Source organism: Cervus elaphus, chromosome 31, assembly GCF_910594005.1.
Source record: "Cervus elaphus chromosome 31, mCerEla1.1, whole genome shotgun sequence".
NCBI lineage: Eukaryota > Metazoa > Chordata > Mammalia > Artiodactyla > Cervidae > Cervus > Cervus elaphus.
In genome coordinates, this window is record NC_057845.1 from 31,898,668 (window position 1) to 31,970,756 (window position 72,089).

The window sequence follows — 72,089 nt, forward strand, 5'->3', positions numbered from 1 at the left end:
GTAGATCTTAATATCTGACTACTAACTATATCTAGTTGTGTATCTAAATGCCCACTTTGGATTCAAAATGTCCTAAACCATATTTATGACTTTCTTTCCCCTCCACTCCACATCTGGTATTCTCCCAATATTTCCAACATCAGTGAACTGCAACGCCAACCATTCTTCCTACTTTCAGGAACTTTAAACCTGCAAGGTATTTGATTCCTATTTTTCTCTTACTCCCAAATTCAGTCTTTCATTCACTTAGTATTTCTTGGATGGCTACTCTTGGCCAATACTAATTTATATTCTAGGGACATAACAGGAAAAATAAGTCTGTATCGCCATGGTGGATCATTTCAATGAGAGGGTGCAGGAAGTAGGAAAAAAAAAAAAACCAGCCAAGAAATAATATGAGAGTTCATGATAGCTATGAAGAAAAATAGAGCAGGTTATATTTGATAGTGAACTATGATTGGCTATTTTATATTAGGTAATCAATGATGGCCATTCTGATAATGTGACTTTTGAACAGCTTTTGAAATTTTGTATGCTGATTTTCTCTCAGACCCATTAATTATCTTCATCTCCACTGTTGTCACACTTATCCAAAGTACAGTTCCTCTCTTGAGGTCTAGTATTAGCTGATAGATTTCTCCTCATTTGCTTTGGACCTCTCTTATCCTACATTTCAAACAGAAGTGAAAGCTATCACTTTATAAACAAGGAAAATGCAAATCTAGGCAAGTCTTCGGACTTTCACACCCAACAATCTCTGCCAGAAATACCTTAAAAATTTTCAACTCAGATATTTAACTTCTAATTTTTCTACATATTAAAACTCACATGAGGCTTGCTACACTCCTTTATAATCATTAACGAATTTGAAAATTTACTTTTTAATAATTTGAATATTCTTTGACTTTTTAATCAGAATAGGACTTCAAGATAGTAAAACACACTTAGATCGCCATGGTATGAGATTTTCATTTCATAATGCAATAATTATTACATATTAGTCTTACAACTGATGTTTGTGACAAAATAAAATGGCATCCATATATTTGAGATGGGACAGAATTTTTAAACTTCTGTTTAAACAAAAATCAACAATAATACTTATCTGCAATCTACATCAACAAGATTTATTTTAATTTACTATCAATTATTTAACTATTTTAACTCTGTAATGTTTATCAAGAGCCTAATACATATATACTCTATACTATTTGCTAGGGAAACATTAAGAACAAGGCAGACAAGGTCCACACCACATACTACATTGGTGAGGGAAACATCCAGAGCACATATTTAAAATACATATATCTTTCAGCTCTGGTTTCCTCAGTGTGTATGCCCAGGAGTGGTATTGCTGGGTCAAATGGCACTTCTATTTCCAGTTTTTTAAGAAATCTCCACACTGTTTTCCATAGTGGCTGTACTAGTTTGCATTCCCACCAACAGTGTAAGAGGGTTCCCTTTTCTTCACACCCTCTCCAGCATTTATTGCTTGTAGACTTTTGGATAGCAGCCATCCTGACTGGTGTGAAATGGTACCTCATTGTGGTTTTGATTTGCATTTCTCTGATAATGAGTGATGTTGAGCATCTTTTCATGTGTTTGTTAGCCATCTGTATGTCTTCTTTGGAGAAATGTCTGTTTAGTTCTTTGGCCCATTTCATCGCAGCACTGTTTATAATAGCCAGGACATGGAAGCAACCTAGATGCCCATCAGCAGATGAATGGATAAGGAAGCTGTGGTACATATGCACCATGGAATATTACTCAGCCGTTAAAAAGAATTCATTTGAACCAGTTCTAATGAGATGGATGAAACTGGAGCCCATTATACAGAGTGAAGTAAGCCAGAAAGATAAAGATCATTACAGCATACTAACACATATATATGGAATTTAGAAAGATGGTAATGATAACCCTATATGCAAAACAGAAAAAGAGACACAGAAGTACAGAACAGACTTTTGGACTCTGTGGGAGAAGGCGAGGGTGGGATGTTTCAAGAGAACAGCATGTATATTATCTATAGTGAAACAGATCACCAGCCCAGGTGGGATGCATGAGACAAGTGCTCGGGCCTGGTGCACTGGGAAGACCCAGAGGAATCGGGTGGAGAGGGAGGTAGGAGGGGGGATCGGGATGGGGAATACACGTAACTCCATGGCTGATTCATGTCAATGTATGACAAAACCCACTGCAATGTTGTGAAGTAATTAGCCTCCAACTAATAAAAATAATTTGAAAAAAAAAATTTTTATTCATAGTTAAAAAAATAAATAAAAAAATAAAATACATAAATCTTTATCCATAAATACATAACATAATTGCACAGTTATAAAAACATAGGCATATGTTATATATAAGCATATGATATAAATATTTATATTCCATATAATGCATAAAATGTTATATGTAAATTATATGTACAGTTTAACCACATATGTGTATATGCATGTGGAATCACATATACATGTAATACATGTATGTATGCATACATGTGCAAGTATATGTTATCAATACTTAATATGATTCTATGATATATAAAAATGAAGGAAGTGCACTCTGGACAGGATGATCAGGAATTACCTCTTAGAGATGACATTTAAAAGGGACTATCATTAATAGGAATGATCCAGTCAAAGAATTATCAGGAAAAGAGTCAGTTCTTGAGGAAGAAAATGGTTTGATGTGTTCCAGGGAGTGACAATGTGCTACTAGAACTAAGTGAACAAAAAAGAACTGAGAACAACCTGAGTCAAGAGAAGTCAGGGGACAGACTTAACATAGGGAGAAGCTTGGAGATTGTCATATATTTAATGGAAAAGCTAACATTATGATTTAAAAATTTAAATCATTTTAAACTATTTAAAAACTATTTAAAATTTTAAACTATTTTAAATACTCATTTTGGTTTATCCAACATAATAGGAATAAAGAAGAGGAAAGAGGGCAAATAGAAGTAATAGTTACAAGAAAATTGTCAAAAGCATGAGAATTAAAAGGAGAGAGCAAATTCAAAATATATTTTGAAGTTAAAATAGGTTGAATAAGAGGAAATAAGGAATAAAAGTCTAGGGTCAGATTTCAAATCTTAATACGATGCATGTATTTAATATTTAGTAGGATTTCTGATGTCTACAAATGAATCAAAATGCTCGGGCAATAACAATACTCTGAGAGGAAGTCTAGAGTTCTCTTTTGTAACTGTTGAGTTTGAAAAGTATTATGAAATTTCCTAGAGAAGAAGATAAAGAAGTCACTGCATATAAACAGTTGAAAGCCAGTGGATAGATCTGACTGGACAAACACATTTGGGAAACATCAGTATATGTTTAAGATGTGGAATAAGATGGAATATTCCTTGTTTTTAAATAAAAATATTTTGTCCAGCTTGACTTAAAAAGTGTTACCATTTTAAACTTTAGTCAAGAAGATATAGTGTGCAAAAGAGTGTGGGGGGGAGCACAGGTAGGACAGGAGGGAAACATAACTGGGAGTATTAGTTCTAGGAATAAAATATGAAATTAGAATATTGTCAATAAGCCAAATTTAAGATGATTAATATCCAAAAATTTGCAGATGACAGAATTTCCTCACTGACCCAGATAAATCTGCATGGCTGGCCTTGTGCCTGGCTGGATTCTTTTACTTTGTGTTCATCTTCAGAACTATAGAGATCAGTCTATAACATCATTTGATTATTTAAGACTCATTCCCTACCCATCTCTTGACAGTCAACTCTATAGAGAAGCTCATCTTTACTCTCCGTGGTCAGTGGCTCACTATTAATAGACGTATAATTCATTTTCCTAATGTTGCAGTAGATTTTTTTTTTTTTAATTAGAAGACTAGAACTAGCAAATAATCACAGATTCACGAACACCAGATTGATGTCTTCTAGGACAACACTTAAAATTGCAAGACAGTATATAAATTATGTCTGCCTTTCTTTTTTACATAAATTTCTAGAAGCCTCACTGATAATCTATTTTTCCTAAAATTTTTATTATTCTTTGTGAATAAAACTTACTTTTTTTTTTTACTACAATAACCAAGTTCTGGGAAGATTAAGTGAAAACTCTGTCTGTTGATTTGAAATTTTGTCCCATAGATATATTTGTCTAGGATTATACTTTTTCTCATAGATTATTTTAAGGAGAGGTGCTCCAGCTTCTATTCTCTCATTATTTTTGCTGATATGCTAATCTTTTCTGGATGTATGTGAAGTCAAGGAAATGGTATCATAGAAACAAGTGAAATCTGAAATTGCACTATGGGTTCGGTATAACATCAGTGCATCCAAACCTTTATTTTATAAAATGTCATTTGATTTTTCAGTGGATTAAACCTATCAAACAAACTAGTAACTATACCTCACATAGATGTGGTCACAATCAACAGGAAAAAAGTATCCCTACAAGAACAAGTGCTATGCACTCAGTAAAACCAAGTGAATAGCTCCCAGATGAGGGAAATTCCAAAGAATCCTTAAAATTAAACAAGCAGAGTTAAAGGTCAACACTTCTACAACAATGGGATTCCCAGGTGGCTCAGTGGTAAACAATCCACCTGACAAAGCAGAAGATGCAGGAGACACGTGTTCCACTCCTCCATTGGGAAGACCCCCTGGAGCAGGAAATGGTAATCCACTCCAGCATCCTTGCCTGGAAATCCCATGGACAGAAGAGCCTGGCAGGATACAATCTGTGGGGTCCCAAAGAGTCAGACAGTTTGTCGCACGTAAGCCCAAACTACAGCAATGCTTACTAAATGAGAATTTGTGAAATGAGAAAAGTTTTCAAATCTCAATTAGTGTTGCACTTTCCAAAGCAACTAAATATATGTTATAAAATAAAGAACAATAGACAGTGTTTATTAAATTAGAAATTAGTCTTTAAGACCCTTAATTTTTTATCAAAAATTCAATACTGTCTAAACACATTACTTTAATACCCCTCATATATTGTCAAATGCCCCACATATAACAAAATTAAAGATCTGGAAAATATATTGATAGGTCATAACAATATATTTATTAGCAAAGGGACTGATTTTAATTACATATATCTTTCATCAGAAATTTCATAACCACAGGTACAAATAATGCAATTGCATAGAACAAATTTACTGCCTGATATGCAGGTGGTATTTATATGGTTTATAAGGTAAAATAAATATTAAAAGCAAAATAAATAAATAAATCATAAGAAAAAAGATCAACATTTATTTCAGACTGCAAAACAGAACTGGGACATGAGTGGGACAGGGCTAAAGACAGAGCAGGCTATGAGAAAGATATATGGAATTTTAATTATGTGCCATACACTATGCTATTTCAGCAAGCATTCTCTCATTCACAATTTAGTGAATTCAGAAGAATTCAAAGAAGGAAGAGAGGGAGGGCTGACAAGATGGGCACAAACAGTTGTTCCCAGACAGCAGCCTTTACGCTCTAAAAGAATCTGGTGAAACAGAAGGAGGCCTCCTCTTCCCAAGTGCCTCTATTCCACAAATGATTACCAACTGGCTCCTACATCCCAGGCTGATTGCTAAGTGCTGGGATATATAGGTAAGAGAGACCTGGTTCCTTTACTCATAAATCACGTGGGAGGAAAACTCAAAAGTGACAGTTAAGGCACTTCCTGAATTGGGAAACTGGTCAGAATAAACTAGTTCTTGCAGGATGTCAGTGTATATACTGCGAGGGTCCCCAACAAAATAACTGAAATGGTACACACAAATAAACACACACAGATAATTTTGTAAACACTGCCAAGGCACACTGGAAGAAAGCCACTAGTGAAGTGAGAGCAAGACCCCTGTTTTTTTTTTTTTAAGTGAGAGTTTAAGTGGCTTTCACCCTGGGGTTAACTGTATCCAGGGACCAAAGGCTTTTGAGTTGATGTTTGAACACAGGGAAGCAGAGACAGGGCAGAAAATCTAAAGAAACCTGCTATAAAACTTCACATTCAAAAACAGTATACCCTCAGGGTTGAAAGGTTCTACAAAGACCTAAATGAACTTCTAGAATTAACACCAAAAAAAGATGTCCTCTTCATTATAGGGGATTGGGATGAAAAAGTAGGAAGTCAAGAGATACCTGGAGTAAGAGGCAAATTTGGCCTTGGAGTACAAAATGAAATAGGGCAAAGGCTAACAGAGTTCTGCCAAGAGAAAGCACTAGTCATAGCAAACACCCTCTTCCAACAACACAAGAGGAGACTCTACACATGGACTTGACCAGATGGTCAATACCAATTTCAGATTGATTATATTTTTTGCAGCTAAAATGGAGGAGCTCTATTCAGTCAGCAAAAACAAGACCAGGAACCGACATTGGATCAGATCACTAATTCTTTATTCCCAAATTCAGACTTAAATTGAAGAAAGTAGGGAAAACCACTAGACCATTCAGGTATGACCTAAGTCAAATCTCTTATGATTATATAGAGGAAGTGACAAATAGATTCAAGAGAAATAAATTCAAGAGATATGATAGACAGAGAGCCTGAAGAACTATTCACGGAGGTTTGTGACATGGTACAGGAGTCAGTGATCAAGACCATAACCAAGAATAAGAAATGCAGCAAGGCAAAATGGCTGTCCAACAAGGCCTTGCAAATAGCTGAGAAAAGAAAATAAGCTAAAGGCAAAGGAAAAAAGGAAAGACACACCCATTTGAATACAAACTAGCATTTGTTATTCAAAGAATAGCAAAGACAGATAAGAAAGCCTTCCTCAGTGATCAATGCAGAGAAAAAGAGGAAGACAGTAGAACTGGAAAGCCTAAAGATATTTCCAAGAACATTAGCGATACCAAGGGAACATTTCATGCAAAGATGGGCATAATAAAAGACAGAAATGGTATGGACATAACAGAAGCAGAAGATATTAAGAAGAGGTGGCAAGAATACACAGTTCAGTTCAGTTCACTTCAGCCGCTCAGACGTGTCTGACTCTTTGCGACCCCATAAATGGCAGCACGCCAGGCCTCCCTGTCCATTACCAACTCCCGGAGTTTACCCAAACTCATGTCCATCGAGTCGGTGATGCTATCCAGCGATCTCATCCTCTGTCATCCCCTTCTCCTGCTCCTGCCCCCAGTCCCTCCCAGCATCAAGGTCTTTTAAAATGAGTCAACTCTTCGCATGAGGTAGCCAAAGTATTGGAGCTTCAGCATCAGTCCTTCCAATGAATGCCCAGGACTGATCTCCTTTAGGATGAACTGGTTGGATATCCTTGCAGTCCAAGGGACTCTCAAGGGTCTTCTCCAACACCACAGTTCAAAAGCATCAATTCTTCAGTGCTCAGCTTTCTTCACAGTCCAACTCTCATATCCATACATGACCATTGGAAAAACCATAGCCTTGACTAGACAGACCTTTGTTGGCAAAGTAATGTCTCTGCTTTTTAATATGCTATCTAGGTTGGTTATAACTTTCCTTCCAAGGAGTAAGTGTCTTTTAATTTCATGGCTGCAATCACCATCTGCAGTAATTTTGAAGCCCAAAAAAATAGTCTGTTACTGATTCCACTATTTCCACATCTATTTCCTATGAAGTGATGGGACCAGATGCCATGATCTTAGTTTTCTGAATATTGAACTTTAAGCCAACTTTTTCACTCTCCTCTTTCACAGTAAACTATACAAAAAAAGATCTTCATGACCCAGATAACCATGACGGTGTGATCACTCACCTAGAGCAAGACTTCCTGGAATGCTAAGTCAAGTGGGCCTTAGGAAGCATCACACGAACAAAACTAGTGGAGATGATGGAATTCCAGTTGAGCTATTTCAAATCCTAAAAGATGATGCTGTGAAAGTGCTGCACTCAATATGCCAGCCAATTTGGAAAACTCAGCAGTGGCCACAGGACTGGAAAAGGTCAGTTTTCATTCCAATCCCAAAGAAAGGCAATGTCAAAGAATATTCAAGCTACCACACAATTGCACTCATCTCACATGCTAGCAAAGTAATGCTCAAAATTCTCCAAGCCAGGTTTAAGCAATACATGAACAGTGAACTTCCAGATGTTCAAGCTGGTTTTACAAAAGGCAGATGAACCAGAGATGAAATTGCCAACATCTGTTGGATCATCAAAAAAGGAAGAGAATACTAGAAAAACATCTACTTCTGCTTTATTGACTATGCCAAAGCCTTTGACTGTGTGGATCACAACAAACTGTGGAAAATTCTGAAAGCAATGGGAATACCACATTACCTGACCTGCCTGTTGAGAAACCTGTATGTAGGTCAGGAAGCAACAATTAGAACTGGACATGGAACAACAACTGGTTCCAAATAAGAAAAGGAGTACATCAATGATGTATATTATCACCCTGCTTATTTAACTTATATGCAGAGTATATCATGAGAAATGCTGGGCTGGAAGTAGCACAAGCTGCAATCAAGATTGCTGGGAGAAATATCAATAACCTCAGATATGCAGATGACACCACTCTTATGGCAGAAAGTGAAGAAGAACTAAAGAGCCTCTTGATGAAATTGAAAGAGGATAGTGAAAACTTTGGCTTAAAGCTCAACATTCAGAAAACTAAGATCATGGCTTCTGGTCCCATCACCTCATGGGAAATAGATGGGGAAGACAGGGGAAACAGTGGCTGACTTTATTTGTCAGGGCTCCAAAATCACTACAGATGGTGATTGCAGCCATGAGATTAAAAGATGCTTACTCCTTGGAAGGAAAGTTACGACCAAGCTAGATAGCATATTAAAAAGCAGAGACGTTACTTTGCCAACAAAGGTCCATCTAGTCAAGGCTATGGTTTTTCCAGTAGTCATGTATGGATGTGAGAGTTGGAGTATAAAGAAAGCTGAGCACTGAAGAACTGATGCTTTTGAACTGTGGTGTTGGAGAAGACTCATGAGAGTCTCTTGGACTGCAAAGAGATCCAACCAGTCTATCCTAAAGGAAATCAGTCCTGGGTGTTCATTGGAAGGACTGATGTTGAACCTGAAACTCCAATATTTTGGCCACCTGATGCAAAGAGCTGACTCATTTGAAAAACCCTGATGCTGGGAAAGATTGAGGGCAGGAGGAGAAGGGGATGACAGATGGTTTGATTGCATCACCGACTCGATGGACATGAGTTTGGGTAAACTCTGGGAGATGGTGATGGACAGGGAGGCCTGGCGTGCTGTGGTTCATGGAGTCGGGAAGAGTCGGATACAACTGAGTGACTGAACTGAACTGATGGTTGCACAAGAACTTATAACTACTTTATCCCCCTACTCATTCTATGTTTCCTTTATATTCAGCAAGCATTTTGGCTTGTTTGGTTCTTTGTGCATTAGACTAATCCAAAACTGTATCCCTGAAGGATGCAAGCCACTCTCAGATCTGCCTCTATTGTAATTTTACTTTGTTGATCACATGGCAGGATTTCCTTGTTCGCTCAGTGGTAAAGAATCTGCCTGCAATGCAGGAGGTGAGATACAAGTTTGTCCTTGAGTCAGAAGGATCCCCTGGAGAAGGAAATGGCAGCCCACTCCAGCATTCTTGCCTCAGAAATCCCATGGACAGAGGAGCCTGGTGGGCTACAGTCCATGGGGTGGCAAAAGAGTCAGACATGACTTAGCAACTAAACAACAATGTCAACAACAATTACAGGGCAGGGCAGTACTCAGAGGGCCCCAAGTTATCATCTGAGTGGTTTCTATGATTAAAACTCATTCTGTCCCCAGAACTCCTTCAGGAGATACGCCAACTATAATACATTTTTTTGTGAATATACTTTTTATTTGCTTTCACAATGGAATTGCTACATTACCCACATTCAATAATTTTAAATATCTAAAAAGACCTAATTTTCTTGAAATTCTATTTGAGATATAATCTAAATTCCTTATGCTGCAACTTATGTTCACTTCTTCTAGGCAGTTTCAGAAGAATTAGAGAATATAGTATAACATTCTCTGTATAATTGTCTGTCATATTCTTAAGAGATAATTCTAACTTATCTCTTGGTTTCCCAGCCTTTGGGCTAAATAATTACAGTCCCTTTAACCTTCTTTTTGAGGTCATATTCTTAATCCTTTAATCATTTAGGAACTCTCTTTTAATCCTCTGTAAATTCCCTTTTAAGTTACAGAGGCAAAACGAAATGTGGTATCCATGAAAGGTTTTTAAGCATGCTGCGTTGCTGAGTATAATGGGAGATTTATCTCATGGTATCAACACATTCTTCTTCTCACCATGACCAGTATTGCACTGTTTTTATAACTAAGGAATGACATTGTGCACTCATGTTCATCTTGTTATTTCATCTTGTTACCCACTGCTAATGAATAGTTCCCATTGGGATTATGAACTGGAGAACCGAAGATGTCACTTCATAGGATCAAATGTGAATTATACATTCACAATAAAAGAATAATCATGCAAATCCAGTGACCTTCCTCAATAATGAAATGACTATCAGTTATAGCTTACTCTGGATATATTATCTACCAGTGTGGGAGTCTGAGGTTCACGTTATCGTCTATGACTATAATAAAAGATCTGGGCAGCCCAATGTGGAGCAGAAAGAGATGGGTGGATTAATTTTAAATTAAGCAGTATGCTTCTAACATATGCCTGAAAGTAATCCTGTGCTACTCAAACACTCAAACTAAAAATTATATTGTTAAGATAACAGTTTTATAATATTTTTATCACCAAAAGTAGAAACATGTATGCAACCTGCTTATGAATTCTCTCAAAAGCTTCCTACACAGAGGTTCCCAAATGCCAGTCAGGACAGAGTCAAAAGGCTACACAAAAATTATCTAAGACCTTTTCTTGTTTGTTTTAAAATTTTACTTCTTGAAAAAATCATAGTATCTCAAGAAGTTTAGGAAATATACCAGGTATAATGCAGACTTTACCCAGCCTCACACAAAATTAATATCTAGCATCACTACAGTGTGGGCTTCCCAGGGTGCACAGTGGTAAAGAATCCACATGCCAATGCAGGAGACACAGTTTTGATTCCTGGGTCAGGAAGATCTTCTAGAGTGGGATAGAGCCACCCACTCCAGTATTTTTGTCTGGACAACTCCACAGACAGAGCAAAATGGCAGGCTACAGTCCATGGGGTCACAAGGAGTTGAACATGACTGACTGAGCATGCACGGACACATCACTAGAAGGTATCAAAACCAGGAAATTGAAGTTGATACACTCCAGGCAGCTTAATCTGATTTAGCCTGTTATACATGCCTTAGTGTATATAAGGCATGTGTGCACACACGTGTGCATGCACACACAAACACACCTTTTGCAATTTTTTCATCTGTGTAGCTTCTTATAATCTTTACCACAATCAAGACACTTAACTGCATCCAGGACAAGCCCTATTCATGCTACTCCTTTCCAGCTACATTCTCTTCTCCTACTGTCTGTCTCTAAACTTTAGCAATTACTATTTAGCAAACAGTATTTGCTAAAATTATTAGTATTTAGCAAATGTTAATCTATCCTCCATATGTTAAATTATTCTACTTTATATATGTTGTATAAGTTAAATCATAAAGTATGCATACTTTTAAAAATAGGATTCCGGTGCCTCAGAACCAAGAGATTTTGATTAAGTAGATCTGAAATAAAAGAATGGAATTCACATTTTTAAAAGTTATTAAAGGATTTTAGCAGTCCACTTAGTGTAGATACCACTAGGATAACTGGCAAATGACAGAATTAAGGGTCTAATGAGTAAGATTCATTCATAATATTTTGGGTAGTTATATAATATTAAGTATCCAGAGAAGATGTTGCAGATATCACTTCACAAGCTGCTGGGAAAATTCTCAAATATAGGATTTTTACATGCAATATAATAAAATCATAATTTAATTCATAGTTCATTCTAACACATTATATGAACAAAATAATTTAAAAATTTCAGCCTGTTCATTTGAAATTGTTTGTTGGGAATTACTAATGTAAAATACTAAAGTTCAATCCTTACATATCCTCGAAATTAATGGAGAACCTTTATAAATCAACCCTTAAAACTTATAACAAAACAGAGATACAAAAATATTAACATATACCTAAAGGTCAAACACGGGAGAAGGCAATGGCAACCCACTCCAGTACTCTTGCCTGGAAGATCCCATGGACGGAGGAGCCTGGTAGGCGGCAGTCCATGGGGTTGCTGGGAGGATGCTACTGAGTGTCTTCACTTTCACATTTCACTTTCATGCACTGGAGAAGGAAATGGCAACCCACTCCAGTGTTCTTGCCTGGAGAATCCCAGGGACCGGGGAGCCTGGTGGGCTGCTGTCTATGGGGTCGCACAGAGTCGGACACGACTGAAGCGACTTAGCAGCAGCAGCAAAGGTCAAACACTTGCAGGTGACGAAATTGTCTATAGAGAAAATTCGAAAACACCTGCAAATAACTCAATTAAGTTCATCAAAGTGCAGAATATAATAATCGATGTACAAAATTAATTGTATTTGTATATTCTGCTCATGCAAAGAGTTGACTCATTGGAAAAGACCCTGATGCTGGGAGGGATTGGGGGCAGGAGGAGAAGGGGATGACAGAGGATGAGATGACTGGGTGGCATCACCGACTCGATGGACATGAGTTTGAGTAAACTCCGGGAGTTGGTGATGGACAGGGAGGCCTGGCGTGCTGCGATTCATGGGGTCGCAAAGAATCGGACACGACTGAGCGACTGAACTGACTGACTGAACTGATTCTGCAATGAACATATATAAACAAAAGTTGAATATACAATGCTGCTGCTGCTGCTAAGTCACTTCAGTCGTGTCCGACTCTGTGCGACGCCATAGACGGACGGCAGCCCACCAGGCTCCCCCATCCCTGGGATTCTCCAGGCAAGAACACTGGAGTGGGGTGTCATTGCCTTCTCCGTGAGTATACAATACTACTCACTTAATTCAAAAACAAGAAAATACACAAAATTCTAACAAATCATGTACAGAAATACTATATACTGAAAATTACAAAATAGTGTTGAAGGAAGTAAAAGATGACCTAAGTAAATGGAAAGTTATATTGTCAATTGAAAGTCTCTAAAGAGAAAAGACATTAATTCTTCCCCCATCAGTATTCAAGCAATATTATGTAAACATTGATAAGATTATTCTAAAAGTAATCACGAAAAGGAAAGGAACTAAAATTACTTAAAAAATTTAAAAAAAAGGAAAAAGAAAAAGTGGGAAGAATCACTATAATTTTAAGATTTACACATAGTTGAAGTAATCAAGAATGTGTGGTACAGGTGGATGAATAGACACACAGATTAATGGAAAAAAATAAAAAGCTATATGTGTATACACACCAAGTATGGCCAACTGATTTTATGCTATGGAGCAAAAGCAGGTCAAAGGAAGAAGTCTTGTCTTTTCAACAAATGATGTTAAAACGATAGGATACCCATATTCAGAAAAGAGAAAAGAGAGAGGAAAAAAAAAAAGAAAAACACTAAGAGAGAGTGAGAACATAGGGAAGAGAGAAGAGAAAAGAAAAAAAGAACTTCACCCTAAAAGTTTACACATTTTACAGTGTGACCTTTGCAACCTTACACATTTGCAAATATGAACTCAAAATGAATTGCAGATGTAAATGTAAATCTTAAATATACAAAAATGTAATGGAAAATAGACTAGAAACACTTAAAGACCAAGGTTTGGTGAAAACTTCTTAGTCATAACAGTCTATAACCAAATATACAATTAAAAAAAAAAAAAAGAAAATGTGATAAATTGGATTTCATTTAAAATATAATTTTCCCCAATGAAAAAGAGTCTACCAAAAGAATGAAAATAAGATGTACATATTGGAAGAAAATATACTCAAATCACATGATAAAAGACTTGAAGTTAGAATATACAAATGATTCTCAAAATGGAGCTTTTTTAAAAAATCAAATAAGTCTATTAGATTTTATTGGTAGAAATGATATTGAAAATAATAATAAAAAAATTATAATCTTGCACTTCCTAAGAGCAACAAACAGCACTCTTGCTTAGAATACTGTTTCCAATAATCAATTAATTGAAAATAAATTTGATAAATCACATACTAATACTTGAATGGACAAAAAATGATTTTGTAGAGAGGAAAGCCAGAAACATAATCAATCAAGATATTACATTCATAAGAAACTAAAATGTATTATGTTTAGCATATGGTACAAATATTGTAATTTTGATGATACACTTCTCATATATCACTATTTTGCTGCATTTTATAGATAATAATATGACTTTAGAGAAAAATGAAGAAATGTATAGGTAAAATATGGTGGCAGTTAAAAAGAGAGAGAGATTATAATCTACTGAATGTATCAGAGAAGGATTGATGAAGTAGGAGAAATTGGGAATGTGCTAAAGAAGATAAACTTGATATTAGAAAAATGAGAGCAAAGCTATAAACATAAGAAAAGATTGTGGGAAGGGTTACAGGACTCATGAAAGTAAAATCAGAAAGGTGATTTGGAGTCTAATTGTTGAGTGTCTGAAAAACAAGTCAATTTCTTTTAGTCTTATTCTGTAGACAATGGGAGTTCAGCAGAGGTTTTCTACAATAAGCTGTTTATAAGACCAATTTTAGAAAAGATTGATTTAGTAACTGTGTGCATAATGAATTGGAGGACATAGAGATTAATAATAGCTCAACAGAAAGCAAATTTGATCATTCAGAAATTAAAAAATGAAGATTTAAACTAGGATGTTGGATGCAATAATAAATTGATGATAAATGAAACAGTAAGAGCTATGCAGATTAGCTAGGGAGTAGAAAAAAATCTCTGATGGAAAAAAAAAAAAATCTCTGATGATAGTAGATCTCTGTCCAGATAAGAACTGTCAAAATGCAGGACTGAAAAGCAAAACATTGTTATAATAGAAGAATAAAAGGACCTACTATATACCACTGAGAACTGTGCAATGTTATGTGGCACCCTTATTAGAAGAGGAATTTAGGGGAAATTTGGTACATATGGCTGAGTAACTGTGCTGTGCGTCTGAAAAGATCATAATTGTTAATTGGCTATACTCCAATATAAACTAAAAAGTTGATTTCAAAAAGATCAGTGCATAGTGATAAAATGGAAATAGTAAATATGGACTGATCTTTCAAGAAGTTTTATGACTAAAAGAGAATGAATAGTTGAAGAGTTGACTAAAAGATTTTATCAGGATAGGAGAGACAAGTTAGAAAAGTAAACAGGAAGCTTCAGTGGAGATTGGCTACCCACTCCAGTATTCTGGCCTGGAGAATCCCATGGACTGTATAGTCCATGGGGTTGAAAAAAGTCGGACACGACTTTCATTTTTCACTTTCAGTAGAGATGGAGAGAATGAAATGCCAGGAAGAAAGTGATGTACAAAAGCAAAACTTTTAAGAAAGGAGATAGTTTTGAAGACCCAGCAGAGTGACTTGTCTTGGATAGAATAAATGATAAATATTCTACTGAGATGACAGAACAGGATATCAAGATCCCATAAACTTTGTGAGAAAAAATGATATGTGGACTCCTACCAGACTGTGTCAATATTATCAAATAAATGGGGTATTAATTAGACAAAATTGCAGGTGTGAGGTCAAGAGCTCAATGAAGTTAAAAAAGGTTTAAATAAAATCACTTTGTAGGGGGGTGGAGGAAACTGTAGAGTAGATTTCCATTAAAGTTTCCCACCCCCACCCCAAATCCTGAATTAAAGTGTAATATACTCAAGATAAAATATCATATACTGTAATCTGCTCCATAATATTGAAAGCCTATCACATTGCAAAGAAATATGATACAGTCAATATATAATAAAGTGGAATTATATTCCTATTTTTCTATCCCAACTCTTAAATATAATTCTAAAGTGCAAGTCACACTGAAAAATATATAGTTACAATACTAAATTTTTGCATTATACTTGAACCCATTCATGCAATACTGACACTTTCCAATAAATCTACCATTTAAAGATCTCATGAGACGGTGTCACCCTTGCTTAATTTCTGAGGGATCAGTGAAACTTTTTTATCCTATGAAACTTTTCTTTATCTCAGTGTTCTGAGAAGTTCTAGGGAACTCCTTTGGTGACAGTAGAAGCAAATTATTTCTAAGAGTTTCCCACATATAGTGAATTTGATTTCATATTGATTTCCCTATAGATCATCTGTAATTTAATATAAATGGATTTGCTTGAGCTAAATTATAGCTTCCAAATGAGTGTGCTATAGGAAAATGCATTTGTATATTGCTTCATTTTGGTTCAACCTCACAAGTATATCTTCTTACTTATATTCTTGGCATCTCCCAATCAGAGAACAAGCCGTAAAAGTATGTTTTCTTAGTTGTATTGCTTCACCGTTTTTCTCAGATATACCCACAGCTGCATTTCAGTTTTATTTCATTTGGGAAAAGGTAAAAATGCCAAAGAAAGAACAGGCTGGAACAAAAGAACAAATAGAATAAACAGATAAATTGAGAAAATTATTCAAATGAGTCATTTCGCATTCTTACATAGTCTTAACTATAAGAATTTTGTCCCTTTGTCTTAACTGTAATAATGCCATTGGTCAGATACATGTCTTTTATTCAACATATTTTGTAAAGACTAAGAAAAGCAAACATAACATTATGTTAAGAAGAGCAAAATCAGTAATAGAGCCTACCGAAAGTTTATTGCAATGTCTAGATATCTTAATCTTCCTGATACATCTTCCAAAGAGAAGACTGTTAGATATATTCCATGGTGAACTTCCATATGTATAAGAAAATATTTTTCTCATTCTAACATTAACCAAATAAATAATAAATTTGATAAAACAGTTCAGTTCACTTCAGTTGTTCAGTCATGTCTGACTCTTTGCAAGCCTGTGGACTGCAGCAGACCAGGCTTCTGTGTCCATCACCAGCTCCCAGAGTTTACTCAAACTCAAGTCCATCGAGTCGGTGATGCCATCCAACCATCTCAACATCTGTTGTCCCCTTCTCACCCCACGTTAATAATTCCCACCATCACAGACTTTTCGGTTGAGTCAGTCTAACACATCAGATGGCCAAAGTATTGGAGTTTGTTTCAGCATCAGTTCTTCCAATGAATATTCAGGACTGATTTCCTTTAGGATGGACTGGTTGGATCTCCTTGCAGTCCAAGGGACTCTCAAGAGTCTTCCAATACCACAGTTCAAAAGCATCAATTCTTCGGGGCTCAGATTTCATTACAGTCGAACACACATCCATACATGACTACTGGAAAAACCATAGCTTTGATTAGATAGACCTTTGTTGGCAAAGTAATGTCTCTGCTTTTCAATATGCTGTCTAGCTTGATCATAACTTTTCTTCCAAATAGCAAGTGTATTTTAATTTCATGGCTGAAGTCAAGATCTGCAGTGATTTTGAGGCCAAAAAAATAAAGGCTGTCACTGTCCATTGTTTCCCCATCTATTTGCCATAAAGTGATGGGACCAGATACCATGATTTTAGTTTTTTGAATGTTGAGTTTTAAGTCAACATTTTCACTCTCCTCTTTCACTTTTTCAAGAGGTTCTTTAGTTCTTCTTCACTTTCTGCCTTAAGTATGGGATCATCTACATATCTAAAGTTACTGTTATTGCTCCCAGCAATTTTTATTCCAGCCTGTGCTTCATCCACTCTAGCATTTCTCAGGATGCACTGTGCATATGAGTTAAATAAACTGGGTGACAATATACAGCCTTGACGTACTCCTTTCCCTACTTGGAACCAGTCTGTTGTTCCATGTCTAATTCTAACTGTTGCTTCTTGACCTGCATACAGATTTCTCAGGAGGCAGGTCAGGTGGTCTTGTATTCCCATCTCTTTCAGAATTTTCCAGTTTATTCTGAGCCACACAGTCAAAGGCTTTGATGTAAACAATAATGCAGAAGTAGATGTTTTTCTGGAACTCTCTTGCCTTTTTGACAGATGTTGGCAATTTGATCTCTGGTTCCTCTGCCTTTTGTAAAACCAGCTTGAACATCTGGAAATTCACAGTTCGTGTACTGATGAAGCCTGGCTTGGAGAATTTTGAGCATTACTTTGCTAGTGTGTGAGATGAGTGCGAATGCGTGGTAGTTTGAACATTCTTTGGTATTGCCTTTCTTTGGGATTGAAATGAAAACTGACCTTTTCCAGTCCTGTGACCACTGCTGAGTAATCGATTTGCTGGCATATTGAGTGCATCATTTTCACAGCATCATCATTTAGGGCTTGGAATAACTCAACAGGAATTCCATCTCCTCCACTAGCTTTGTTCGTAGTGATGCTTCCTAAGGCTCACTTGACTTCACATTCCAGGATATCTGGCTCTAGGTGAGTGATCACACTATCATGGTTATCTGGGTCATGAAGATCTTTTTTGTATAGTTCTGCTATGTATTGTTGCCACCTCTTCTTAATATCTTCTGCTTCTGTTAGGTCCACAGCATTTCTGTCATTTATTGTGCCCATCTTTGCATGAAATACCTAATGCATGGTATCTCTAATTGTCTTGAAGAGATCTCTAGTCTTTCTCATTATATTGTTTTCCTCTATTTCTTTGTGTTGAATACTAAGGAAGCCTTCTGTATTTCACCTTGCCATTCTTTGAAACTCTGCATTCAAATCGGTATATCTTTCCTTTTCTCTTTGCCTTTTGATTCTCTTCTTTTCATTATTTGTAAGGCCTCCTCAGACAACCATTTTGCCCATTTGCATTTCTTTTTCTTGGGCATGGTCTTGATCACTGCCTCCTGTACAATGTCACAAACCTACGTCCATAGTTCTTCAGGTACTCTGTCTATCAGATCTAATCTCTTGAATCCATTTGTCACTTTCACTGTATAATATAAGGATTTGATTTCAGTCATACCTGAATGGTCTAGTGGTTTTCCCTACTTTCTTCAATTTAAGTCTGAATTTGGCAATAAGGAGTTCATGATCTGAGCCACCTTTAGCTCCTGGTCTTGTTTTTGCTGACTGTATATAGCTTCTTCATCTTTGGCTGCAAAGAATAGAATCAGTCTCATTTCATTAATGACCTTCTGTTGTTGATGTCCATGTGTAGAGTCTTCTCTTGTGTTGTTGGAAGAGGGAGTTTGCTATGACCATTCTCTTGGCAAGATTCTATTAGCCTTTGCCCTGCTTCATTCTGTACTCCAAGGCCAAATTTTCCTGTTACCACATGTGTTTCTTGACTTCCTGCTTTTGCATTCCAGTCTCCTATAATGAGAATGACATCTTTTTTGGGAGTTATTTCTAGAAGGTCTTGTAGGTTCTTGTAGGTTCTTGAAGGTTCTATGTAGGTCTTCATAGAACCATTCAACTCAGCTTCTTCAGCATTACTGGTTGGGGCATAGACTTGATTTACCGTGATATTGAATGGTTTGCCCTGGAAACAAACAGGGATCAGTCTGTCGTTTTTGAGATTGCTTCCAAGTACTGCACTTCAGACCCTTTTGTTGATTATGATGGCTACTCTATTTCTTCTTAGGGATTCTTGCCCAGAGTAATAGATATAATGGTTATCTGAGGTAAATTCACCCATTCTAATCCATTTTAGTTTGCTGATTCCTAAAATGCCAATGTTCACTCTTGCTATCTCCCATTTGACCACTTCCAACTTGCCTTGATTTCTGGACCTAACATTCCAGGCTCCTATGTAATATTGCTCTTTACAGCATCAAACTTTATTTCCATCACCAGTCATCTTCACAACTGGGTGCTGTTTTTGCTCTGGCTCTATCTCTTCATTTTTTCAAGAAAGCAGGTTGAACAGATAAGCACCTCACTAAGAATTATAAATAATTAAAATTCATAAAAGATCTATGTCAATTACTTATGACATATATGTCAATTACTTATGATTAAAATCACAGACCCTAAATCCACAAATATAAATAATCTCTATCAAATGGTTTTCCACACTATTTAAAACAAAGTACTGCAAATGGAAGGTACCTGTGGGGGAAAACATACAATTTTAGGGCTAGAATGAGAAAGAGGAGAAAGAAAAATCATTAAAACCAAGCATGAGCATAATTTCAAACAGAAAGGTGGGGTATATACTGATTCTCAGTGTCCAAGGTGAGAGTGTCAATAGTGATGGAAGGCTACAAGCAGTATCAAGATAGAGGTACTCAGGGGGTAAAAAATTTGAAGAACAGATATTCAATAGACTAAAAAGTGCAGGAGGAATTAAGGAAGAGATACTATAAATCCTGTGAAGAAAATATAGCTTTATTTATGTATACAAATTGTCTAAAATACTCTAGTAAAATAATTATTGAGTGGCGAGTGGCGGCTGCGGGGAGCTACCCCACGTCCAAGGTCAGGACTTGCGTCAGAGTGGAGATATCCCACGTCCAAGATAAGCAGCAGTGGCTGTGCTTTGCTGGAGCAGCTCTGAAGAGGTGCCCCACATCCAAGGTAAGAGAAATCTCAGTAAGATGGTAGGTGCTAAGAGAGGGCATAAGAGAGCAGACATTGTACAGGAGACAGGGAGCAAGACCATCCCCAGGAAAAAGAAATGGAAAAAACCAAACTGGCTGTCTGAGGATGCTTTACAAATAGCTGTGAAAAGAAGAAGAGTGAAAAGCAAAGGAGAAAAGGAGAGATATATCCATTTGAATGCAGAGTTCCAAAGAATAGCCAGGAGAGATAAGAAAGCCTTCCTCAGTGATCAGTGCAAAGAAATAAAGGAAAACAACAGAATGGAAAAGACTAGAGATCGCTTCAAGAAAATTAGAGATACAAGGGAATATTTCATGCAAAGATGGGCTCAATAAAGGACAGAAATGGCATGGACCTAACAGAAGCAGAAGATATTAAGAAGAGGTGGCAAGAATACACAGAAGAACTATACAAAAATCATCTTCACGACCCAGATAATCACAATGGTGTGATCACTCATCTAGAGCCATATATCCTGGAATGTGAAGTCAAGTGGGCCTTAGGAAGCATCACTACAAACAAAGCTAGTGGAGGTGATGGAATTCCAGCTGAGCTATTTCAAATCCTAACAGATGATGATATGAAAGTGCTGCACTCAATATGCAAGCAAATTTGGAAAACTCAGCAGTGGACATGGGGCTGGAAAAGGTCAGTTTTCATTCCAATCCCAAAGAAAGGCAATGTCAAAGAATGCTCAAGCTACCACACAATTGCACTCATCTCATATACCAGCAAAGTAATGCTCAAAATTCTCCAAGCCAGGCTTCAGTAATAGGTGAACCATGAACTTCCAGATGTTCAAGCTGGTTTTAGAAAAGGCACAGGAACCAGAGATCAAATTGCCAACATCTGAGGGATCATCAAAAAGCAAAAGAGTTCCAGAAAAACATCTATTTCTGTTTTATTGACTATGACAAAGCCTTTGACTGTGTGGATCACAATAAACTATGGAACATTCTGAAAGAGATGGGAATACCAGACCACCTGACCTGCATCTTGAGAATCTATATGCAGGTCAGGAAGCAACAGTTAGAACTGGACATGGAACAACAAACTAGATAGAAAAAGGAGTATGTCAAGGCTATATATTGTCACCCTGCTTATTTGACTTATATGCAGAGTACACCATGAGAAACACTGGACTGGATGAAGCACAAGCTGGAATCAAGATTGCCAGGAGAAATATCAATAACCTCAGATATGCAGATGACATCACCCTTATGGCAGAAAGTGAAGTAAAACTAAAGAGCCTCCTAATGAAAGTGAAAGAGGAGAGAGAAAAAATTGGCTTAAAGCTCAACATTCAGAAAACTAAGATCATGGCATCCCATCACTTCATGGCAAATAGTTGGGGGAAACAGTGGAAACAGTGGCTGACTTTATTTTTTGGGGCTCCAAATTCACTGCAGATGGTGATTGCAGCCATGAGATTAAAAGATGCTTACTCCTTGAAAGGAAAGTTATGACCAACCTAGACAGCATATTATAAAACAGAGACATTACTTTGACAACAAAGGTGTGTCAAGGCTATTGTTTTTCCAGCAGCCATGTATGGATATGAGAGTAAAGTAAAGTAAAGTCGCTCAGTCGTGTCTGACTCTTTGCGACCCCATGGACTGTAGCCTATCAGGCTCTCCTCTGTCCATGGGATTTTCCATGCAAGAGTACTGGAGTGATTTGCCATTTCCTTCTCCAGGGGATCTTCCCAACCCAGGGATCGAACCTGGGTCTCCAGCATTGCAGACAGATGCTTTACCATCTGAGCCACCAGGAAGCCCACGGATGCGAGAGCTGGACTATATAGAAAGCTGAGCACTGAAAAATTGATGTTTTTGAACTGTGGTGTTTGAGAAGACACTTGAAAGTCCCTTTGACTTCAAGGAGATCAAATCAGTCCATCTTAAAGGAAATCAACCCTGAATATTCATTGGAAGGACTGATGTTGAAGCTGAAACTCCAATCCTTTGGCCACCTGATGCAAAGAGCCACTCATTTGAAAAGATCCTGATGCTGGGAAAGATTGAGGGAAGGATTAGAAGGGGACTACAGAGGATGAGATGATTGGATGGCATTACCGACTCAATGGACATGAGTTTGGGTAAGCTCCGGGAGTTGGTGATGGACAGGGCGGCCTGGCATGCTGAAGTCCATGGCGTCACAAAGAGTCAGACACGACTGAGGGACTGAACTGAACTGAGCCATTATAAATGATTTTCTATCAAAACCGTTGAAACACTGTTATGTGCAACACTGGAATAATACATTAAATTTTTCATGACATCTCCAAATAAACTAAATTCCTAATAGGAACAAGTTGCTAATGGAAAGAATGATAAAGTCAGAAACAAACAGAAACTTTTGTAAGGAATGTTGTGTCCTAAAAGAAAAACCTAGGAGTTTGTAAGCAATGGAAGTACTTTTCACATATTCATTCAATTGAAAGGGCATATTTAATGACTAGCTTGAGAGATGATATTAAACAGTGACATTTATCTTTGAGATGTCTGCAATAATAATGTGTAATAATATAATAAGATGTAAGCATATTATATATTATAGTTAGTAACATATCATTCATGTATTATACATGTAAATAATATACAGATATAATGTCTAGCCTGTTCTGACTATCACAGAAATGTTACTATTTAGGGAAGAGTTAGCTCAGAAGACCTGGGTTCGTCAAGACCACACCATTTTGCAAGAGATGTCTGTTTTCAGTACTAGTCATTGGTCATCTGTGAATTGAGCTCCTGGAATATTCTGTTTGGTTAGAGCATTTAATTATGACTGAAGCCTGGAATCACAGTGTACGAGTTTGTCCAGATTAGTTTATACCAGCAATGTAATATATGGTAAATACACATTTTCTCCTCAGGGGTCTGGAGCTAGAGTAACTGAGGCCAGTCACTCAATTACTGCATGCCTAAATAAATGACTCAGACAGAAAATAAAATCCCTGAACACCCAAGCTCAAGTGCACTTCCCTCCTTGGCAACACATAACATATGTTGCCATATGTCATTGCAGGGTTAAGCATGCCCTAGAGGACAACACTAGGAGAGACAACCTGGGAGGTTTTACTTGGCTTCCTCTAGATTTTGCCCATGTATTTCTTACCTTTGTTGATTTTATTAGTTTTTTGTTTTTTGGCTATAAAAACCATCATCATGAGTGGAATTGAATAATACCAAAAAATCATCAAAGCTGAGGATGGTTCTGGGGCACCTAAACATAGGCATCTATTAGTGGGGGTGTTTCCACAGCAAAAATCTAGAATATATGTGGCTTCATCTTAGGGGCTAGGCAGTAAATAACACTTGTATCAGAGGGTGGAAGGATGGCAATACATTTTATGTTGTATGGGCATACTTGGCAAATTTTTCTGTAATATTGATGGCTGATAATTTGGCTAATGCACTTATAGCTTCTAAGGAAAAGTCTTAAGATAGAATTATATAGCATAATTGGTATTTGAAGCTCTTTAAAATTATTACAAAAGATAATCTTAAAATCAGTCAGAGTGTAAGAAGAAATAAAAATTCTCAGCAATATTTCAGAAATTAGTAAATTTAGAATAGGCATCTTTCTTTTAACCTCAAATAGTGAAATTAAATTTGGGAAATAGTTAAGCAGTCAAATCTGACTAAAATTCAGCTTTTCAGAAAGGGTCAAATAAAAAGTATTGTGAATCTAACAATCACTGGGTTGAATTGGAGACTATGATACTAATATATCTGCTTATTTTAACATGAATGGCTCAGGGACAAGGACTAAACACAAGTCTCCCCCATCAAAACCTCTGAGGTCCAATTCAACTGAAGATAAAAAGAGACATGTAGACAAGAAGACAAAGAAATGTCCTACAGGAAATCATAGAGTTAGAACAAGATGGCGGAAGAGTAGGCGGATGTGGAGTACATCTCTCTCCATGGATGCATCAGGAATACACTTTCAGACACAGGAGTGCATGCAGAACACCAGCAGAAATTAGACAGGTGCACCTGACCAGTGGAAAAGAATATATAGATCCACACAAAACACGGTAGGATGAAGGAACTGGGGGAAAAACAGGAGTGTTAGTAGGACTAAACCTGCCCTCGGCGGGTGGCGGAACTGAAGCAAGAGTTCTATCCCCACATCAGGGAAATTATTTGAGTCAGAGGAGAAACATTTAAGGCTGAGAATGAAACAGCTGATCTGTAGCAGCCTAAATGAAATGAGAATCAGACAGTCCTTGGCCCAGTCATACATACCCAGACAGGGACGCAGATCCCCTGGAAGGCACAGCAGCTGGGAGCTGGAGTTTAGGGATTGTGGAGCAATCCCTGGGCGAGGGCTGCTGTTGACTGCAGAGAGACAGATTGAGGGGATGTGGGGGAGGAGATTATGGTGGGAAATGCCTGTGGAGGAAAGCTGGGCATCCATGGAAGCAAGGCGGTACTGCTGAGTCATGCATAGGGATTAGAGTCATCACCATAGCCTCTCTCCCCCCCACACGCCAGCATTGGCAGCTGAAAAATAGAGAGGCTGGCCCATCAGTGGCCTGACGCACTGAACTACAGAGTGGGACCCCACCCAGGGTGCTTCTTTAAGTGACTGATGCACCGAACTACAGAGAAGGACCCCAGGCAAGGAAGCACTCTAAGTGCCTGAATGGGTGGAGCTACAGAGAAAGACTGGCCAAAGAGGCCTTCTGATCGCCTGCTACAAGAGGCTTGAAAAAAGACAGTGATAGGGTCATAACTCCTGTGGCAGAGGCAGTCCATGTCCTCGCACACTTGGCACTGCCAGAATCCCCACAAGCCAAGCAGCTGTTCCACCTTCATGCTCAACTCTCCTTGGGGCAAAGCTGCAACAGGCAAAAAAGTCTTGCACCTATGTGCGCAGGGTCGCTTCAGTAATGTCCAACTCTTTGCAACCTTGTAGACTGTGGACTGCCAGGCTTATCTGTCACGGAGGGGGGTTCTCCATGCACGAATACTGAGCACATTGGCCAATACTGGTTGCCATACCCTTCTAGAGCACTTTTTTCCTGCTGCCCCAGCTACCAACTCCCCTGAGTACCTGGTGCTGCCAGAACCCCTGTGACCCAAGCAGCTGCACCATCTCCACACCTGACCCCCACAGGGTCAACCAAAGTCCTCCAGGGCAGCCTCAGGAACAAACCCCAGTGGACAACCCACATGCAGAGCTGGAAATAAAACCAGAATTGAAACCCAGGGCAGTGTGACTAAGGAATAAGACCCAAACCCTCCAACCAGCTCTACAAGCTGAAGATTAAATCAACATGATCAACTTGGCAGACTCTGTGTTTATGGAATATATAAAAGGTCATTGAGAGCTCCCACAAAAAAACAAACAAACAAAAAAGAAAAAACACACTAGTTCTGACTTCTGATAGCTGTGGACATTGGAGGGAAGAACACACAGGACTGGGACCAGATTAGAACTTGAGCTGCCCCATAGCAGGTCCAGGGATCAGCACAGTGTTAGAGGGCATCTAAGGGAGGTGAAGGGGACTGTGACTCCCAGCGAGGGAAAGGACACTGACAGCAGTAACTCAACAAAAACATTTATTATTCTTATGTTTTGACTTGTTCTGTAGATTCTTTTGGATTTTTTTTTCTTTTTTTCCTTTTCTTCTCCCCTATTGTAGTTGTCTATTTTATTGGCACTTTGAAATCTATTAAGCTTTTGAGCTTTTTTTTTTTCCCCTAGTTTTTTTGTCAGTTACATTTTTTTTTATTGTTGTTGTAAACCTCTGCCTCTACTCTGGGCTTTTTCAGCTCTGGGGAGTTTTCCTTTTTCTTTTCTCTCTCTCTCTTTTTTTATTTTAATTTTCAAGTTTTTAAACTTATTATTTTTCTACATTTATCCCTTTATTTGCTTTTCCTACTGTTCTTTTCCTCTTGCAGTTAATCTTTAATATATATAAATAAATATATATAAATCTTCTTTATCTATCTCTATTTAACTTTGCATATCTATTCTTTCTTTTCTTTCTTTCTTTTCCTCTGAACATATCAGTTAGTTTTATTTTCATGGCTTAATTCCCCACTTGGCACCTTGCTTTAGCTTTTTCTTTTTTTTTTTTTTTTTTTTCCAGTTTGTGCTTCAGTTAGTTTAGTTCTGGTGTACATAATTTTTGGTTTCCTTTATTCACTGAATCAATCTATTGTACATTATTTTTGTTGGACTGTTTTGATTTTGCTTATGGGTTTATATACATATGTGTATATTCAGTCACACTTTTTCTTGTGATTATAAACCTCTGCATCTTTTGCAGTTTTGGGCTTTTGCAAGAATACCTTAGAAGAAATTGTGTAGCCATGCTAGTCAACAAAAGAGTCCAAAATGCAGTACTGGGATGCAATCTCAAAAATGACAGAATGATCTCTGTTCATTTCCAAGGCAAACCATTCAGTATCAAAGTGATCCAAGTCTGTGCCCTGATCAGTAATGCTGAAGAAGCTAAAGTTGAACGGTACTATTAAGAACTACAAGATCTTCTAGAACTAACACACAAAAATGATGTCCTTTTCATTATAGGGGACTGGAATGCAAGAGTAGAAAGTCAAGAAATACCTGGAGTAACAGGCAAATTTGGCCTTGGAGTATGCAATGAAGCAGGGCAAAGGCTAATAGAGTTTTGCCAAGAGAGCACACTGGTCATAGCAAACACCCTCTTCCAGCGCACAAGAAGACTCTACACATGGACATCACCAGATGGTCAACACCGAAATCAGATTGATTATATTCATTGCAGCCAAACATGGAGAAGCTCTATACAGTCAGCAAAAACAACACCAGGAGCTGACTGTGGCTCAGATCATGAACTCGTTATTGCCAAATTCAGACTTCTATTGAAGAAAGTGGGGAAAACCACTAGACCATTCAGGTATGACCTAAATCAAATCCCTTATGATTATACAGTGCAAGTGACAAATAGATTGAAGGGATGAGATTTGATCGACAGAGTGCCTGAAGAACTATGGGCAGAGGTTCGTGACATTGTACAGGAGGCAGGAATCAGAACATCCCAAAGAAAAAGAAATGCAAAACAACAAAATTGTTGTCTGATAAGGCCTTACAAGTAACCGTGAAAAGAAGAGAAATGAAAAGCAAAGGAGAAAAGGAAAGATATATCCATTTGAATGCAGACTTCCAAAGAATAGCAAGGAAAGATAAGAAAGTCTTCCTCAATGATCAATTAAAGAAATAGAGGAAAACTATAGAATGAGAAAGACCAGAGATCTCTTCAAGAAAATTAGAGATTCAAAGGAACATTTCATGCACAGATGGGCACAATAAAGGACAGAAATGGCATGGACCTAACAGAAGCAGAAGATATTAAGGAGAGGTGGCAAGAATACATAGAAAAACTATACAAAAAAAAAAAAAAAATCTTCATGGTCCAGATAATCACAATGGTGTGATCACTCACCAAGAGCCAGACATCCTGTACTGTGAAGTCTACTGGGCCTTAGGATGCATCATTATGAACAAAGCTAGTGGAGGTGATGGAATTCCAGCTGAGTTATTTCAAATCCTAAAAGATAATGCTGTGAAAATGCTGCACTCAATATGCCAGCAATTTGGAAAACTCAGCAATGGCCACAGGACTGGAAAAGGTCAGTTTTCATTCCAATCCCAAAGAAAGGTAATGTCAAAGAATGTTTAAACTACCACACAACTGCACTCATCTTACACGCTAGCAAAGTAATGCTCAAAATTATCCAAGTCAGGGTTCAACAGTATGTGAACCATGGATTATCAGCTGTTCAAGCTGGATTTACAAAAGGCAGAGGAAGAAGAGATCAAATTTCCAGCATCTGTTGGATCGTCAAAAAAGCAAGAGAGTTCCAGAAAAACAACTATTTCTACTTTATTGACTATGCCAAAGCATTTGACTATGTGGATCACAACAACCTGGAAAATTCTTCAAGAGCTGGAAATACTAGACCACCTGACCTGCCTCCTGAGAAATCTGTATGCAGTTCAGGAAGCAACAGTTAGAACTGGACATGGAACAACAGACTGGCTCCAAATTGGGGGAAGGATTACATCAAAGCTGTATATTGTCCCCCTGCTTATTTAACTTATATGCAGGGTATGTCATGAGAAACGCTGGGCTGGGTGAAGAACAAGCTGGAATCAAGATTGCTGGGAGAAATATCAATAACCTCATATAGGCAGATTACACCTTCCATAAGGCAGCGAGCAAAGAACTAAAGAGCCTCTTGATGAAAGTGAAAGAGGAGAGTGAAAAAGTGGCTTAAAACTCAACATTCAGAAAATTAAGATCATGGCATCTGGTCGCATTACTTCATGGCAAATAGATGGGGAAACAGTGCAAAGAGGAACAGACTTAATCTTCTTGGGCTCCAAAATCACAGGAGATGGCGACTGCAGCCATGAAATTAAAAGATGCTTACTTCTTGGAATAAAAGTTATGACCAACGTAGACAGCATGTTAAAAAGCAAAGCTATTACTTTGCCAACAAAGGTCCATCTAGTCAAAGCTCTGTTTTTTCCAGTAGTCATGTATGGATGTGAGAGTTGGACTATAAAAAAGCTGAGTGCCAAAGAAATGATGCTTTTAAACTGTGGTGTTGGAGGAGACTGTTGAGAGTCTGTTGGACAGCAGGGATATCCAACCAGTCCATCCTAAAGGAAATCAGTCCTGCATATTCTTCAGAAGGACTGATGCTGAAGCTGAAACTCCAATACTTGGCCACCTGATGTAAAGAACTGACTCATTTGAAAAGACCCTGATGCTGGGAAAGGTTGAAGGTGTGAAGAGAAAGGGACCACAGAGGATGAGATGGTTGGATAGCATCACCGACTCTATGGTAATCTGAGTAATTTCTGCGTGTTGGTGATGGACTGGGAGTCCTGGCATGCTGCAGTCCATGGGGTCACAAAGAGTCAGACATGACTGAGTGACTGAAGTGAACTAGCATAAGAGGCTTGGACTTAGATTTTTTTTTTTTTTTTCAGGTAAGATTTGTATATTTGCTTCCAGATAGGCATATCAATTCTGATACCTTGATCACTGAATTGCTTGGCTTAGCATTTTGTTATTTTTAATATGAAGCTTTCAATTATGACATTAAAACACTGGCATGATTATAGGTTCTCACAGAATGGAATTGGTTCTGTATGTATGTATTTATTTTTTCTTCCTGTAATTGAAAGAGCCAGAAATTCTCTTTGCCACCTGCTAGATTTTTCTAAGCCTACCTGGGTTTTCTTTGTTCTCCATTATTATTTGTTGCCTAGCATTTATCTCTACAGTTTCTATAAGCCTAAGGTCTGGTTTTTCATTTCCTGAGGAATGGAAAATGTGGTCCAAAATTCTATGTAAACAGAAATTTGGTGTGGGCATTGATCATTATTGAAGAAAATCAATAAGAAGAACTGAAAATTCAAATTTTCAGCTTAAAATTTCATCTTTCCTCCTCAATGAGCATCTGTACTGATTTACGATTACTTCTTCTTCTTATCTAATCTCTTCATTCATCTCCCTCCACAATTAGTCATGCTGTGCTAAGTTCTTCAGTAATGTCTGACTTTTTGTGACCCCATGGATTATAGATCACCAGGCCCTTCTGTCCATGGGATTCTTCAGTCAAGAAGACTGGAGTGGATTGCTATGCCTTCCTCCAGGGGTCTTCCTGACCTGGGGAAGGGATTGAACCTGTGTCTCTTACGTCTTCTGCACTGGCAGGTGGGTTCTTTGCCACTAGTTCCACCTGCAAAGCCCCCATTATTAGCCATAACCATCAGCTGACAACAGCAGGGAAATGGAATCTTGAACTCCACAATCACAAGGAACCAGATTCTGCAATAACCACTCCCAATGTTCCCAATAACCCAGTCCCTAGCAACCACAAATACTACTCTCTATTTCCAAGAGGACATAGATTTAGATTCCCCCATAAGTAATACCAGCAATATGTCTTATCTGACTTTTTTTTTTTCACTTAGCATAATGTCCTTCAGTTTATCCATGTTGTTATAAAGGACAGAATTTCTCCTGGAGAATATGGAGGAAGTATACACCAGCCCCATCTCAGTGCTCAGGAGAATTACAGCCAGCACCTAGATGCATGTTAATTAGAAGCTAGAAACTTAGGCACAGTTCATAAAGTATGCAGTCAAACCCCTTGCAGAGAAAGACTTGGGTATGGACATTTTTGCCTGTTCCCTCTGCTTTGATCCCTGGTGAAACAACCATAGCTGTGCCCATTAAAAACAATCTTTTTTGACATATTCTGTGGAGCTCCTGAATGCAAGACTCACCAGCTTTCAAACCTAGGCAATCTGAGGGTCTGTCCTTTGGATGACACCTTAAAAGTTGGAACACTAGATGTGCAGTCCAAACCATGTTCTCCTCAGAGACAGTCTGCAAGTTGGGGGTTCCCTTCTTATCAGCTGTGTTATGATGGTGGTGAGGTTCGTGGCAAGAATTTGACTCAGCATTTTGATACAGGTATTTTCTCATTCACTCAATGTGTAGGTGTGTTTGTTGTTGTTTGTTGTTTAGTTGAGAAGTATTGTCCAACTCTGCATCCTCGTGGACTGTAGCCCACCAGGCTCCTCTGTCCATGGGATTTCCCAGGCAAGATTACTGGAGTGGGTTGCCATTTCGTTCTCCAGGGGATCTTCCTGACCCAGGAAGATACTCAGATAGTTTTCTGGATTTCTCTTAGAGGAAATTGCTCTGTGTGTAGCTGTACATTCAGTGAACTTGGAGGAAGAGAGAACCTGAGGAACTGCCTATGTTACCATCTTGGTCTGGATTCTGATCTCTACTCTTCTTGTCCTTTTTTTTTTTTTTAAGGCCAAAGGGATTATTTTTCCTTACATCTCTTAGTTTGTCAGGATTCCTGAAACTTCACACACACACACACAAATCTGAAAAGATCTAAATTCAACTAAATTCAAGAACCTCTGGGTATAAGCTTATAGAAGTAGTAAGTCAGCAAAATGAAAGCGTAACTCAGTATTAGAGCATCCTAGTGTTTCAAGATCTTTGACAGACTTCAAAAATGTTGTCAAATTGTTATCCAGGGCTTTGAACTAGAAGGTTTTAGCTTTGAGCAGGCCTTAATGGGCAGAATCAACCATCATTCACTGAAATATATAAAACTATGAAGCTAAAGTAAAAAAGTAAAACTGATATTTAAAGAGCATGAAGAAAAGCACTCTATCCATGTAAAAATGTTCAGATGGAGAAAAATGTTTCAGAAATTACCAGATGCCTAAAAGACTCAAGCATTTGAGAGCAAGGATGAGAAAATGATTGAAGGCTCTAGAACTGAATGCCCCCTGGAAACATTAAACTTGCAAATTCAATTTAGTTGTTTCTATTTTAGCAGACACTGAAAAGGCAGATTTTCCCCAGAGATTTATAAAATAGAAGATCAAGCTTGATTTTTTCCAGTTTTGTCAACAAAGAGAAAAACAAAAACAAAAACAAAACAAAACTAACCATAACCGTTACAAAATAAATAAATACTTTGTCTAAAGGATTTTATTTACATATATCTTTTAAGAGCACCAGCAATGAAACATCCCAGCATGATAATAATCATTCATTCATTTAATCAAAATATATTATAGAGGACATATACCTGCTATTGTTCTAGTTGCTGAAAATGCATGAGTATAAAAAATGCAAAGTCCTACCACTCATGAAGCTTACATTTTTATTGTACAAAAACAAAAACAACATATGAATAAATACATAATTTTACAGATGGTTATCAGTGGACGAAATAAAGTAAAACAATATAAGGCAACAGAGACAAGAGAGTTAGTTGGTTACAACTGGTTAAAGAATTTAAGTGGGTTGCCATTTTCTTCTCCAGGGGATCTTCCCAACCCGGGGATTGAACCCAAGTCTCCCTCACTGCAGGCAGACGCTTTACCGTCTGAGCCACCAGGGAAGCCCTTCAAGAATCTAGGTATCCTATTAACAAATGGTGACTAATAGTATATTTCAGTACCTCAAAGGGAAATAGCTAATTGTTGCTCTCTCTCAAATCTCCAGATTGATAGTACCTTCACATCTATTCCTATAGTATATATGCATTGTCTCAAGACACAGAGTTCATGGTAATATAGTTACTGTCAAAGAGAAATTGTAAAAGATATTGTTAAAAATAATAAGGAATATCTTATTCAAGACTATAGATGAGAGAGATAGAACACAATTCTGCTGAAATAAAAGCCAAAAGAAGTTTTTTTCAGTTAGTTGATGGAGAACATGAGGAGGAGGGCTGATCAAGGAGATGAGGTCATTTGGCATTTACGTTTGCTGACTGGCATTTGTGGAAGCTAGGCTTCTACCTTCAACAGAGAAGAGGTGATAGAGGTGCTATCTTTCTTAATGATTACATTTCAAAGAGATGACTTCAAGGCCTTTGAAAAAAACATTTCTGGGTTGTTAAAGATATGCATTTGAATGATAGAGAGATAATTAACAATGGCAATGTTACTAAAATAAGTACTCTAAGAAAAGGAAGGTCAAGGCCCTCCAGTAAGGAAGAAACCTGTCTAAAGTTTGGTAACACTCAAGGGAACATTTAGGCCATCTTGGTCATTACATAGAATGAATTACTAGTACATCTGCCTCCATATCTTATCATGTAACTTCTCATAGAGATGACACAGTGTTGTTCCTTTATCTATCCTGTCCCAGATAAGTCACAATGCAAAAGAAGAAAAGTTGCCATCACCCAGGTGGGAACTTATTATAACTTATACCATAAGCTTATAATAAATAAAGTACCCATAGATACATCTATTTAACTTGATCTCCTAGAAATCTTAATCACTGATCTTAAAATAATCTATGATGACTAAAACATCCAGCTGTTGTTTTTGGGTGAGAGTTCATGCCATCTTTTAGCATCACTACCTTAGAAAAATTATTTTATTAGTCCAATTACTTACAACTTTATTTTCCTCTAGAGGTTAAGTCTCCAAAGTTTCTTGGAAGAAAATTCCTGCTAGAATCTATTCAGATTGAAAGTCAATTGCATGATTGCAAAGAGCCTCTAGGAGTTATTTTAGACTAACTTAGACCCCTAGACCCGCTCCTAAAATCCTTTCAGACCATAGCAGAGCATAGCACTGGCACAGCTGATTCAGGGATGATCAAACCATCACATATGTTATCAGTAAATATTACTGGGATTTATGCAGTCTAAATTATCCTGTATTCTATGAACCTGTTATAGGATAATATTCTGCCATCAAATACAACCCCATCTCAAAGATTTCACATAAATTTCTTTTGTCAACCTTAATAGGAATAATTTTGGTGATATACAGAAACTAATAACATCAGAAATCTTATCTCTTAGTATTATCTTAATTTAAATTTTGCTTTCCTTAAATGTTTTTGGTGTTTAGTCACTAAGTTGTTTCCAACTCTTTGTGACCCCATGGATTATAGCATGCAGGCTTCCCTGTCCTTCACCATCTCCTGGAGTTTGCTCCAACTTATGTCTTCTATCTAAATTCACACTCGGTATAATCAGAAGAGCAAACAAAGCTTTAATGCTAGTCACATGTCAGCAATATATTTCTCATTATACATAAGGTATTATCATGGATTGTGGTCCCAAAGGGGGCAGCTAGTCAGGATTCTCCACCTATATTATTCCTTTGAAGTAGTTCTCTCAACTGATTCATAAATCAATCTCAATGGTAATAAAGTCTATATAGCACAATTTGATGGTTCACTGTTTTGGTCTACCCTGAAGCTGAGTCATCAGGATATATAAAATCATGTTGCTCTCCCAGATTATCCAAGTATAATATTTAGGCAGAACTCGTTAACCAGTCAGTCCTAAAGGAAATCAACCCTGAATATTCACTGGATGAACTGGGGCTAAAGCTGAAGCTGAAATACTCAGGCCACTTAATGTGAAGAGCAGACTCATTGGAAAAGACTGATGCTGGGAAAGATTGAGGGCAAGGGGAGAAGGGGGCGGCAGAGGATAGGATAATTAGATGGCATCACTGACTCAATGGACATAAGTTTGGGCAAACTCTAGGAGATAGTGAAGGACAGGGAAGCCTGGTATGCTACAGTCCATGTGGTTGCAAAAAAGTCGGACACAACTTAGTGACTGGATAACATAAATCAATAGAAATCTAATTTTCCTTCTGTGAAAATGACAGTCTCCACAGGGGTTTTCTCTCAGCATCAGCCTTTAGACAGTACTAGATTTGAAAAAAAATAGTGAACAGGATTATTCTCTAGATTTGAGATACTCTCAAGAAAATGGCATGATTGACTTCATTCCTAAGACTCTGATCTATTTATGAGCAATCCCCTGTTTGCAGGATCTCCTCTGTTCCTATGTATCATTTTTTCACCTACATCCCTCTCTCCCGGCTCAGGCTTTCTCCTCTTGGCTCAGGAGGAGAGCCAAGAGCAAACAATGCAGAAAACTGACGGACACTTTTTATCAGATCCACCTGCGATGGATGCCAAATGATCTGACTGGTAAAAACAAACAAACAAACCAACCAACAAACAAACAAAAAAAACCACAGACTGTCTCTGTTGATAAGTTATGGAATTGCAATCATAATCAACCCCAATTTGGCTACATGGGGTGAAGTGATGATACATTTTACAGTAGATTTAGGAACAGGAGCTGTCAAATGTAGCAGCCTATAAAACACATCATGTGTATTTATACTATTAACCTCTTGGGATTTATATAGGTCCACCTGAGCTTGAGACTTTGGGATCAGACAAAATCAAAGAAAAATTTTTGAGGTCAGAAAGATAGAATATCCCATAGTTTCATCATCCTCCATTTCTTATTCTCATGTGTAGTCTTTGAAACCTTTCTAGTCAAGACCTTGGCTTACTTACTTTTATATGTAGCATAGCACAATTATTTAAATAATTAATCTATACTTTAAAATATTTTCATCGCTTATTTTGAGTACTAGGTACTTCAATTACCCATTTTAACTTTAAATGAAATCAGTGTTCTGAGGGTATGGTAGGAGTATAGTTTGTATTTTGTCTTTGTACTGTTTCCTTGCCACTTTTTGTTGTTGTTATTGGTATATTGGCAGCAACAAAGTGTATAATACAATTAAAAATATATATATTCAAGTCATTTGAACTGATGGAAAATTTACTGTCTCAAACTTTTATGTCTGTTACAAGTAAACCATAAAGTAAAATAAGTGTCAATCCCATTTAACAAGTTTGCAGAGGCTATCAGTATAGGTCCACGGAGCTACTGGTATAGATCCAATATAATCCACTTGCTAGATACGGGAGAGCTCTTGACTAGGGAATTATTCCTCAAGCCATTTTCAGTTAGCTCTCTTCTGTCTAAAATGTGTATAGTTTCTTCTCCTTATAGAAGTTTCATAACATGCAAGATAATGCGTGTTCTCTTTGTCCATCAGTACATGGTATGAGCACCTCTATTTCTGAACGTTTCATATACTTAGGGAGAAAGCTGTGGAGGTCTGACAAAGGCATTTGCCTTAACATTCTAATCCCCTTCAGAGCTGGCAAGCGATTTTTGTTTGTGATTGTCTGCCACATATACAATCACATACACACACAGTTATCTACATGGACCATTTTCATTTTTTCTGTAGATTCCCATAGATATTTCCATAACTGAGAATCCCGTAGGATGGAGCTTTTATTGTCTAGACATCTAGGATTCTGTTTGCCTCTCCATATTGCAAGGCCACTAGCTACTGCCCAACAGTCTGTAAATATTCAAAAAGTGCCCTAAGCAACCCAAGCCTAATTTCTCTTCTACTACGAAATAAACAGCTCTCAGCTCCGACCTTCTGTCACTAAGATTTTACCATCTGCAGGGTATATTGCAGATGATTTCCAACCAACAATGAAATCCTCAATTGGGAACCTGAAAGTCTGTTTTGCCTCAGCTGGGGAGAATCAAATTGTTCATCTCAAGTAGCAATGAGTGCAGAAAAGTACATGGAGTGCTCTATATTCAGTTCGGTGGGTGTGAATTAATCTCCTCATGAGCAAGGTGGATTCCTTTGAACTTTCCCTGGTTAGAATGTTCAGAAATACATGACTTCCATCTTATGAGTAATCTTTGGTGGGCTCCTTCTATATTTGAATATATGTCTCATATCACCCCAGCCATGATCATCATTTCTCACTCCTGAATTATCTGATGCCCTTTTATGGTTAAGGCAGTTTATGCAAACATCTCATAGAAAGGTAGTAAATGTCTATTTAACAGGCTGTGAAAAGCAGCTGTACACACTGCCTCTGAGTAGAGAACTTCTGGGAATTTCACAGACTGGACTGACACTTGAATTTTAGTTGGATTTATCAGTCAGTCTCTACTTGTAAACGAGTGAATATAGTCCTTAACTCTTCCTGTGCTTCTTTCTCAGAGGATGCAACTCATGATATCATCAATGTTGTGCATTAAAATATTTTAAATGGATGCCAAATCCAAACTTGTCTCACTAAATTACAGCAACTCAAATATCCCTGTAGCAAAAACAATAATTATATTTTAAATTCTAATCTAGAAGAATGTCACACAGAGTTGCAAAATAAAATATATCATTTGTTCCATGCAATCTCTAGGACATATTTATAGTACAAAAAATTTTTTTTTCAATCTTAATTTCAAATTTAACTGGGCTTCTATCTTTTACCTGCTCAATCTGGCAATCTTACTTTTGTGCCTGGATGGACTCCAAATTTGTATGGAGATAAATGCATTAGCCTTGTGATCTGCTGTCCCCCTTGGCTTGTACTTCCTATGGAGCCTACCCTATATCAAGCACAGCTGAATCGATCTAAGGAATCAACTTGTTTAATTCTGTTCATGTATCGTCAACCTTCTGGAGGCATCTATTTTGCATACTGGCCATATAAGATTGAAAAAGGGCTTTATGGGGAATTAAACATCTCCCTTCAACCATTCCCTTAATCATAAGGGTGATCTCTCATCAACCTGATGGAATACTGTATTGCTTAATATTTGGTACAGAAGAGAAATGGGACAAAAACAATATTTAGTTTGACCAATTAATGGTTGAAGAACTGAATTGGTCTATGGAAAGGGTAGGGGAAATGTGCTTCATTCACATACAATATGCAACCAAATTACTGACTCTGGTAAAGTCTATGACTACAGACTAAACTTTCCAGTACAACTTTACAGTTTGTTTTTTAAGTTTCAATTTAATTTCTTCTACCACACATCTTTGTATACTACCAATGTAGCCTTCAGATCTATCAGAGTGCCGTTTGTATCTGGTAAAGGGACTATGTTGAGCTCCTGTATCTAGAAAATCTAAAATGTGTTTCAAACTATCCTCTGAACATGTCACTCAATTCTTTGCATATGTCTTAAGATGCCCATTCAGGGGTTAGACAAGAAAATCTAGGCTTTTTACTTTCACTTCACTCTATAGTATAAATTTACAACCCTTTTCCCCTACTCCCTGTTCATTTAACTTGTTTCATTCTAAAGCATAATCCTCTTTACTGCATGTAAATTTATTTTAACTTAGGAATAAAGGGAGAATATTAGATGTGGCAACAATGCAAGAGATGCGTGGAGCAGTTCTCTCACCACTACAACCCACCTTGTGTTGATAATGAGCAGATGACTCCTTAATGGGAATCCTGTCAAGTTTCTCTGTTTTTTATTGCATTTTAAAAAAAAGAACTGAACACCTAAACAAGTCCATCCAGTTGGGTTAGGTATCTCAACATTTTCTTCTTTTATCTTTTCTGCTTCTTGCCTTTATATAGCTTCTTTGGAATTGCTGGCATATTCTTCCTTTAGAGGGTAAAATGGTGAGTTACTGCCCTTTATATATTCACTAGACTTGAAATGCAAGATTACAGAAAGCACAGACAATTGGGGGATCATTTGTCATATTATAATATATATCAGGGTCCCCGTGATTAAATGTGTCATCATAAAGCCAGTTTAGAGTTGGCCGCATTTATAACATTTATATTACCTCAAAAGGAATGTAGGCAGTTACCCCTATTAGAGTAGATCTGCCAAAATACCTAATTCACCAGCTGCAGCAAATTAATAAATAACCACTATCCAGAAATGCCTGTTTATACAAGTTTACTTATTTATCAACCTAAGAAACTTCTTCCATTTAGCATTTTTTTCTGGAAATAGAGATCCTCTACCCTCCCCCATGGCTAGTTCTAAGCATTTATGCATCTATGCAACGATTTGCCAGGCCTCTGATATAAAAAACCTTAATTCTTTAACAGAATAACTTGGGACTTCATGGTCACCTGACCATAACCTTTCATTCTTATATACCATCCCGTTTAATCAGTGGTCTTCACTGAGTTAATTTAGTCATAAATGTACCAGCTACCCAGGTGGCTGTGATAGCATAAGAAGCCTTTTCCACTGACATATTTCTAATATGATTTATTTTTATCCTATATTAAGAAAGCATCTTTCAGACATCTAGTTTTTAGCTTAGTCACTAACAACAGGTATAAAATTGAAATTTTTGCTAATTTCCCTTTCTGCCCAGCAGCACATTCCATGTCCACCCATTTAGCTAGCTCTTTGAATTTAAGCCTAATTTTTAAATCTGATTTTTCCAAATTCCATTGGTCAGACTGTCCCACAAAGCCTGCCTCAAGTCTTTCACACATCACATCAAAGATAAGTAGACCCCATTATGGCATCAAATCCTCACATGCTTTCCATCTCATCCCAATTCTTAACCAATGGCGACTCAGACATTTATGAACTGTACCACTGTCTTAAGGAAGAGATAATTCAGAAGAATCAAAGGTCTTCCCCAGTATCAAACTTACTAAGAATTGAAAGGATCCAACTTAATCACCAGACACTGGCATGTTATGTAGACTGCTTTAGCCTCAAAAACAGCTGCCCTCATTATTTTTTTTTTTTTTTTTTTTTGGTGCTGTATTTGGATGTACTCTGGCATTTCAGGTCTTTCAGACTCTGTTTGGGTCTGAAAACTAAACTGACCAGTTTCCTGCACTGGTCACTTCATTACGTCTTCATATGTGTGTGTACCTGTATCCAACAGATTATGTCTGTATATATACATATATATTAATAAGGCATCCACTCATTTCCTTATTTATTCCATCAAAAAGTGTCTATTGAGCATTTGTTATGCTGTTGATGAGGTTTAGGACATGCTACCCTAAAATATGATGTCTTGATATATTAAATAAATGAATTAGAAGGAAAAAAAAAAAGCAGCAGCAGTAAGGTCACTCTGACCTCCTGCCTTCATCCTTCCCTGAGACAGATCATAAAACTTCCATGTAAAAGGTACCCTCCTTGTACCAAGAGAAGGGAAATCATAGGGAACTGAAGGCCAAGAAATCTGTACAAACAAAACTTGTTAAACCAACTCTTGTCTTTCTAGTAACTTTATCGTTTGCTAGCCCTAGCTGATATCCTTTTGTATTGCCAATTTTTCACAAATTGTATTGTTTCCTTGTCTACAAAGATATACACATTTCCTACACTGGTCACTTCACCAGGTCTTCATTCTCTTACGAAGGTTCTTATGTGCATATAACAACTTAATAAAATTTTTATGCTTTTCTCTGATTAATCTTTGCCATCTTAATTTTCAGAACCAGGCTTTATCCTCAGAAGATGAAGGAAAACTTTTTTTCTACCCTGTACTAATATGTGCCAGATTGTTCTAGGCACCGGCATATAGGTTATTTTAGTTAAATATGGGTATATGCCTATAATATATATGAAGGTATAATTAAATTAATTTATATATTTTCTATATTTTGATGATTAAATATATTTTAAGACCTATAGTATCATCAACTCTTTAGCAAATTTACAGATGAATATTTCATTGTTTAATTTTAAAAAGTTTTAAGATCCAGTTTCTCTATGTGAGGGTAATATATAAAATGTAGAAAAGATGTATTAAATATTTTCATTCAACCAACAGTTATTTAACAGCTTACTGCTTAGGTATCTTCCTACATGCCTAATTCAGGCATCTTGCTAGATTCTGGGAGTATAAAATCAATAAATTATGGGCTCTAGTCTAAAATATATAACTTTCCCAGAAAGTCGTCCTGGGAAACTACTTTATACAATCTAAATGACTAACAGTTGTGTATTAGCTATCTATTAATTAATCATGTCCTTTATTAATTTAATTACACATATTGTTGGGAAACTGTTATTTGGGCAAAGCAAGTAAAAAAAGGCTTTTGACAAGAGAATGGAGATAACTAGGGAGAGGTTAAAAGAAGCATGGAAAGTTAGGTTAAGATAAGCTTATGTATGGCATTATTTCTCATGATTTCCCTTTTTCTCATAAGAACGAAAAATCATTGGTTGTAAGGGGGAGATTATTATCATATATGTTGTTGTTCAGCCACTGAGTCATGTGTGACTCTTTGTGACCCCATAGACTGAAACATGCCAGGCTCCCCAGCCTCCACTGTCTCTAGGAGTTTGCTCAAATTCACGTCCATTGAGTTGGTGTTGCTATCACCATCTCATCCTCTGCCACCCTCTTCTCCTTTTGCCTTCAATCTTTCCCAGCTTAGGGTCTCTTCTAGTTAGTCACATTTCTAATAGTAAGACAGTGTAAAAAAACAATTAGAGATAAAAGAACTGGATGTAGCTAGATCTATGATGATTGTCATGGACAAATTGTTCAAAACTGCTGATTTAATTTCAAATTCTTTACCATAAGTCTTAAGTGAGCCTTTGATGCTTTCTGGCATGTACATTACATTTCTCTAGTTACCTCCTTTTCCACTCTTCTAGATGAATCTTTAAGAATTCTCCTTTCTTCTCTGCTAACTTATCTCTTAGCTGGTGATCTTGCTTCTTATTCCATTTTCTAGCAGAAGAGCACTTGCTCAAAATTCCATTACCATATGACTTGCTCTCCAACACATATAGCCATATCAGCCACCTTCTCTCATTATGTTAAAGATGAATAATTTGTGCTGTAGGTGAAAGACAACTACTCCACTTGTGCACCAGACTCCATCTGGGGAGCCAATATTGCCTTTCCAAGGACATTACTTCACCAGGCATCTTCTCTCTGTCCCACATCATTAACTTTTCAACTCTACTTCATCCTGTCAGCTTTCATCCTGTAAACAAAATTGTATCTCTCTCTTTCAACAACCCTCTTGAGGTTTCATTGTTTTGAAAAATATAGTGTTAAAATAATTCCTTGGAAGTTACTGACACTTGCTTTCTCTAATGTCTCTCCTCCTATTCATTCTCTCCTGTAATAGTAAATAAATTATCTGAGTTCTTTAACTGTTCATTATAGAAATTATCAAAATATAAAAAATCAGAATTATAAAATCATGGGTACACTTATATATCACCCAGTTTCACTGATTATTAACTCATAGACAAGTGTTATTTTATCTGTACCCCCACTCTCTTTCCTCATTTTGAATTAATCTAAACAATCTGCAGATATAATTCTTTATGCATAATATTACTGGATATGTCTTCAAAAGACAAACACCTTTCAAAAATCCAAAGTATTTCAAAGCAAAGTTACTTCTTTAATAATGTTAAAAGGTCATTCAATATACAATGTTTCTCAAATTTCTCACAAATATGTTTATTTCCAGTCTGTTTGACTGAGTCAATATCCAAGAAAGTAATCACTTTTTGTAACTGATTGTAAACTTATTATGTTCACTTTGGCATATAGCTTCTGTCATCATCATATTGCTTTTATTTTTCTCATTTATTTATTTTCAAAATCAAGTTATTTCCCCTACAGTCTGGTTTTTATATATAGCAACCCTATGATGCTGCTTAACAGTTTATAGGTTCAGGTTTCATTTTTTTGTAGGACTAGTTTACATATGGTGTTGTGAGCATCTATTATGAAGTCTATAATCTGTGACTAGATTTTTTTTTTTTTTGTAATATCAGCAAAGTGATGATCACTGCTTAGCTAATTAATTCGTTAGTCATCTATTCTGTCTTTAATTTCACACCAATTATGTTTTTGACCCCATAACTACATATAAATCATTCTAACTAAAGTCACAAGATCCCTCCACTATTAAACACAATGCTAAAATTTTTCTTTCCACAACTTATTTTAATCCACTGGCAACATCTACAGTTTATGCACCTTCATCCTTAATAGACTTTTATCACTGGCCACCTCCTACCATACTAGCCACTCATTCTGTTTTCACCTCTGACTTTTCTTTTTTTCCAAATATTATTGTTGGTATTTCTCAGTCCTTAGATATCTTCTCCTTTTTTATTAATAATGAGTTTATGGTTTAGATCTCATGCAGTCTCCTGGCTTTAACTATCATGTAGTATACACTAACAACTCTAAAATTTGGATTCTAGCATGGGCCTTTTCTCTGAACTTCATTTTTAGCCTCTTCATTTGGATGACAAACATCTCTTACTTAACATATTCATGACAAGTAATGGAATCCAGAATCTATGAAGGATTCCTAAATCTCAAATAAGACAAGTGACTGTACAAAATAATTCATGCAGATAATTTTTAAAAGATATATAAATGGGCAATAAACACAGGAAAAAATGCCCAATTAACAATTAAAATCACTAGATTCCACTACCTGCTCACTGGAAAATAGGTATATAATAGCAAGTTTGGGGCTTCCCAGGTGGTACTAGTGGTAAAGAACCTACCTGTTAAAGCAGGAGTCATAAAAGACATACATTCGATCCCTGTGTCAAGAAGATCCCCTGGAGGAGAGCAAGGCAATCCACTCCAGTGTTCTTGCCTGGAGAATCCCATGGACAGAAGAACCTGGCAGATCACAGTCCACAGGGCTGCAAAGAGTCGGACACAACTGAAGTGACTCAACATAACACACAGCAAATTTTAGCAAGGATTTGAGTAACTAAAACTCCCACCCACTGTTGATAAGGATGCAAAATGGCGCAAGCACTTTGGAAAACAATTTCTTTAAAAAGTAAAGCCTATAGGTAATATATGATCCAACAATTCCATTTCCATATATTTATGGGAGAGAGATGAAAATATATGTTCAAAAAATATTTATATTTGAATATTCAGAGCAATTTTATTGATAACCCTAAATTAGAAAAAACCCAAATTTCTATCACTTAGTGAATGAATAAGCAACTTATAGTATACATAAATAAGGTATCACTCAGGAAAAATAAACTACCGATATATGCAGAAACAAAAAATCTCAAAGTGGCACATGTATACGCTCATTGACATGAAGTTAAAAAACATATTTGTGACAGAAAATGAATTAGTGATCAATAAAGAGTACAACCCCCTTAACCACCTTTCAGTTCAGTTCAGTTGCTCAGTCCTGTCCAACTTTTTGTGACCCCATGGACCGCAGCACGACAGGCCTCCCTGTCCATCACCAAATCCTGGAGTCCACTCAAACTCATGTGCATTGAGACAGTGGTGCCATCCAACCATCTCAGCCTCTGTCGTCCCCTTCTCCTCCTGCCCTCAATCTTCCCCAGCATCAGGGTCTTTTCCAATGAGTCAACTCTTCGCATCAGGTGGCCAAAGTACTGGAGTTTCAGCTTCAACATCAGTCCTTCCAATGAACACCCAGGACTGATCTCCTTTAGGATGGACTGGTTGGATCTCCTCACAGTCCAAGGGACTCTCAAGAGTCTTCTCCAACACCACAGTTCAAAAGCATCAATGCTTCAGTGCTCAGCTTTCTTTATAGTCCAACTCTCATATCCATACATGACTATTAGAAAAACCATAGCCTTGACTAGATGGGCCTTTGTTGCCAAAGCAATGTCTCTGCTTTTTAATATGCTATCTAATATGCTATTCTATTGGAAGGAACTTTCCTTCCAAGGAGTAAGAGTTTTTTAATTTCATGGCTGCAGTCATCATCTGCAGTGATTTTGGAGTCCCCCCAAAATAAAGCCAGCCACTGTTTCCACTGTTTCCCCGTCTATTTGCCATGAAGTAATGGGAGCGGATGCCTTGATCTTTGTTTTCTGAATGTTGAGCCTCAAGCCAGCTTTTTCACTCTCCTCTTTCACTTTCATCAAGAGGCTCTTTAGTTCTTCTTCACTTTCTGCCATAAGGGTGATGTCATCTGTATATCTGAGATGATTGATATTTCTCCCAGCAATCTTGATTCCAGGTTGCGCTTCATCCAGCCCAGCGTTTCTCATGATGTAATCTGTATATAAGTTAAATAAGCAGGGTGACAATATACAGCCTTAACATACTCCTTTTCCTATTTGGAACCAGCCTGTTGTTCCATGTCCAGTTCTAACTGTTGCTTCCTGACCTGCATTTCTAAACTGTTGCTTCCTAACCTTTCTAAACAGGAAGGTCAGGTGGTCTGGTATTCCCATCTCTTTCAGATTTTCCACAGTTTATTGTGATCCACACAGTCAAAGGCTTTGGCATAAACAATAAAACAGAAATAGATGTTTTTCTGGAACTCCCTTGCTTTTTCAATGATCCAGCAGATGTTGGCAATTTGATATCTGGTTCCTCTGCCTTTTCTAAAACCAGCTTGAACATCTGGAAATTCACGGTTCACATATTGCAGAAGCCTGGCTTGGAGAATTTTGAACATTACTTTGCTAGTGTATGAGATGAGTGCAATTGTGCGGTAGTTTGAGCATTCTTTGGCAATGCCTTTCTTTGGTTGTGAATGAAAACTGATGTTTTCCAGTCCTGTGGCCACTGTTGAGTATTTGGAATTTGCTGGCATATCAAGTGCAGCAGTTTAACGGCATCATCTTTTAGGATTTGAAGTATCTCAACTGGAATTCCGTCACACCCACTAGCTTTGTTCATAGTGATGCTTCCTAAGGCCAACTGGACTTCACATTCCAGGATGTCTGGCTCTGGGTGAATGATCACACCATCGTGATTGTCTGGGTCATGAAGATATTTTTTTTGTACAGTTCTTCTGTATGTTCTTTCCAACTCTTCTTAATATCTTCTGCTTCTGTCAGGTCCATGCCATTTCTGTCCTTTATTGAGCCCATCTTTGCATGAAATGTTCCCTTGGTACCTGTAATTTTCTTGAAGAGATCTCTAGTCTTTCCCATTCTATTATTTCCCTCTATTTCTTTGCACTGATCACTGAGGAAGGTTTTCTTATATCTCCTTGTTATTCTTTGGAATTCTACATTCAAATTGGTATTTCTTTCTTTTTTTCCTTTGCCTTTCACTTCTTTTCTCTTCACAGCTATTTGTAACCACCTTTATTTGTTCTTGTTTCCTAATATTAATATATTTCCTTTTCTCAAATAGCTCCTGACACATTGGCTTCTTCACTGTTTATTCAAAATACCAGGTGTGTTATGACTTACCTATGTTTCTCTCTCACCCTAGATTACTTCCCTGAGATATGGTTACTCCTGTAGCCTCATTCAATGCTTTGTTCAAATAACTCAATTTCAGAGATGCTCACCATACAACCTAATCTAAAATGCCAAGGCAAGAGCCCACAATCACCACCTTACATCTTGTGTACTCGTTATTTCCTCCATAGAACACATCAACTTCTAATATGTTTATAATTAGTGTATTATGTTTGCTTTCTATAAACCTCCTTTTTAATGCAAGCTTCTTGAGGACATTTATTCTATTTATTGCTATAAGTTCATAACCTACAATAGTACCTAAAAGATAAAACTCAATCATAGAACATATTTAAATATATTAAAGAAAGCAAGCTAATGCAGATTATACACCAAACAATGATTTCATATCAATAAAATGTTTACAGTAGGATACAAATATTATAGAATCATGTTTACTTTTGAAAAAAGGATTATGGATATACATGTATAATTTATAGTGATGAATTTATAATATCTATAGAAATCCTGTGTTCTCTTAACAACAGAATAAGTAATTCAAAATGTAAAAATACAAAAGCCAAATGTCATCCAAAACCCCAAAGCCTGTTTTTTTTCTACAATAACATTGACAGAGAAATTTTACCTAATTTTTCCCCTTCACGGTGACTTCTTCACACAGATTGAAGAATTCTTCCTTCATGTTAGAATCTAAATAACTGAAACTAGTTACATTTTGATGATAATTGCTTTAATGTTTTCTAATATATGTGTGCCCTTTCTTCCTCTGATTACTTCATTTTGTAGCCTACCTCTCAACACTTTTCTACTCCAGTTCTTCAGTTTTTCTACTTCGACAGTAACAATTATTCTTGTGTCAGATAATCTTTTCATTCAGAACTACTGTCCCTCCTTTAAATGTTTTATTTCACCTTTGTTTCTTTGCATTCAGTATGATTATCTCAATTTTTCCTCCATGCCACAGCTCCATTTTTCAGCTATTTATGTGTCTCAATGTTTCTTATTTCTTTATTGTATTAAAATTGTTTATTTTTTTCTGAATCACTCTCCTCAACTATAAAAATTATGCTTTCATCTACTTGTTTTCTTATATGGGTTTTGAACTCTATCATCCCTGTATTTTCATTAAGTTTGTGTGTACTCTTATCTGTGCTATCTGCTTTACCACTATATGTACTTACTACCTGGAGTTATGTTTCCTTATGGAGTTCTTCATCATGATTCTGGATTCTTTTCTTTCATTGCTCTACAGATGAATATCCATAATTCCTAATAATGTTTATTTTCTTATTCATGCTTAAGTTTTATTGATGGCTCTGTCCAGAACTTCTGCCTTTACTCTGACTCAGTGTGGTTGAAAATTCTCAATTAATATCATTTGATTAAGACAAATTCATTTTACAACACTAAGTTTGAGCTTGAAGGCTAAATTGTATTTTCCATATATTTTTTCTGGGGCACAAAGACTTGAGAGATTGAGAAGAAATGGCACAGTGTCCCTCTCTATAGGTTCCTCCATTATGTGCTCTCCTGCATCTTAGGGTCTTCTAGAATCCATTCCAAATAGACAAAGACATATTTAATTTTTGAGGATGTTAATTGTTTTGTCAACATCTACTTATGATTTTATTCTCTCCAATATGAAATCTGTATTTGAAGATATTCAATATTTTGCCAGCTCAACCTCTCTGCGATAGGAAAGTGTACGTACTATTATAAGGAATATCACCCACCCCATGTTGAAACACAGAGTTGATATTTTTCAAAGTGCATAATGAGTAATCTAGGTTTATGTCCACTCTCTTTTTATTGCTGCCAGTAAATTTCAGACTTTTTCTCTATTTGTTGTCTTCTGTTAAATTATGAAGGTATTTTTCTCCAATTGCTGTAAGTTATCTCTCTATAAATACCTCATTTACCTTTAGTTTCCTAAAATATATCATCTAGGTATTAGCAATGCTTATCTGTCAGCCTTATTTTGGATACTGCCTAAAGAAGGGACCATGTAGTGCTTGGTATATAGTCTTGTACAAAGTCGGTGACACAGTCAAGTTAAACTAATGTTAATATTCATCTAAAATTAAAGATATTGAAATGACATACATACAAATAAGATTAGAGAAAGAGATATTTCCAGATGTGTGTGTGTGTGTGTGTGTGTGTGTGTGTTTTAATAAGGTTCACTTTGGGTATTTTCTTGTAACAAGAAATTAAGTTTATTTTTAGGTCATATATAAAATTATATATATTTTAGAATGGGTGTGAAGGAAAACCTTAATTTCTAAATTAAACATACTATTTTTAAATTCTGGAAATTGTATTCTAATGAAGCAGATGGAAAACCTGTAGGTAAACTTCAACTGCCATTAATTATGTATATCTGTTGGGTTTCAACAGCTGGTATCATTATAAATGTTATTAGCCTTATTAGGCATGTATGTAGCACTTTATTTGCAAGGTGCTTTATAGTCTTTAATTAGTGCATAACAGTCTTAGGAAGTGAATGATGGTGGTTATATTAAATTCCAACTGGTGGAAACCGAAATTTCAACAGTTATCTTGAACTAATTCTGCTGACATTTTAGGTATAGAAGGAATTAAGATTCCTAAGTAAGTGCTTATAATCATACTGCATTCTTCTTGAAATTCGTTTTTATATAAGCTTTGCAATGCTATTTTTATGGCTCAGTGGTAAAGAATCCTCCTACAATGCTGGACACACAGGAGATGTGGGTTCTATCCTGGGGTTGGGAAGATTCACTGGAGGATGAAATGGTAACTCACTCCAGTGTTCTTGCCTGGAAAAATCCCATGGAGAGGGAAGCCCTGTGGACTTCAGTCCATGGGGTCATAAAGAGCCGGACATGACTGAGAATGCACACGTGCACACACACACACACACACACTTATTTTTAATTTCATTTTTTGTGTTTCTGGCATGAGACAGTTTCCTTCATTCAGTGGTTGGGAATAAAGATTTTTTGGGGTGAAAGGGTGCTTGCTTTATTCATTAATTTTTTCCCTTATGGAAAAAAGTTCATGTAGGATTTCTCAGGTATATAATATACATAATTTATTATATTAATTTTATTTTAAAAATGAGACAAAGGCAAAATATATAGTGATATATATCATTAAGTATTATGGTGCAACTTCCAAAATATCTGTTTTAGTTAAAACATCAAAATTCCATCCACAAATTTGATTACAACTATATGTTTTAATAAGAACATAAAATTCAAGATTTCCAAATGTGTTTATCATAAAAGCTCAGCACTCCTGATGCCTAGATTAATGGCAAGTCAGTTTTGGCTGATTGACTGATTAATAGCCGGTCAAAACTGACTGGACATTAATCTAGGCATAAGGATTTCTGGTCTCAAAAATCTAAAGCTAACAGTGTGGGATGGATTGTAGAGATGATGACTTTTGTTCTCTTTAAAATAGGGAAGAGCCAAGAATATATATTTCTCTTTGTATATTTTCATATATATTTAAACACTTAAAATATTTTATAACTATATTGATGATTACATAGCAATTAGATTGTGTATGAATAATAGAATGACTTTTATCAGATTAAAGGTGATTACATAATTTATGTCATCTTGACATAATAATTTGATACAATGCATTAATTAACTACTTAAAATCAGTACATTTAGACTTTTCATTAAGATGTTAATTAGCTAGTTGTTGTTCAGTTGCTAAGTCATGTCCAACTAATTAGTTAGTTAGTGATAATTAAATCTGTTCTCTATTTTTCCACATTATTTACTCCTTCTCTCTTATTTACCTTTTATGACCACAATCTGTAGAAAATGCACATGCCACACAAGGACAAATGTAAGTTAAAGGTAATAGTGGAGGAGATGTTTAAAAAGTTATTTTTGCATGGTTCTCATTAAAACAAAATAAGAAACATATCATTTATATATTTATTGAAAGGATCTTTGGGGTGAACTCTAAATTATGATGTAGAATTATTAACTTCAGATAATTCAGCTGAAATAAATAGTATATTATTATACATAATGCATGCTTTAATTGCATCAGGAAAAGCCTCACCATAGGTATTTATTAAATAGCCATTTATACATTGGTACTATCTAAAATGATATAAGACAGGTTTCAGGAGTGGCACTTGTTCCTTAAGGGCATAATACTTGAAACAAATAGAACTCTATTAAAAAACACCTAGTATAGATTAAAATAGGCACTTTTCATTGGGAAAAAGCTTAAATGTACTTCGTATGGTACTGAAAAACTATATATGACCTTTTTACTAACTTGCTATTAAATGCTGTAAATAAACACTAACTCCAGCAAAAGCAAATACTGAAACTGTGAAAAATAAATAAATGCTGTTTTTTATTTCAAAAAATATATATTTGGAAATTGGATTAAAACAAAGGTATTTAAAACATGATCAATTTAGGAAAACTATAAAGTTATAGTTAAAAAGCATGTTAATAATAATTAAAATGAAATTCTTAACTACAAATGAATTATCAACCATCTCTTTAAAGAGAAAATTTTATGAAGTAACTCTATCTAATTAATAATCTTATGGATTATACACAACTTTTTTCCCAAGGACATATTAATAAGTTAATCTCTTTTTAACAGAAATAAAAATTACTATCAATCTAAATGACCAATAGGTGGATAGCAGGTGTCAACAAGTTACCTACTGACAATTGATATTGTTTCTTAGAGCAGCGGTTCTCAAACTTTGCTGCTTATTAGAATCACTTGTGAGTTTTTCCAAATCCATGTCTAAGTTGCATTTCCTGCCTACTAAATCAGGAGTTGTAGGGCTTAAATGGCATCAGTGCTTTTTGTTTGTTTGCTTGCTTTTAATTCTCAGTTTTTCCAATGTATAGCCAAATTAGATAATCAGTTTCTTAGAATAATATCTGCCAAACTTAAAATGCAGTTTATAAGCCAAGAATTTCAAGGTTGGGTCCAAGATTTTACATCTCTAACAAACTTCTATATGATGCAATTGCTGCAGGTCCTTGAACTTCAACTTGATAAGCAAGGCCTCAGAGCATCTTTGTCAGCATATCACTCAAATACCGTGTGAAAGTCTAACACAATATATGTTTTCTGATAGAAAAGTACTATATTAAATTTGTGACTTCTTTCTTCTAAAACTGGTACTATATTACAATACTATTAATAGTATATTTGTTAATATTAAAATATGTTGATCATAAGCTTAAATTATTTTTAAGATAGATATTCAGAAACAGTGATGTAGGGAGATATAGTTTTGGTAGATAGTTCTCTATATCCACTTACTCTAATTACTTAGAATATGTATGATTCTGTAGTATATTCAAAGATTTAGGAGTTCAGGAGGATTATAATTCCTTTCAGTTCAGAAATTTAAAATAATTTTATCCAAATTTTTACAAAGTTTGTCATTGTGAGTCTGAGTCTTTAATTAATTATTTTATGTAAATCAATCTAAAAATGGCAGGGTTCAGATGATCTTCTTTCATATTATGCATGAAAATAATATAAACATTTATCTGAAAATCTCAAAAACCAAATATTATATCCTGTTGGTAATTTAAAGATGGCTTAATGAAGCCTAATATATTTTGACTTGATTATTTAAGGAATGAATAAAAAGGAATGCAACCAGGATGTATCTGTAACTCTTCAAACTCTTGTTTTTGTAGCTGTAGGCTGAAGAAATACTAATAGTGTTAATTTGCTCCTTTAACTTTTCTTTCCTCCTATTACAAATATTCAGTATAAAAATCTCATTTACCTTAACTTAATTGAACTGTATTAGTCAAAGTAATATATCTACACAGCTGTTTCTTTTCTAGTTGTCTTCATATCTGATTAATATAAGTGGCTTTTAAAAATGATCCCTTAAATGTATTAAACGTGATGTGAAATTATTTTTTATTTTGAATACTGACATCTTGGGTTAGAAAAGGATTCCATTATAACTCCTAAAAGTGTTTTTTAATCATGAAACTTTATGAAGCTACTAGAATGTGTTACACTTAGTTGTCTGTATTTTTGCTTGTTCAGAATCAATGCCACTATCACCATCACAACAAAAAGTCTAAGTCATCCTTTGTTTGATAGAAAAGATAATGTTTAAGAAAGCAAGGGCTGTGTTGAATTTTTAATTATTTTTTAATTTTTAGTTTAAAAATAGTCTTAAAAATTTATGAACCATGGGAAGTGAGAAATATATCAAATCAATGTGTATTAAAAGCATCTATTCAGAGCACACCTCAAATAACATTCCCTGGAACTGTAAAACTTAAGACACTCATTAAGTGTTAAACTAACTCACACCTCCATGCACTGTTTGAGGTGATTCAATTATTGTCATATTGAAATGATACATGCTAAGCTGGGTACATATGACTTCCTGAGAAATAATGCCAATTAGACAGTTATTCTTATTACCTATCCTACAGAATGCATTGCTAACAAGGTCTTAGTCATTTCATCATCATCAAGTTTAAACTTCCTTTGTCTTATTTGAAAAGAAGTAGGAAAAAATCATCCAACTCAATATCCCAATCTACCCTATTCTATATTGTTGCCATTTCTTAATTCTTTAATTGTTTTTCTGAAAATACTTTCACAAAGTTTATTTAAGTTTTAAATAAAATTTATCTTGAACTTTGAGTACTTTATAAGGAAATCAAAGTATATATGCAAAATGTAATAATTACAACTGAAAAATTAAACATGAACAATTTATTTTTTGCCTATCTAGATATAAACTAGGATGACATTAAGAGCAAGAAAACACACCGTAGTTGTTAATAAATTTCAGAGTTGAAAATTTGACTTAAATTTATGTTTCACATACTCTTTTTTTTGAAATAATTTTACATGTACAGAAAAACTACAAAAAATGTGTACTCTTCACCATTTTCCCCTAATATTAACATCCTAAATATTTATAACATGATTATTAAAACAAGAGAAATTAATATTAGCATAAAGCTGATAACTAAATTATATTTTATTTTAATTTCACTTGTTTTTCAACTAATATTCTTTTTCTATTCCAGAGTCCAATTTAGGCTTTAAAATTACATTTACTTATTTGTTAAAACTAATACACAGATTAAAGAGTTTTAGAATTGTAACTCATACACTTTGCAAAAAACTACTAAATATTACTGATAGAAACAGTACTTCTGTACAGTTCATCAGTTCATTTTGTCTTTAGTTTTATATTACTTAGCCAAAATACTAAGTATTTTCCAAAGTTACATCAGTCAATTCTTTTCATCCCCATCTTATTCATTGTAAAATGATTATTTTGAAATACACAGTTTTTAACTGTTTTTATTCTACTTTAAGTTCCCTCTGTATTAGCTGAACTGTACATCACCAAATTCTTAGGTTGAAGCCTAACCCCTAATGTGTCTATATTTGGAATAGAGCCTTTTTGGATGTAATTAAGGTTAAATGAGATCACAAAGGTTAAGTCCCTAATCCAACAGAAGTAGTGTGCTTATGAGAAGAAGAAGGGATTATCAAAGTGTGTGCACAGAGAAAAAAGCTATATAGAATACAACAAAAGGTGGCTATCTTTTGTTGAAGAAGAGAGAAACCATGAGCAAAGTAGATCTTGAGGTTATAAAGCCTTGGATAGCAAAACAAATGACAGAAATCCTTGGATTTTAAAATATCATGATTAGGTTTATGTCCAACTAGCTAGAAGTGAAAATTCCAGGACTCCAAAATATCACATCACCCTAACTGGTTTTTGAATGGAGAAAAAAAAAAAAGAAAGAAAAGAAAAGAAATAAAAGCTAGAAAATTGTTGAATTATGGCCTCTGCTACTACAGGCACAAGAAAACATGACAGTATTCCACTCTGTTTTCCTACAACACAAAGAAGAATAAATATAACAGAGATAGACTGCATAAGAAACTTGCCATCTATAAGAAAGCAAGATAAAGACAAAGATAAGAGATAAGGGGGAAAAAAAAAGAAAAAGCAGAACAGAGAAACAGAAAGGTCCAGAAGATGCTAACCCATCTTTCCCTAAAAGACCAATCTCTCCTGCCAGGAGAGAGAGACAGGAAAGTCATTGAACATTTCATTTTTACAGAATCAAGAACTGGGGAGTTCATTCCTCATTCCAGTAATGAAGGAGAAGACTCCAGAGCTCCCAAAATCTGAAGAGAAAATAAACAAGCTTTAGTGAAGGAGGCCAAGACTATTAGTGACAGCCTGAAATTTTTCAAATCTGAACCTGTATCAAAGTCCAGAGAGGAAAAATAAACATGCTGACAGAAAAGTATATATATATATATATATCATATATAAAAGGAGAAGACTCTCTAGGTCACATTCTAAACTGAAGACCCATGTGTATTCTAGCTCTCATAATCCTCAACCAAGTCAGTGCGTCACCTGCTACTGAAGCTCACAGCCATGACCAAGGCTGCTGAGTCCCAAAGTTGGACATTCCTCTCAGGAGAACTCCACCAAAGGCAGATATCTCTTCCACCAAGGAATAAAAGGCACAGATTTCCAGTAAATCAAAAATATGTTCATCCACAATCTTATCTGAATGCAGTTTATTATCTTACTTTCTAGGTCACCATAAAAGGAATCTCCTAAGGGTCAACAGAAAACTAGCAGGTTATCTCCTCAGCAAGTCCAAGGTAAAGGTACCAGCTGTGTGACCTCCAATGACTCTGCTGCCAAAAAGTTGTTTTTTAACCTCGTACAGTCCAACCACACATAGAAAAGATGGACTTCTATCTCTCCAAAGGGAAGTTCAGGTAAAATGACCAAACTTAAATGTCCAAAATGACACTAGAAGTAAGAGTCCCCTCACTACACCTGAACCTACAATACTAGAATCATCTAAACCCCCAAAGGAGAAAGTGGCAAAATGCGAGCAGCAGATTCGGTACAGCAGGGATATCAATATGGCTAACAAAATCAGCCGTCTTTATATGTCTGGCTTCATCTATCCTGAACATCTTTCTACTCAAGAAGTCTCATTAGAATTATTTCAAGAGAACAGCATCGAAACATGTATATTATCTAGGGTGAAACAGATCACCAGCCCAGGTTGGATGCATGAGACAAGTGCTCGGACCTGGTGCGCTGGGAAGACCCAGAGGGATCGGGTAGAGAGGGAGGTGGGAGGGGGGATCGGGATGGGGAATACATGTAAATCCATGGCTGATTCATGTCAATGTATGGCAAAAACCACTAAAATACTGTAAAGTAATTAACCTCCAACTAATAAAAATAAATGAAAAAAATGAATTAAAAAAGAAGTCTCATTAGAATTATTATAATGAAGTAGGCAGAGAGTTCCAGAAAAACATCTATTTCTGCTTTATTGACTATGCAAAAGCCTTTGACTGTGTGGATCACAATAAACTGATAAATTCTGAAAGAGATGGGAATACCATACCACCTGACCTGCCTCTAGAGAAACCTGTATGCAGGTCAGGAAGCTACAGTTAGAACTGGACATGGAACAACAGACTGGTTCCAAATAGGAAAAGGAGTACATCAAGGCTGTATATTTTCACCCTGCTTATTTAACTTATATGCAGAGTACATCATGAGAAACATTGGGCTGGAGGAAACACAAGCTGGAGCCAAGATTGCCGGGAGAAATATCAATAACCTCAGATATGCAGATAACACCACCCTTATGGCAGAAAGTGAAGAAGAACTAAAGAGCCTTTTGATGAAAATGAAAGAGGAGAGTGAAAAAGCTGGCTTAAAGCTCAACATTCAGAAAACTAAGATCATGGCATCCTGTCCCATCACTTCATCGCAAATAGATGGGGAAACAGTGGCTGACTTTATTTTTTTGGGCTCAAAAATCACTGCAGATGATGTGATTGCAGCCATGGAATTAAAAGACACTTACTCCTTGGAAGGAAAGTTATGACCAACCTAGACAGCATATTAAAAAGCAGAGACATTGCTTTGTCAACAAAGGTCCATCTAGTCAAGGCTATGGTTTTTCCAGTGGTCATGTATGGATGTGAGAGCTGGGCTGTAAAGACAGCTGAGTGCAGAAGAATTGATACTTTTGAACTGTGGTGTTGGAGAAGACTCTTGAGCACCCCTTGGACTGCAAGGAGATCCAACCAGTCCATCCTAAAGGAGATCAGTCCTGGGTGTTCATTGGAAGGACTGATGTTGAAGCTGAAACTCCAATACTTTGGCCAACTCATGCGAAGAGCTGACTCATTTAAAAAGACCCTGATGCTGGGAAAGATTGAGGGCAGGAGGAGAAGGGGATGACAGAGGATGAGCTGGTTGGGTGGCATCACCAACTCAATGGGCATGAGTTTGAGTAAACTCTGAGAGTTGGTGATGGACAGGGAGGTCTGGCATGCTGAGGTTCATGGGGTCACAAAGAGTTGGATATGACTGAGCAACTGAACTGAACTGAACTGAACTGAGGCAGGCTGTGGATACATTCTCATTCCTGGAGTGCTTTTCTAGGAAAGTACCAGAAAAAGACTTCCCTCCCTGTAGACAGAGAATTTGCCCCCTCTGCCAATCAGAAGACGACCTCTCTTTTCTTCCCCACCCTCTGCCTCTCAGTCCTCGCCTTTCTCCTGCCTAAGAAAATGCTCTTCTAGAATATAGGGGAGATTTTCCTCTTTACCCTCAAAGAGAACTCCCACCCTGCTCCCAAAGGAAGGCATCACCATCTGACCACAGAAATATGGGGACTACCATTCTCCCACCTCTAAAAGAAGCTTCCTAATCACCAAGGACTTTTGCCTGCAATATCATCAAAGCATAAAAAGGATCGTCCCTGATCAAGTTTACATAAGCATTTATGTAAAAATCATCACCATAACCAAACAGCATTTGCCTTCACTAACTTGTGGAGCTCTTCAGACCACCTTAGGACCCTCTCACTCCTCCCACACTCACGCCTACCCTACTTCTTTCCTAAGAAAAGCAGCATGCTAGGAAGAAGGCAGTCCACATCCTCAAGTCGTAGGACCAGAACTCTAGATTTCAAAACAACAGCAACAACAAAAAGCAACAGTCTCAACAAGCCCTCAGTCTTTTATGAAGGTATCATCCTCAGGGTCTGTTTCGGGATCCTCTGGGACATGGCATCTCCATTCCTGTCCTGTATGTTATCCAGTAATAAAAGAAAAAGCAAGAAGGGAAAGACTGGCTACTTCTGCTGCAGGCACTGTAGACCTTGCAGCCATTGCTGCTTCCGAAAGAACATCAACAATGGAAGGACTGAGCCAGAACCAAGCCAAAGGAGAGGCTGAAAGTATACCTAAGGATAACCTTGATGACGGGTTTCCCAGGTGGTGCTAGTGGTAAAGAGCCCGCCTGCCAATGCAGGAGATATAAGAGACTGTGGTTCCATTCCTGGGTCAGAAAAATCCCCTGGAGGTAGAGGACGGCAGCCACTCCAGTGTTCTTGCCTGGAGAATCCCATGGACAGAGGCAGTCCATAGGATCTCAAAGAGTCGAACTGTGACTTAACACGCATACAACTTTTATGGCATAGAAAAGCACCTGTGAGAAAAGGCAGTGAGATCAAAGTGGAAGGCTGACAGATTTCCCACAGATGGAAATATTTGGTATAATGTAAGTATAATGTAATAGCGGCTTGTACACAATTTGGCTGTACATTGTGAAGTGTTCATAGTGTGTTAGTGGCATTCTTTGACTGACAGATGACAGATTGATTTTGAGTGAAATACTTTAAACCAAATTATTTTTATTTAAATGTAGTTTAAATATGGTTGGCATTCTTATATTTCCTTTCACTGCCCATGGATATTCCCAGAAAGTTTATTTTATTTTATTTCTCTTATTTGTGTTGTAATGCCCATTTAAATTGATGCCCCTGACCCTTCCATGCTTTGTAAAACCTGCCCAGAACAATAAGCAAACACAACACCTGAACAATATGAACACAACAGTAAACAAAAGTATAAATGAATGCTTTAATGCAACACTCTTCATCCTTTATTTATATAGGTGGTCAAAGTATATGAGAGTTTTGTTTTTATTGCAATGCTAAGGAAGTAGCAGTAACCACACTATTTAAAATTTACTGACGTTGTAAAGCATTATCTTATTCTTATTTTGATTTACACTAATTCCACTAGTTATGTCTAGGTAGTACTTGTGACTGCTTACATTTATTGCTATTTTGAATGTACTGTTTTACAACCTGCTTAATCATTTATTTTTATACAATATTTTATTATTCATATTTATATTCTAAGTGAGACATAGATCTTAGCTATTGTTTCCCTTAGTAGGAATATATGTATAACTCTACTAAAGGAAAATATGTATATATATAATTTACATATAAATGTAAATTAAATATATATATATATATTTTTTTGTTTATATCTGAGGTTGTTGTAGGTAGTGATATTTAAAACTTATAGGTAAAACTGAACAGGAATCAGCATATGCCCCAAATCTGGCCCACTTCTTATTTTTATACATGAAGTTTACTTAAATATAGACATATTCTTATATATATATATATTACCTACTCTTGATTTTGTGCTCAACAATTGAATTGAGCAGCACTGAGTTCACAACAGATACTGTATGGACTAAAGTACCTAAAATAAGTACTGTCTTGTCCTATACTGACCCCTATCACAGACCATAGGTAATAGGATTTAAAACTAAAAGGAGATAAAACTTATATTTCATTTTCCATTTACCAGTAAGGAAACGGAATTAAAGTGTTAAAACAAAAAAATGGGCTAATTAAATGTGCCTAATTACTGTTTTGAGAACTCTAGCCTCTTGATTTTCATTTTCATCATTTCAGTATCTGTATTTACTTCTCAAATCTGTAAATATGGCCATTTAATAAACTGATCATTCATATTTATATAAACTTTAAGCGACTTTAAGGAGAATACACCACATCCAGCGGGCAAAGGAGAAGCCCCAACAAGATTGTAGGAGGGGAAAAATTACATTTAGAGTCAAACCCCATACCTGACAGAGATGCTCAGAGGGCTCAAACAAGCCTTGTTCTCACCAGGACCCAGAGACCCCACAGAGACTAAGACAGAACTGTGTTTGAATGTCTCCTGCAGAAGTACGGGTCAGCAGTGGACTGCTGCAGGGGCAGGGGCTCTGGGTGCAGGAGATTGGGCATGGCATATGCCCTCTTGGAGAAGGTCACCATTAATCCCACCATAGAGCTGCCAGAACTTACAGAGGGCTGGGAAACAGACTCTTGGAGGGCACAAATAAAACCTTGTGGACACCAGAACCCAGGAGAAAGGAGCAGTGACTTCACAGAGACTGACCCAGACTTGCACGTGAGTGTCCATGAGTCTCCAGCGGAGGCATGGGTCGGCAGTGGCCTGCTGCAGGTTTGGGGACACTGCATGCAACAGTGCCTGCATGGGACCTTTTTGAAGGGGCACACTGTTACCTTCATTACCTCCACCGGAGTTTCAGTTCAGTTCAGTCGCTCAGTGTAGTTTAGCCTCAGGTAAATAACAGGGAGGGAACACAGCCACACCCATCAATAGAATATTGTATTAAAGATTTATTGAACATGGCCCCACCCATCAGAAAAAGACAGTTTCCCCCTCAGTTAGTCTCTCCCATCAGGAAGCTTCCATAAGTCTCTTATCCTTCTCCATCAGAGGGGAGACACAATGAAAACCACAGTCACAGAAAACTAATCGATCTGATCACATGGACCACAGCCTTATCTAACTCAAAGAAACTATGAACCATGCTATGTAGGGTCACCCAAGACTGATGGATCATGATGACAAAACGTGGCCCACTGGAGAAGGGAATGGCAAAACACTTCAGGATTCTTGCCTTGAGGACCTCATAAACAGTATGAAAGGCAAAAAGATAGGACGCTGAATGATGAACTCCCCAGGTCAGTAGGTGCCCAATATGCAACTGGAGATCAGTGCAGAAATAATTCCAGAAAGAATGAAGAGACAAAGCCTAAGCAAAAACATCATCCAGTTGTGCATGCTCAAACTACTGCACAATTGCATTCATCTAACACTCTAGCAGAGTGATGCTCAAAATTCTCCAAGCCAGGCTTCAACAGTATGTGAACCATGAACTTCCAGATATTCAAGCTGGATTTAGAAAAGGCAGAGTTACCAAAGCTCACATTGCCAACACCCGTTGGATCATCCAAAAAAGTGAGAGAGTTCCAGAATAATATCTATTTATGCTTTATTGACTATGCCAAAGCTTTTGTGTGGATGACAACAAACTGTGGAAAATTGTTAAAGAGATGAGAATACCAGACCACCTGGCCTGCCTCCTGAGAAATCTGTATGCAGGTCAAGAAGCAACAGTTAGAAATGGACATGGAATAACAGACTTGCTCCAAATTGGCAAAGGAGTATGTCAAGGCTGTATATTTTCATCCTGCTTATTTAACTCATATGCAGAGTATGTCATTAGAAATGCTGGACTGTATGAAACACAAGCTGGAATTAGGATTTCTGGGAGAAATATCAATAACCTCAGTAATGGAGATGACACCACTGTTATGGCAGAAAGCAAAGAAGAACTAAAAACCTCTTGATGAAAGTGAAAGAGGAGAGTGAAAATGTTGGCTTATAACTCAATACTCAAGAAAACTAAGATCTTGGCATCTGGTCCCATTACTTCATGGTAAATAGATGGGGAAACAATGGAATCAGTGAGAGACTTGATTTGTCTGGGTTCACTGCAGATGGTGACTGCACCATAAAAATAAAAGAGGCTTGCTCCTTGGAAGAAAATTTATGACTAAACTAGACAGCATATTAAAAAGCAGAGACAACCAACAGCAGTCTGTCTGTCTAGTCAAAGCTATGGTTTTCCCAGTAGTCATGTACGGATGTGAGAGTTGGATTATAAAGAAGGCTGAGTGCCAAAGAATTGATGCTTTTGAAGAAGCATCGATTGGTATTGGAGAAGATTCTTGAGAGTGCCTTGGACAGCAAGGAGATCCAACCAGTCTGTCCTAGAGGAAATTAGTACTGAATATTCATTGGAAGGACTAATGCTAAAGCTGAAACTTCAATACTTTTGCCACTTGATGTGAAGAACTGACTCATTTGAAAAGACCCTGATGCTGGGAAAGATTGAAGGCAGGAGGAGAAGGGGATGACAGACAATGAGAGGGTTGGAAGACATCACTGACTCAATGGACATGAGTTTGAGTAAGCTCTGGGATTTGGTGATGGACAGGGAAGCCTGGCGTACTAAGCTTGGTGTACTGAAGTCCGTGGGTGGCAAAGAGTCGGACATGACTGAGCGACTGAACTGAACTGAACTAAGGAAAATCAACCTGTGGTAAAATAAGTACTCAGCAGGTGGAAAATATTTTATCACAACAGGATCTTGCCCAAATCCTAATAATTTTAAATATTGATTATTAAATTATTTAAAAATATATGATGTGTCTTATATAGCAACTATTAAGAATATAATCAATGTCTAAAAACAGTACTAATCTTTGGGGAAAGTAAAGGTTTTTCCACTATAGTGCTTGACAGTGCTTAAAATTATTTTTTTAAGTATAACTCACTTAGCATAGATAAAGAAATAAAGATAATAACATACTGTAATATTAACAACATGGAGGTAGAAATAAGTATTAGCATAGCTAAATAATATTAGGAAATTATTTCACCTCTTTGCCCTTATCATTCTTCAAGAACTCTATACTATTTCTATTTTCCATGGTGGACTTCATTTAAGTAGTTTTTATTTACTTTCCTTTATTTAAGATAATTGAATATATATGTATTAGTTCGTCATGAGTTTTGTAAAATATACCACATGGTGGGTGATGCAAGCAACAGAAATTTATTTTCTCACAGTTACTGAAGCTGGAGGTCTAAGATCAAGGTGTCATCTGGCTTGTTTCATTCTAAGCACTCTCTCTCTCTCTTTGACTTGTAAACGGCCATTTTCTCCCTTTGTTTTCACTTGGTCTTTCCTCTATGTGTGCACATGTCTGTGCTCAAAGGCACTCTTCTTATGAAGACACCAGTCATATTGGATTAAGACCCACTCATATTACCAAAAGACCTACGCATTTTATGCTAGTTATTTCTTTAAAGACCCTCTGTCCAAATGCAGTCACATTCTGAGGTACTGGGGTTAGGACCTCAACATATAAATATGGCACACAATTCTGACCATGATAATATATCCCCCTTATAATCCCACATTATCCAAATAGACATATTTGTACTACTTAAAATATATATACAAACATATAAAAGGAGAGGAGGGCGACAGAGGATGGGCTTGTTAGATGGCATCACCAACTCAATCTGAGCAAACTCTGGAGATAGTGAAGGACAGTGAAACCTGGTGTACTGCAGTCCATGGGGTCGCAAACTGTCAGACCTGACTTAGCGAACAACAATAATGGAATGAAGTCAAGAAAAAAATAACTGAAGGGATATTTCACAGATCTAAGCTTTAAGATATAGAGAAAAATATTATCACTGTAAAAAAAATTGAAAGGATGCTAGGATAAGCAAGTTAAGATATATGTGTGTATTTAAGGTGTGCATTCTAAATCATATTTATAGTAAAGTGATCTATTGGGCCCCTGGAGAAGGAAATGTCAACCCACTCCAGCATTCTTGCTTGGAAAATTCCATGGACAGAGGAGCCTGGTGGGCTACCATTCATGGGGCCGCAAAGAATCATACATCTGAGAGCGTATGCACGAACGCACACACGACCCATGGGGCAGAAAATTACTGAATTTTTTGGTGTTTGAAATGATCCTTAAAATAATCATTGGATTTGAGCTCTGCCAGTCCTAATGATCTGGAGAAAGAAATGGCAACCTACTCCAACACTCTTGCCTGAAAAATTCCATGGATGGAGAAGCCTGGTAGGCTACAGTCCATGGGATCGAAAAGAGTTGGACAAGACCGAGCAACTTCACTTTCTTTCTATAGTTCCTTTTGGAGAAGGACATGGCAACCCACTCCAGTGTTCTTGCTTGGAGGACAATCCCATGGACGGAGGGGCCTGGTGGGCTACAGTCTATGGGGTTGCAAAGAGTCGGACACGACTAAGCAACTAATACACACACACACAGTCCTAATGATCAGTTTCTTCTATATGATTTTTCCTTTCCTCATTCCAAATGTTAACCTTCCAATTATTTTTATGAATTTAAAGCTACCATGATCACAATTTTTCACTAAAATCCTGAGAAAATTTTAAAAATAAATAAAAGCATAATAATATTTATTCCTATGTAAAAGGAAACTGTTCCTTTCATAGGCCTAAGGTTATCTATAAATGTAATTTCAGAGATCTATTATGGTTTACAATGTTTCAGTTCTAGTTCTAGCAGTCCTATCCATATCTTCTCAGATTGACTTTGTTAACTTTATTATACTTTACTCTCATTAAGAGTTCTTTCTATATAGACAACATAAGTTATTCAGTAAGATAATCATAGCTAATTTTTCACAGTAACTATTATTTTTTATTTAAAGCATAAAAATTTTCCATAATATTTTCAAATGACATATTTGAAAATCATAATTGCAAGATTATAATTATTCAAAACTAAAATTAGAGTCACCATACAAAGTCATTAACATCTTTGTTAAATACCCCTTGTGACATACCTAACACCATTTTGAGGACTCCTGTAGAGTTTCCTCTAAAGATCTCTAATTATCATGAATAAAATTTTATTTTATAAAATGGGAAATGAGGTGAAATGACTTACTCATATGCACATAGTAGGAGAGCAGACTATTTCATGGGTCACTTGACTTCTTTTAAATTTTTATTGCATGACATCAAACAACCTATTATATAACTATCCTAAGACAAGTATCTTCAAATTATTTTGAAATGATCCTGGCATTATTCATTGATATTAATATATTCCATTATGTACAAAATGAATACCCATGTTTGTTTAAAGTCAAAACTAACTTGTATGCAATTTCTGAGGTTCAGCCAAATTTTATATTAAACTTGGAGAAAATAATTTATCCATTTTCAAAATTTTATTTAAGTAGAAATGCCCAATATGCAAGGAGCAAAAAAGAATTGATGATTTTACAATGATGTACTATATAACACAATGTTGATGTGTGTTTAGTTTTTGACTGCTTGCTATATAAGCCTTTATTTCACATGAAGTGAATTAAAATGAAATGTTCATGAAAGACTCTCTTTAATGATACTCACTCTATATAGTTTCATAGCTTGTAACTACTGTATTATTTCAAAAACAAAAACAAAAAACTTAAATCCCTGCAGCTATCTGTAGCATTCAGAATCTTTGTTTTCATATGAAAAGGCATATCTGAGTACAGACAATAATCTTCAAGTTTTATGGTTGCTGTGAGCATTTGTTCCTACTGAGGATCAACTGCCTTGAGCTGCAAGGAAATCACAACCTTCAATCCTCCTGCTAAGAAGAAAATCCAAAATGGCAGAATAGATTTTTGTAATTCTTAAGATAACTTGTAAAGGTCTTGACTGCTTGAAAATTCATCTTTTACAGGACAATATATGAAAATGTCAGAAAGAGAAATAAAACCAATTAAAGAAAGCAACTCCCCAACATAATTCAAAATGAAAAGTAATAGAGAGCAGTATTCATGCAAATGAGAGGGAAGAAAAATAATCTTCAAATTAAAAAAAAATCTGGCTTTTACAATATCATATTTAAGCACATTCTAATAAACATGTTTTCATATAATAAAGTTTTCCTGATGTGCCATTCAAAGAGAGTTTAGGACTTTCTACTGCACAATATATCCTTCAAGAATTGTTATTTTCGTAACGATAACCCTATATGCAAAACAGAAAAAGAGACACAGATGTACAGAACAGACTTTTGGACTCTGTGGGAGAAGGCGAGGGTGGGATGTTTCGAGAGAACAGCATTGAAACATGTATATTATCAAGGGTGAAACAGATCACCAGCCCAGGTGGGATGCATGACACAAGTGCTCGGGGCTGGTGCACTGGGAAGACCCAGAGGGATCGGGTGGAGAAGGAGGTAGGAGGGGGGATCGGGATGGGGAATACATGTAAATCCATGGCTGATTCATGTCAATGTATGACAAAAACCACTACAATATTGTAAAGTAATTAGCCTCCAACAAATAAAAATAAATGGAAAAAAAAATTGTTATTTTATGATGACAGTACAGAGTTACTTTTTTAATTCTCTATTATACCTTACAATAATCTATCCTATATGTAAAATTCAATACATAGAGAATGTCTAGATAAATATCACTAAAATACTAATGACAACAATGCAACTTAAACTTTTATATTTGTATTATTGCAAATTGATATTTATCATATTGATTTTTCCTTACAAAACAAATAAAAATCTAGTATATGAGTCCTAAATATAGATCTCTTACTCTGGTATATTTCTAAACTTCAGACTCATAAACTCTTATTTATATGAATATTCATGTTGATAAGTATAATGGGCATTTCAAAGTTAACATTACAAAACTCTTTATTTCTACCATTAAATTTGTTTCTCCTGCAATATCCCCCATCCCAGGAAGTGGCAACTTCAACCTTCCAGTCTCCTGGATAAATATCTTGGAGTCATCATTCACTCCTGTTTTAAGCAAACATCCCAGATTTAAACTTTTACAACTTTATGTCAACTTTAACTTGGAATATATCCAAAATCACCACTTTTCCCTCCTCTACGGCTGGCATTTTAATTTTAACCATAACCTCTTGTGTAAATGTCCTAATTGGTTTCCATGTTCCTACTCTTGTTCTTTTGTGGTTTGTAGACAACACTGCAAGCAGAGATAACCTTTAAAAATATAGATCAGTTTTTCATATCCACTGTTCACAGTCATCTGAAATGGATTATAAAGTTAATCAGCATAAAATTCCAGATCCTTATCATCATATACTGCAGAGGCTACCCTATATCCATGTTTGCCCATTCTAGTCTTTCTTCATTAATAGAATTCTGATTTTACTTGACGTATTCTATGATTATCTCCATAACTTCATTTCTTATCATGCCTTGCAGAAGTAAGACAGAGGTAAGGTCAGGTATTTTTGTGGTAGTTTCAGGAATATTCCTACAGTAGTAGATTCAGCTAGAACTGCTATTTTGTCTTTGGTCTTTCCTCATTTCAGTGTTTTGCAATGTGGATGCATCATTTAACCTTGGCAGCTATCTCATAAGGATAGAGATCACTTTCTATAAAATAATGTAGATGATAACTAGAATCCTTCTGAATATCTAATGAAAACCTAAATCAATCATAACAGCCCTGGACTTCTTTTTATACAATAAATTTTCCAAAAATATATATTTAAAAATGAATTACACTGCCATTTGAATTTTCTATTACATGTGGCTGAATTCAGTCCCTCGTCGATACACATAGTCTTCAAAGCGCTAGATTTATCTTTCCCTAATGTCCTGGATAACACCTTCCTATAATAGTTTGCTAGTATTACCAAGTACCGAGTGGTTTAAAACAACAGAAACTTAATGCATTACAGTTCTAGAGTCTAGAAAACAAAAGTCTAGGTTCTCCAGTGTAATATTTTCTCTGAGACTCCAGATAGAATCTTTTCTTGCTATTTACCAGTTTCTGGTAGTACCCAGCAATGTTTATCATTCCTTGGCTTGCAGTTACATCAGGAGAATCTCTGTACAGAACCATCTTCATAACACCCTCCCTCTGTGAGTATCTGTGTCTATCTCCAAATTTTCCTTTTTTTATGTGGACACCAATCATAATGGATTAGGATTAACCCTATTGACTTCATCTTAACTTGAACATCTGCTAAGACCCTATCCCCAAATAGGTTCACTTCACAGATTCTGACTGTAAGGAATTCAGCATATCTCTTGGGGGTTACAACTCAACACACATCACTGTCCCTGGTAATGTTTTAACCTGGTCTTCACTCTAAAACAACATGATGACATTCTTTGTTGAGAATCCAACATATGCCTTTGCCTTAGAGCCTGTAGAGTTGAATAGACACCCCACTAAAGATAAGGATTCTAATTCTTGGAATCTGTGAATGTGGCCTTCTTTGGAAAAGGGATCTTTGTAGATGTAATGAAATTAATGGTCTCAAAGTGAGATAATCCTCGACTATATGGGTGGGTCCTAGTGCCAACAAAAATGTCCTTATTAGAGACGTGGAGGAGGACACAGAGATGGCAGTGAGAGAACAGAGAAGGAATTGGTGTTATGCAGTCATAAGTCAAGGAATGCCTGGTGACGGTACTAATTGGAAGGGACAAACATGGTGTCAGGAGAAGTATGGGTACCATTGGCAACTTGATCTCTGACTTCTGGCCTCTAAAACTATGAAACAGCAAATACCTATCCTTTTAAGTCATCCAGTTTGTAGGAATGTGTTAGCATCCTCAAGAAACTAATACAGACCTTTCGCCCTCAGTCTTCCCTTTTCCAAGAACAAATTTATCTTATGTATTTTGCTACATGTTTTGCTGCCTACGTACATTCAGATCTGAGATGTTTTTTTCATTTCTTGTTTTACTGTAACTTTCACACATCACATATCTCTGTTATTTTGTGTCTGTATCATTCATTAAAATAGAAGATTCATAAGAATTGAGATGTCATTATCATCAGATCTTAGAAGATGTCTATATCAGAGTAGGCACACACTAAATATCTAATTTATCTAATGTACTAATATGGAATTAATAAGTATTGATTAAACTAATGAATAAAACTGAAATACTAAACTAACCTCTACATTTGTGCTTTTAATTAGTATTATTTTAATCACTAGAAAAGACAAGTCATGAGTTTCATAATTACATTTCAGTGTATCCTTTATGATGTTAAGGAACAGTACCACCAATAATATAGAATGGATAGGGAGATAAGAACACTTTACAATTAACTTTCAATTTATTTATATATTTTCACTTTCCAAACTACAATTTCTTCATAATTTGGAAGGAAAGGATATTGAATTTAGGCAAATATTCTTTTTAAAATGTAGAGCATATAGATTTTTATATACAAAATAAGCTAATTTTTTGAAACAAGTCAGTTATTTATTTTTTAAAATAGCTACACAAAAATAAATTTATACTTACATCAGTGCCATGTAGCTCACATTATATATGTAACCTTTCATTTGCCACTTTGGTTTTAATTCTATTAATGGTTTTAAGACATGACTTGGCAAAGTACAGATAGGTAAAGGAAGAGTACACAGAAAACAGAATTGTCAGCCAAGAAGCTTTTAGAATCCTGAAAATAGAGTATCAGTAGAAGATTATTTTGAGTAAATAATACGAATGAAAAGTGAAAGTGAAGTCGCTCAGTCGTGCCCGACTCTTTGTGACCCCATGGACAGTAAGTAGCCTGCCCCAAGCTCCTTCGTCCATGGGATTTTCTAGGCAAGAGTACTGGAGTGGGTTGTCATTTCCTTCTCCAGGGGATGTTCCCAGCCCCGAGATGGAACCCAGATCTCCCGCATTGTAGACAAGACGCTTTACCGTCTGAGCCACCAGTGAAGTATAAATGTTACTGAATAGGCATATGCATCTTTAGCAAGTGTATAATACAATAAAGAGGATACGATGCCTATGCTAAAGTGACAGACTTTGAGAAAAATAAAATATCTTGAAATGACTTTGGAAAATATCCTTATATATAGCTAAATTAAGGCTTCCGTCATGGCTCAATCAGTAAAGAATCTGCCTGTAATGCAGGAGACATGGGTTCGATCTCTGGGTCCGGAAGATCCCCTGGAGAAGGAAATAGCAACCCTCTCCAGTGTTCTTGCCTGGAAAATCCAAAGAACGGAGGAGCTTGATGCCGGCTACTTACTGTCCCTGGGGTCGCAAAGAATCGGGCACGACTTAGCAACTAAACCACCATAGTTAATTTAATCAATGGCAACATTGTCCTTGTTTTATAGTGTATTCTATGCATCAAAACTTATTTAAGAAGTCTGAAATTCAAATTAAAGAAATTGATATTGTATTAGCGTATCAAAATATTGTGGAACTTAAGAAGTAGTAAGTAGAAAGTCTATAATATTTTCATCTACTTCAAGTAATATGCATACTAGGAATGTGCTATTTAACTGAGAAACTTCTATATAAACAGTTAAAATTAAATTCTGAACATATAGCAACTTTCCAGGAGGTTCTCAAAAATTCTGTTTAAAAAAAAAAATCAAGTCAGTGTATGGCAAAACCAATACAATGTTGTAAAGTAAAGTAAATAAATAATTTAAATTAAAAAAAAGAAAAGAAAAAAAGCTTTATTCTTTGAAATGTCCATGCATGAGTCCCCAAAAAGCATTCTTTTTAAGAAATCATTTTTTAAATTATCTTAATTGGAGGCTAATTACTTTACAATATTGTAGTGGTTTTTGCCATAATTTGACATGAATCAGCCATGCGTGTACATGTGTCCCCCATCCTAAACCACCCTCCCACCTCTCTCCCCATCCCATCCCTCAGGGTGATCCCAGTGCACAGGCCCTGAGTGTCCTGCCTCACGCAACGAACCTGGACTGGTGATCTATTTCGCATATGGTAATGTATTTGTTTCAGTGCTATTCTCTCAAATCATCCCACCCTCTACTTTCTCCTACAGAATCCAAAAGTCTGTTCTTTATCTGTGTGTCTCTCTTGCTGTCTCGCATATAGGGTCATCATTACCATCTTTCCAAATCCCATATATATGCGTTAATACACTGTATTGGTGTTTTCCTTTCTGACTTCACTCTGTATAATATGCTCCAGTTCCATCCACTTCATTAAAACTGATTCAAATGCATTATTTTTAATAGTTGAGTAATATTCCATTGTGTATATGTTCCACAGCTTTCTTATCCATTCATCTGCCAGTGGACATCTAGGTTGCTTCCATGTCTTAGCTGTCATAAACAGTGCTGTGATGAATGTTGGGGTACATGTGTCTCTTTCAATTCTGGTTTCCTGAGTGTGAAGAATTGGTATATGAAAGTGGTCTTCATAGAAGAGTCTAAATGTATCATCAAAGCTCTTTTTGTGAGATAAGTAGATAGAAATATTATGTATACATTTATGGGCAAAAGCACACATAAATGTATTCTATATTGAATGCCTTTTTTTCTCATTCTCATTGTTTTTTAAAGTAGAAACTAGAATAATTTAGAGTGAATTATTACATACCATCAGGGACAACACTAAAGACACAAGTGTTTTCATGCCTGTTGTATGGGAGCCAGAGCTATTCAATTTTGCTTTAAGCTTCTTCTGTAAAAACAGCCCAGAAGACTGCTTTCTTATACCACTTGGGGGTACCTCTCATAGTATGTATTAATTTATATTGTCAGGAAGTTTTGGAAGTCAGCCATTTGCCATATTTCCAAGTGAAAATTGTACAGCTACTGATATTACAAGTGGAAAGTAGTTACAGAAAACTAGAAACCATGAAAAGTAATAGTTAATTCACATTTTTCATAAAAATGAATTCATTTTTTCATAGAATTAATAAGTGAAGAATTAAGGGTAGATAAAATTTTTAACTTGGGAGTCTAATTTTAAGGCTTGTTTGAGAAATCAGCCTGTGTATTAATGAAGTTTTATTCTAATGCAGAATATATGTTTAAAATATGGATCTAGAGATCCAATAAATGGATCCCACTTATCATCTGTTGAATAAATGGGACTGCTAAGAAACTTTGCTTGTTCAAGAATTCCCAGTCAATCTGTACCAAGGTATATATAACTACTAGTATATTTTCAGTGTCATTGGCAAGAATCCCATAAACTATCATTACCATTCAATCATATACAGTTAAAATATTTAAAATGTAAATTAAAAGGGAAAATAAAGGAAGAAAATTATATCTATGACCTGAATTGCTGACACAGGATATCATTTTCATAGAGTTTACAAAGCATTTTGTTCAATCTTAGTATCCCAAATTTCAAAGATAATTAATCTATTTCAACTTTCATACCTTCTTATAACCCAGTTTAAGCCAGTTCCCATAAGAAATATTAATCCTCATTATTATTGAAAATTTCATATCTTTAAATTAGCCCATTGATTTGCTAATTACATTCTTTACCTCTGGAAAATTCTTCTGTTAACTTCACTAGAAGACAGAGAACAGTATAAGGGTGCATTATGATTTCAGACTCATGCATTGAAATGATGATTATTTATAAGTTGCATTTGTGACTTAAATATTATTTTAATGTCATTGAATATGTTATTTATTTTTAAACAAATATACAGAAAAGAATTATAGTCTTCAAAGTAATCACCCTGAGAAGCTTTAAATCCACTGATATCCTTGTCAGTTACAGACACTATATTTCAATGTATGAGTTTTGTTTATTATTTTAATTTTTTTAAAGGTCTGACGGTATCAGTAATTCTTCCTTTGAGAATGAATCTGGTTTTTAAGAATGAAAATGTAACAGCTGAATAAGTTTATGATGGAAATAAATAATGCAAAGTAACGACGTATGCATTCTTGGAGATAACAGTATTAAGAATACAGTAGAAGTAGAGTTTAATCCTATGGCTATAAATAAAAATGTTATGACTTTAAACAATTTAAATAAACTTTCAAGTTCAGGTTCTTCTGCAAAATAGGACAGTTCATGTCAATTGTGTTTTTTGTTCTTAAAGGCTGAATTAAAAAATATGAAATGACCTATTGCATGTAAAATAGTTTGCATTTATCTGAATATTGCCAGATTGCAAGAAGTGCTATACCTATTAGAAAAGATGAAAACTGAAAGTTTCTTGTAATTTTTCCCCCTTTAAAACTAGTTTATATATATATACTATATAGATACTATATATATATACATATTTATATATTTATTTATATATATTATATATATATATATTTTTTTATTTGTAGTAATATGTATATATATATATATATATATATATATATATATATATATATATATATAATTCTAGAGAAAAACAAAGAAGAGACAGAAATTTTTAACAAAGGAAGGATTTTTTTTTTTTTTAATCTTCTGGACAAGACAGAGAAGAGGAACCAGAATTACCATTCTGACCTAAACAAATAGAAATCTGGATGACATCAGAAAAACTATCTTCAAATATTAAATAATAAGGAGCACAAAACAGGAGTCCCAGATAAATGGGGCATAAAAAGATAAGCCTTGTAATTGTAAACATTACGTACCGCCTACAGGCAGTTTTAAACCCTTAATGAGAAGG